The following is a 72089-nucleotide window of genomic DNA, read 5'->3' as shown; positions in this document are numbered from 1 at the left end:
ATGATTAGTTAAGCAATAAAATCAATTAGTTAATATTTTATGAGTTTTAGTTAATAATAAGTTTGTTAAAAAATAATAATTATTCGATTCATAAATTTAACTATTTGTTTTTATACCTTAACTATTTTGTTATTCAATTAGTTATGATTTTATTACTTTTAGTTATGTTTTACACTAGTTTAGTTAGTACCAAAAAAAATGTTCTAACCGTTAGGCGGTTTTACACAAAAGTTTATGTATAATACAATACTCCCTCCTTTCTTAAATATATACTCCGTATTAGTCTTGTTTTAACTTTTCAACTCGTTTTAACTCAATATTTAAACGTAAATATCTCCAAATACGTATGTTAGAAAAATATAAAAATTGATATTGTTAAACTACCATTAAGACGAAAAGTATAAGATCTCACATGAATATGTTTTGAAGCACGTATTGGAAAAAAATTAAAAGATTCTCCTCAATTATAAATAGTGTCAAGATTCCAAAAGGGACTAATATTCGAGAACAGATAAAGTAACATAAATGCCCTAATATAGTAATATTCTATCAATGCAAAATTGTGCGAAATGATTATTTCAATCAAATAAAGTTAATTGGAATATTAATTTCTCACACTTTTCCATTAGAGCATCAAATCTTTTACATTTTCTCATTGGTAGATGTTGAATTGTTTTAAAAAAAAGAATTTAGAAATCTCAACGTTAATTAATTATTAAATCGCGTACATAATATCAAACATAAAGAATAAAAATAGACGGTACTTCCTAGAAAATGTCAATATGATAATACATTGGGAAAACTCTCCTATAAACTTTTACCTATTTTTTCTTCTTCTAATAAGTAAGAAGAATTGACCCTACTGAATCAGGACCGAATACAGTTTAACCAATTTGACTATGTAGGTATTCGCTTGAGCTACTCTCAACCATTTTGTAGCTGATGATACTTGATCTTGTGACCTCCAAATCACAAGATAAGTTACCACCAACTCCACACACCTAGGTTGGTTATGTTGCGATTAAAGCGAAAATTAGAACAAACTTATCTGATTCGATGAACTGAACGAAGAACAATTGTTGCGTCGTGGACACCCACTGTCCTAAAAGACGATTTCGCGCTACCTCCCGGTGCAGTAGAACAGAATGCGGCCGCCCTCCAGGATTAGCGCAACTCCGACGTTGTGTGCACTCACAAAGCCGGATGGAGTCAGAACGTATGCCCAAAACCGAGAGCAATTTTGTGTGAGAGTAAGAATGTGTTTTCGTATTTTGTGTGTATGATTTTCTGTGAGAAGGGAACTGAAACTCTGATTTAAATAATTAGAAGGAAAGCATTGCAACAGACAAAAACGGCTGAGGGAATAAATGTTGCAACAGCCAGAAAACGGTCAAAAACATTGATCATAGTAACGGACGTAATTAATGGCATTTAATCCAACGGTTACGTAATCAATACAGATTCCCGTAACAGTGACTTGCGCAAACCGGTCCAGTTACCAAAAAGAACAGGGTTGACCCACAAAACCCACCCCACGCCCGCGAACCGCATTCCCAAGGCCCAAGGCCCGAGGCCCACGGCCCGCGGCCCGCGCCCGGCCCGGCGCGCGCGCGCCTGTGTGTGATGTGTCCACCCATACCATTCTCACACTTTCTTAAACAAGAGTTACACTCATTCCCCAATTAATAAACAAGAGGAATATGAATAGTTTTTCCAATGTGGGACTCTTGAATTTTCACTCACCCTTTTTTCCTTTGTGTTTCCCAATGAGAATTTCCAACAATCCCCCACAGGTTCGAATATGCGGAAAAGAAAGAAAAGAAAGGAGAAGGATATTGGTTTTGGGCAAAACAAAACAATTGAATAGGTGTCAATGTCTTTCGACTTGAATTAACACTTAGTGACATTTAAGCTATGATCTGTTTCCTACCAAGTGACTTTCGTATTGAACTTGATAGGGAGATAGAAACCCGTCACTTAAAGCACGCAACTGAATATGTATGACATTCTGACTCCGCGAATAAAGTGACGCCTTATACTGGCCATACGTCCGACCTGGATATGCTCATAGGTGCTCTAGAGAATAGCCCACATCGCAATTCTCATAGGAAGCGGCCACACTTCCACACCTACGTAGGTGAATCCCATCAAGTGTGAGCTACATTCACACCACCAAACATATGGTATGGGTTCATTAAGAGTCGTATGCTCAACCTCTTTCCTATTGTAGCAAGCACATTATAACATCTAGGGGATGGACAAAAAATAAAATTTTGTGCTTCCGAATTATAACAATAATGTCGTCCTTTGAACTCTGTGAGTAGGAGTTCATTATTTTACAATTCATTCAACGGGCTTCAGGCCCATCCCTTCCGATGTTTCCAAAACTAGTTTTCTACATAGGCCTTTCGTTAACGGATCCGCAATGTTCATTTCAGACTTTACATAGTCTAGTGATATCACCCCACTTGACAACAATTCTTTGATGGCCTTGTGCCTCAAACGAATGTGCCTTTTCTTCCCATTGTAGGCATGGTTGTTTGCCACAGCAATAGCCGCTTGCGAATCACAATGAAGTGCAACTGAAGGAGCTGGCTTCCCCCACAGCGGAATATCTGCAAGCACATTTCTCAACCATTCTGCCTCATGACCTGCCAATTCAAGAGCAATAAACTCAGATTCCATGGTAGACATAGCAGTACAAGATTGTTTACAAGATTTCCAAGACACAGCTCCACCCCCTAGGGTGAAAACATAACCACTGGTAGAGTTAATTTCATCATTGCCAGAAACCCAGTTAGCATCACAATAGCCTTCCAAAACTCCTGGAAACTTGGAGTAGTGCAAACTCCAATCCATGGTACCCTTAAGGTACCTGAGAAATCTCTTCAAAGCATCCCAATGTTCATGACTTGGGTTATGAGTATACCTGCTTAATCTACTCACAGAATAAGCAATGTCAGGTCTAGTGTAGTTCATCAGAAACATAACACTACCAATAATCTTAGCATATTCAGATTGGCTAACAGGATCACCATTATTTTTCCTTAAGTGGATGCTTGGATCATAGGGAGTCCTAACTGGATCGACGTCAAAAGAGTTAAATTTTTTAAGTAACTTTTCAACATAGTGAGCTTGGCTAAGACAAATGCCATTTGGAGTTCTCTTGATTTTCACTCCTAAAATCACATCTGCCTCACCCATATCTTTCATTTCAAGCTTAGAACTTAGAAAACTTTTTGTCTCATTTACTCGATCCAAATTAGTCCCAAAAATTAACATATCATCCACATAAAGACAAATAATCACACAACCATCAGAATCATGCTTAGAGTAAACACAAGAATCACCTTCATTTACATGGAACCCATTACCTGTCATAGTCTTGTCAAATTTGTCATGCCATTGCTTTGGAGCTTGCTTAAGCCCATACAAGGACTTGACTAATTTACAAACCTTATTCTCTTGACCAGGAACAACAAACCCTTCCGGTTGAACCATGTAAATTTCCTCATCCAAATCACCATTTAAAAATGCAGTTTTAACATCCATTTGATGCACAACAAGATCATGAATGCAAGCAAGAGCAATCAAAGTTCTAATAGTAGCAATTTTAGTGACAGGAGAATAAGTATCAAAATAATCAATACCATGCCTTTGGGTGAATCCCCTTACCACAATTCTAGCCTTATACTTGTCAATGGATCCAGTGGATTTCAATTTTTTCCTAAAGATCCATTTACAAGTAATGGGCTTGCAACCCCTAGGCAGATCAACCAACTCCCAAGTATTGTTACTTAGGATTGACTGAAGTTCACTATCTATTGCCTCTTTCCAAAACACTGCATCAACAGATTTCATAGCCTCTTCATAGGTCCTAGGATCATATTCCAAAATAAAGACATAAACAAAGTCATCATCAATCAAGTAAGGTTCAGTTAAGAAAGCAGTAATAAAATCATCACCATAACTGGTTTCCTTTCTTGCCCTCTTGCTCCTCCTTGGCTCCAATTCAGAATTCACATCAGAGGTGGGAGGAGCAACAACAAGCATACTAGAAGAAGTGCTAGAAGAAGGCACATCATTGATACAAGATATTTTCAAAGGAAATACTGTTTCAAAAAACTCGGCATCTCTTGCCTCAATGATGTTACCACCTGCATAAGAATTGTTAGCACCTTTAACAAGAAAACGATATGCAGCACTTTGGTAAGCATAACCAATAAAAATACAATCAACCGTTTTAGGACCAATCTTGTCCCTTTTGAAGCTGGGTATAGCCACCTTTGCTAGACACCCCCACACTTTCAAATAACTTAGGTTAGGTGCACGACCCTTCCATATTTCGTATGGAGTCTTGTCTAGCTTCTTGTGAGGTATCCTGTTTAAAACATGACAAGCAGATAATATAGCTTCCCCCCACATGTTATCAGAAAACCCAGAACTAATAAGCATAGAATTCATCATGTTCTTCAATGTTCTGTTCTTCCTTTCAGCAATCCCGTTCTGCTCGGGTGTGTAGGGAGCCGTTGTCTCATGAATGATCCCATTCTGCTCACAAAATGCCTTAAGAGTGTTAGGGTCATATTCACCACCCCTATCACTCCTAAGTCTCTTGATCTTCCTATCAAGTTGGTTCTCCACTTCGGCCTTGTATTTGAGGAACATTTCCTCAGCCTCATCTTTTGACCTGAGAAGATAAACCATGGTGAATCTTGAGCAGTCATCAACAAAAGTAATATAATACCTTTTACCACCCCTGCTCTCATAATTTTTAAAATCCCCCAAGTCACTATGAACAAGCTCTAGTACTTTAGTTTGTCTATCTATTGATTTAAATGGCTTCTTTGCAAACTTGGCCTCAACACATACTTCACATTTTGCAAAATCAGTTTTAGAAAAACTGGGGATCAAGTTAAGTTGTTTAAGCCTTTTAATTGAAGCAATGTTAAGATGACCCAACCTTGCATGCCATAAATCAATAGACTCAGCAATATAAACAGAAGAAGTACTAGCATTCTTATTCATAATTTCAAGTTTGACATCAAGAGTAAATAAACCCCCATTACAGAAACCCTTTCCCACAAACTCCCCATTATGAGTAATAACAAGCCTATCAGAATCAAATGAAAGCTTCAATCTAGCCTTAATTAGCAAGCTACCAGAAATCAGGTTCCTACGCATTTCTGGAACATGCAACACATTGGTAAGAGTAATAAGTTTTCCAGAGGTAAGAGTGAGAACGATCTTCCCTTTGCCTTGAACAGTTGCAGAAGCTGAATTACCCATGAAGACATTTTCACCATCAGTTTTTTCGTAGGTAGTGAACATGTCTTTGTTGGTGCAGATATGTCTCGTTGCTCCAGTATCAACGATCCATTCAGCAACATTACCTGTCAAGTTAGCTTCTGAAACAACAGCAACAAAATGGTTAGGATTAGAAACTTCATTAGCTTCAGCAAGGTTGGCTTGGTTCTGATCCGACTTCTTCTTGGATCTGCAATCTACAGACCTGTGACCAGTTTTCCCACATTCAAAACACTTGCCCTTGAACTTATACTTCATTGGTTTCCCTTGAGGCTTGAAAGGACTTCCCTTTCCCTTAAACTTTTCAGAATATGCATGAGGCTTAGGTTCTACAAGGTTAGCCTTAGCAGACCCGGAAAACACAGATTGACCCTTATCCTTAATACGATTTTCCTCCTCAATTTTCAGGTGACCTACAAGGTCCTCTAAGGTAAGGTCCTTTTTCTTATGCATTAACTGATTACGAAAATCTTTCCAAGAGGGTGGGAGTTTCTCAATTAAAACTATAGCAAGGGTAATATCACAAATACTCAAACCCTCGGCAGCCATAGCAATGCAAATATTTTCATAAGCATGAATCTGATCAATAATTGGTTTATCATCTTGGACTTGAAAAGCTAACCACTTACTGACACAATAACGCTTAGTACCAGCATCATCAGTTCCATATTTCTTTTCTAATGCATCCCAAAAATCCCTAGCATGATTAAACCCCATATAGATATCAAGCAAAGTATTCGACATATGATGCAGCAACATGCCCTTACATGTCCTATCATCTTTAGCAAATTTCAACTCAAAAGCATGCAATTCAGTTTCATCATCAAGTTCGACAACATCATCAAGCACATAAGCAATCTCAATTTGTTCTAAATAGAATCGCATCCTAACAGCCCAACGTTTATAATTCTTGCCATCAAGAGGTTCTAACTTAGACATATCAGGAATCATGAATTTGGAAGTCAAAGCCATAATAATCGTCTTTTAGATTGTTGCGATTAAAGCGAAAATTAGAACAAACTTATCTGATTCGATGAACTGAACGAAGAACAATTGTTGCGTCGTGGACACCCACTGTCCTAAAAGACGATTTCGCGCTACCTCCCGGTGCAGTAGAACAGAATGCGGTCGCCCTCCAGGATTAGCGCAACTCCGACGTTGTGTGCACTCACAAAGCCGGATGGAGTCAGAACGTATGCCCAAAACCGAGAGCAATTTTGTGTGAGAGTAAGAATGTGTTTTCGTATTTTGTGTGTATGATTTTCTGTGAGAAGGGAACTGAAACTCTGATTTAAATAATTAGAAGGAAAGCATTGCAACAGACAAAAACGACTGAGGGAATAAATGTTGCAACAGCCAGAAAACGGTCAAAAACATTGATCATAGTAACGGACGTAATTAATGGCATTTAATCCAACGGTTACGTAATCAATACAGATTCCCGTAACAGTGACTTGCGCAAACCGGTCCAGTTACCAAAAAGAACAGGGTTGACCCACAAAACCCACCCCACGCCCGCGAACCGCATTCCCAAGGCCCACGGCCCGCGGCCCGCGACCGGCCCGGCGCGCGCGCGCGTGTGTGTGATGTGTCCACCCATACCATTCTCACACTTTCTTAAACAAGAGTTACACCCATTCCCCAATTAATAAACAAGAGGAATATGAAGAGTTTTTCCAATGTGGGACTCTTGAATTTTCACTCACCCTTTTTTCCTTTGTGTTTCCCAATGAGAATTTCCAACAATCCCCCACAGGTTCGAATATGCGGAAAAGAAAGAAAAGAAAGGAGAAGGATATTGGTTTTGGGCAAAACAAAACAATTGAATAGGTGTCAATGTCTTTCGACTTGAATTAACACTTAGTGACATTTAAGCTATGATCTCTTTCCTACCAAGTGACTTTCGTATTGAACTTGATAGGGAGATAGAAACCCGTCACTTAAAGCACGCAACTGAATATGTATGACATTCTGACTCCGCGAATAAAGTGACGCCTTATACTGGCCATACGTCCGACCTGGATATGCTCATAGGTGCTCTAGAGAATAGCCCACATCGCAATTCTCATAGGAAGCGGCCACACTTCCACACCTACGTAGGTGAATCCCATCAAGTGTGAGCTACATTCACACCACCAAACATATGGTATGGGTTCATTAAGAGCCGTATGCTCAACCTCTTTCCTATTGTAGCAAGCACATTATAACATCTAGGGGATGGACAAAAAATAAAATTTTGTGCTTCCGAATTATAACAATAATGTCGTCCTTTGAACTCTGTGAGTAGGAGTTCATTATTTTACAATTCATTCAACGGGCTTCAGGCCCATCCCTTCCGATGTTTCCAAAACTAGTTTTCTACATAGGCCTTTCGTTAACGGATCCGCAATGTTCATTTCAGACTTTACATAGTCTAGTGATATCACCCCACTTGACAACAATTCTTTGATGGCCTTGTGCCTCAAACGAATGTGCCTTTTCTTCCCATTGTAGGCATGGTTGTTTGCCACAGCAATAGCCGCTTGCGAATCACAATGAAGTGCAACTGAAGGAGCTGGCTTCCCCCACAGCGGAATATCTGCAAGCACATTTCTCAACCATTCTGCCTCATGACCTGCCAATTCAAGAGCAATAAACTCAGATTCCATGGTAGACATAGCAGTACAAGATTGTTTACAAGATTTCCAAGACACAGCTCCACCCCCTAGGGTGAAAACATAACCACTGGTAGAGTTAATTTCATCATTGCCAGAAACCCAGTTAGCATCACAATAGCCTTCCAAAACTCCTGGAAACTTGGAGTAGTGCAAACTCCAATCCATGGTACCCTTAAGGTACCTGAGAAATCTCTTCAAAGCATCCCAATGTTCATGACTTGGGTTATGAGTATACCTGCTTAATCTACTCACAGAATAAGCAATGTCAGGTCTAGTGTAGTTCATCAGAAACATAACACTACCAATAATCTTAGCATATTCAGATTGGCTAACAGGATCACCATTATTTTTCCTTAAGTGGATGCTTGGATCATAGGGAGTCCTAACTGGATCGACGTCAAAAGAGTTAAATTTTTTAAGTAACTTTTCAACATAGTGAGCTTGGCTAAGACAAATGCCATTTGGAGTTCTCTTGATTTTCACTCCTAAAATCACATCTGCCTCACCCATATCTTTCATTTCAAGCTTAGAACTTAGAAAACTTTTTGTCTCATTTACTCGATCCAAATTAGTCCCAAAAATTAACATATCATCCACATAAAGACAAATAATCACACAACCATCAGAATCATGCTTAGAGTAAACACAAGAATCACCTTCATTTACATGGAACCCATTACCTGTCATAGTCTTGTCAAATTTGTCATGCCATTGCTTTGGAGCTTGCTTAAGCCCATACAAGGACTTGACTAATTTACAAACCTTATTCTCTTGACCAGGAACAACAAACCCTTCCGGTTGAACCATGTAAATTTCCTCATCCAAATCACCATTTAAAAATGCAGTTTTAACATCCATTTGATGCACAACAAGATCATGAATGCAAGCAAGAGCAATCAAAGTTCTAATAGTAGCAATTTTAGTGACAGGAGAATAAGTATCAAAATAATCAATACCATGCCTTTGGCTGAATCCCCTTACCACAATTCTAGCCTTATACTTGTCAATGGATCCAGTGGATTTCAATTTTTTCCTAAAGATCCATTTACAAGTAATGGGCTTGCAACCCCTAGGCAGATCAACCAACTCCCAAGTATTGTTACTTAGGATTGACTGAAGTTCACTATCTATTGCCTCTTTCCAAAACACTGCATCAACAGATTTCATAGCCTCTTCATAGGTCCTAGGATCATCTTCCAAAATAAAGACATAAACAAAGTCATCATCAATCAAGTAAGGTTCAGTTAAGAAAGCAGTAATAAAATCATCACCATAACTGGTTTCCTTTCTTGCCTTCTTGCTCCTCCTTGGCTCCAATTCAGAATTCACATCAGAGGTGGGAGGAGCAACAACAGGCATACTAGAAGAAGTGCTAGAAGAAGGCACATCATTGATACAAGATATTTTCAAAGGAAATACTGTTTCAAAAAACTCGGCATCTCTTGCCTCAATGATGTTACCACCTGCATAAGAATTGTTAGCACCTTTAACAAGAAAACGATATGCAGCACTTTGGTAAGCATAACCAATAAAAATACAATCAACCGTTTTAGGACCAATCTTGTCCTTTTGAAGCTAGGTATAGCCACCTTTGCTAGACACCCCCACACTTTCAAATAACTTAGGTTAGGTGCACGACCCTTCCATATTTCGTATGGAGTCTTGTCTAGCTTCTTGTGAGGTATCCTGTTTAAAACATGACAAGCAGATAATATAGCTTCCCCCCCACATGTTATCAGAAAACCCAGAACTAATAAGCATAGAATTCATCATGTTCTTCAATGTTCTGTTCTTCCTTTCAGCAATCCCGTTCTGCTCGGGTGTGTAGGGAGCCGTTGTCTCATGAATGATCCCATTCTGCTCACAAAATGCCTTAAGAGTGTTAGGGTCATATTCACCACCCCTATCACTCCTAAGTCTCTTGATCTTCCTATCAAGTTGGTTCTCCACTTCGGCCTTGTATTTGAGGAACATTTCCTCAGCCTCATCTTTTGACCTGAGAAGATAAACCATGGTGAATCTTGAGCAGTCATCAACAAAAGTAATATAATACCTTTTACCACCCCTGCTCTCATAATTTTTAAAATCCCCCAAGTCACTATGAACAAGCTCTAGTACTTTAGTTTGTCTATCTATTGATTTAAATGGCTTCTTTGCAAACTTGGCCTCAACACATACTTCACATTTTGCAAAATCAGTTTTAGAAAAACTGGGGATCAAGTTAAGTTGTTTAAGCCTTTTAATTGAAGCAATGTTAAGATGACCCAACCTTGCATGCCATAAATCAATAGACTCAGCAATATAAACAGAAGAAGTACTAGCATTCTTATTCATAATTTCAAGTTTGACATCAAGAGTAAATAAACCCCCATTACAGAAACCCTTTCCCACAAACTCCCCATTATGAGTAATAACAAGCCTATCAGAATCAAATGAAAGCTTCAATCCAGCCTTAATTAGCAAGCTACCAGAAATCAGGTTCCTACGCATTTCTGGAACATGCAACACATTGGTAAGAGTAATAAGTTTTCCAGAGGTAAGAGTGAGAACAATCTTCCCTTTGCCTTGAACAGTTGCAGAAGCTGAATTACCCATGAAGACATTTTCACCATCAGTTTTTTCGTAGGTAGTGAACATGTCTTTGTTGGTGCAGATATGTCTCGTTGCTCCAGTATCAACGATCCATTCAGCAACATTACCTGTCAAGTTAGCTTCTGAAACAACAGCAACAAAATGGTTAGGATTAGAAACTTCATTAGCTTCAGCAAGGTTGGCTTGGTTCTGATCCGACTTCTTCTTGGATCTGCAATCTACAGACATGTGACCAGTTTTCCCACATTCAAAACACTTGCCCTTGAACTTATACTTCATTGGTTTCCCTTGAGGCTTGAAAGGACTTCCCTTTCCCTTAAACTTTTCAGAATATGCATGAGGCTTAGGTTCTACAAGGTTAGCCTTAGCAGACCCTGAAAACACAGATTGACCCTTATCCTTAATACGATTTTCCTCCTCAATTTTCAGGTGACCTACAAGCTCCTCTAAGGTAAGGTCCTTTTTCTTATGCATTAACTGATTACGAAAATCTTTCCAAGAGGGTGGGAGTTTCTCAATTAAAACTATAGCAAGGGTAATATCACAAATACTCAAACCCTCGGCAGCCATAGCAATGCAAATATTTTCATAAGCATGAATCTGATCAATAATTGGTTTATCATCTTGGACTTGAAAAGCTAACCACTTACTGACACAATAACGCTTAGTACCAGCATCATCAGTTCCATATTTCTTTTCTAATGCATCCCAAAAATCCCTAGCATGATTAAACCCCATATAGATATCAAGCAAAGTATTCGACATATGATGCAGCAACATGCCCTTACATGTCCTATCATCTTTAGCAAATTTCAACTCAAAAGCATGCAATTCAGTTTCATCATCAGGTTCGACAACATCATCAAGCACATAAGCAATCTCAATTTGTTCTAAATAGAATCGCATCCTAACAGCCCAACGTTTATAATTCTTGCCATCAAGAGGTTCTAACTTAGACATATCAGGAATCATGAATTTGGAAGTCAAAGCCATAATAATCGTCTTTTAGATTGTTGCGATTAAAGCGAAAATTAGAACAAACTTATCTGATTCGATGAACTGAACGAAGAACAATTGTTGCGTCGTGGACACCCACTGTCCTAAAAGACGATTTCGCGCTACCTCCCGGTGCAGTAGAACAGAATGCGGTCGCCCTCCAGGATTAGCGCAACTCCGACGTTGTGTGCACTCACAAAGCCGGATGGAGTCAGAACGTATGCCCAAAACCGAGAGCAATTTTGTGTGAGAGTAAGAATGTGTTTTCGTATTTTGTGTGTATGATTTTCTGTGAGAAGGGAACTGAAACTCTGATTTAAATAATTAGAAGGAAAGCATTGCAACAGACAAAAACGGCTGAGGGAATAAATGTTGCAACAGCCAGAAAACGGTCAAAAACATTGATCATAGTAACGGACGTAATTAATGGCATTTAATCCAACGGTTACGTAATCAATACAGATTCCCGTAACAGTGACTTGCGCAAACCGGTCCAGTTACCAAAAAGAACAGGGTTGACCCACAAAACCCACCCCACGCCCGCGAACCGCATTCCCAAGGCCCAAGGCCCGAGGCCAACGGCCCGCGGCCCGCGCCCGGCCCGACGCGCGCGCGCGTGTGTGTGATGTGTCCACCCATACCATTCTCACACTTTCTTAAACAAGAGTTACACTCATTCCCCAATTAATAAACAAGAGGAATATGAAGAGTTTTTCCAATGTGGGACTCTTAAATTTTCACTCACCCTTTTTTCCTTTGTGTTTCCCAATGAGAATTTCCAACAATCCCCCACAGGTTCGAATATGCGGAAAAGAAAGAAAAGAAAGGAGAAGGATATTGGTTTTGGGCAAAACAAAACAATTGAATAGGTGTCAATGTCTTTCGACTTGAATTAACACTTAGTGACATTTAAGCTATGATCTCTTTCCTACCAAGTGACTTTCGTATTGAACTTGATAGGGAGATAGAAACCCGTCACTTAAAGCACGCAACTGAATATGTATGACATTCTGACTCCGCGAATAAAGTGACGCCTTATACTGGCCATACGTCCGACCTGGATATGCTCATAGGTGCTCTAGAGAATAGCCCACATCGCAATTCTCATAGGAAGCGGCCACACTTCCACACCTACGTAGGTGAATCCCATCAAGTGTGAGCTACATTCACACCACCAAACATATGGTATGGGTTCATTAAGAGCCGTATGCTCAACCTCTTTCCTATTGTAGCAAGCACATTATAACATCTAGGGGATGGACAAAAAATAAAATTTTGTGCTTCCGAATTATAACAATAATGTCGTCCTTTGAACTCTGTGAGTAGGAGTTCATTATTTTACAATTCATTCAACGGGCTTCAGGCCCATCCCTTCCGATGTTTCCAAAACTAGTTTTCTACATAGGCCTTTCGTTAACGGATCCGCAATGTTCATTTCAGACTTTACATAGTCTAGTGATATCACCCCACTTGACAACAATTCTTTGATGGCCTTGTGCCTCAAACGAATGTGCCTTTTCTTCCCATTGTAGGCATGGTTGTTTGCCACAGCAATAGCCGCTTGCGAATCACAATGAAGTGCAACTGAAGGAGCTGGCTTCCCCCACAGCGGAATATCTGCAAGCACATTTCTCAACCATTCTGCCTCATGACCTGCCAATTCAAGAGCAATAAACTCAGATTCCATGGTAGACATAGCAGTACAAGATTGTTTACAAGATTTCCAAGACACAGCTCCACCCCCTAGGGTGAAAACATAACCACTGGTAGAGTTAATTTCATCATTGCCAGAAACCCAGTTAGCATCACAATAGCCTTCCAAAACTCCTGGAAACTTGGAGTAGTGCAAACTCCAATCCATGGTACCCTTAAGGTACCTGAGAAATCTCTTCAAAGCATCCCAATGTTCATGACTTGGGTTATGAGTATACCTGCTTAATCTACTCACAGAATAAGCAATGTCAGGTCTAGTGTAGTTCATCAGAAACATAACACTACCAATAATCTTAGCATATTCAGATTGGCTAACAGGATCACCATTATTTTTCCTTAAGTGGATGCTTGGATCATAGGGAGTCCTAACTGGATCGACGTCAAAAGAGTTAAATTTTTTAAGTAACTTTTCAACATAGTGAGCTTGGCTAAGACAAATGCCATTTGGAGTTCTCTTGATTTTCACTCCTAAAATCACATCTGCCTCACCCATATCTTTCATTTCAAGCTTAGAACTTAGAAAACTTTTTGTCTCATTTACTCGATCCAAATTAGTCCCAAAAATTAACATATCATCCACATAAAGACAAATAATCACACAACCATCAGAATCATGCTTAGAGTAAACACAAGAATCACCTTCATTTACATGGAACCCATTACCTGTCATAGTCTTGTCAAATTTGTCATGCCATTGCTTTGGAGCTTGCTTAAGCCCATACAAGGACTTGACTAATTTACAAACCTTATTCTCTTGACCAGGAACAACAAACCCTTCCGGTTGAACCATGTAAATTTCCTCATCCAAATCACCATTTAAAAATGCAGTTTTAACATCCATTTGATGCACAACAAGATCATGAATGCAAGCAAGAGCAATCAAAGTTCTAATAGTAGCAATTTTAGTGACAGGAGAATAAGTATCAAAATAATCAATACCATGCCTTTGGCTGAATCCCCTTACCACAATTCTAGCCTTATACTTGTCAATGGATCCAGTGGATTTCAATTTTTTCCTAAAGATCCATTTACAAGTAATGGGCTTGCAACCCCTAGGCAGATCAACCAACTCCCAAGTATTGTTACTTAGGATTGACTGAAGTTCACTATCTATTGCCTCTTTCCAAAACACTGCATCAACAGATTTCATAGCCTCTTCATAGGTCCTAGGATCATCTTCCAAAATAAAGACATAAACAAAGTCATCATCAATCAAGTAAGGTTCAGTTAAGAAAGCAGTAATAAAATCATCACCATAACTGGTTTCCTTTCTTGCCCTCTTGCTCCTCCTTGGCTCCAATTCAGAATTCACATCAGAGGTGGGAGGAGCAACAACAGGCATACTAGAAGAAGTGCTAGAAGAAGGCACATCATTGATACAAGATATTTTCAAAGGAAATACTGTTTCAAAAAACTCGGCATCTCTTGCCTCAATGATGTTACCACCTGCATAAGAATTGTTAGCACCTTTAACAAGAAAACGATATGCAGCACTTTGGTAAGCATAACCAATAAAAATACAATCAACCGTTTTAGGACCAATCTTGTCCCTTTTGAAGCTGGGTATAGCCACCTTTGCTAGACACCCCCACACTTTCAAATAACTTAGGTTAGGTGCACGACCCTTCCATATTTCGTATGGAGTCTTGTCTAGCTTCTTGTGAGGTATCCTGTTTAAAACATGACAAGAAGATAATATAGCTTCCCCCCACATGTTATCAGAAAACCCAGAACTAATAAGCATAGAATTCATCATGTTCTTCAATGTTCTGTTCTTCCTTTCAGCAATCCCGTTCTGCTCGGGTGTGTAGGGAGCCGTTGTCTCATGAATGATCCCATTCTGCTCACAAAATGCCTTAAGAGTGTTAGGGTCATATTCACCACCCCTATCACTCCTAAGTCTCTTGATCTTCCTATCAAGTTGGTTCTCCACTTCGGCCTTGTATTTGAGGAACATTTCCTCAGCCTCATCTTTTGACCTGAGAAGATAAACCATGGTGAATCTTGAGCAGTCATCAACAAAAGTAATATAATACCTTTTACCACCCCTGCTCTCATAATTTTTAAAATCCCCCAAGTCACTATGAACAAGCTCTAGTACTTTAGTTTGTCTATCTATTGATTTAAATGGCTTCTTTGCAAACTTGGCCTCAACACATACTTCACATTTTGCAAAATCAGTTTTAGAAAAACTGGGGATCAAGTTAAGTTGTTTAAGCCTTTTAATTGAAGCAATGTTAAGATGACCCAACCTTGCATGCCATAAATCAATAGACTCAGCAATATAAACAGAAGAAGTACTAGCATTCTTATTCATAATTTCAAGTTTGACATCAAGAGTAAATAAACCCCCATTACAGAAACCCTTTCCCACAAACTCCCCATTATGAGTAATAACAAGCCTATCAGAATCAAATGAAAGCTTCAATCCAGCCTTAATTAGCAAGCTACCAGAAATCAGGTTCCTACGCATTTCTGGAACATGCAACACATTGGTAAGAGTAATAAGTTTTCCAGAGGTAAGAGTGAGAACGATCTTCCCTTTGCCTTGAACAGTTGCAGAAGCTGAATTACCCATGAAGACATTTTCACCATCAGTTTTTTCGTAGGTAGTGAACATGTCTTTGTTGGTGCAGATATGTCTCGTTGCTCCAGTATCAACGATCCATTCAGCAACATTACCTGTCAAGTTAGCTTCTGAAACAACAGCAACAAAATGGTTAGGATTAGAAACTTCATTAGCTTCAGCAAGGTTGGCTTGGTTCTGATCCGACTTCTTCTTGGATCTGCAATCTACAGACATGTGACCAGTTTTCCCACATTCGAAACACTTGCCCTTGAACTTATACTTCATTGGTTTCCCTTGAGGCTTGAAAGGACTTCCCTTTCCCTTAAACTTTTCAGAATATGCATGAGGCTTAGGTTCTACAAGGTTAGCCTTAGCAGACCCGGAAAACACAGATTGACCCTTATCCTTAATACGATTTTCCTCCTCAATTTTCAGGTGACCTACAAGCTCCTCTAAGGTAAGGTCCTTTTTCTTATGCATTAACTGATTACGAAAATCTTTCCAAGAGGGTGGGAGTTTCTCAATTAAAACTATAGCAAGGGTAATATCACAAATACTCAAACCCTCGGCAGCCATAGCAATGCAAATATTTTCATAAGCATGAATCTGATCAATAATTGGTTTATCATCTTGGACTTGAAAAGCTAACCACTTACTGACACAATAACGCTTAGTACCAGCATCATCAGTTCCATATTTCTTTTCTAATGCATCCCAAAAATCCCTAGCATGATTAAACCCCATATAGATATCAAGCAAAGTATTCGACATATGATGCAGCAACATGCCCTTACATGTCCTATCATCTTTAGCAAATTTCAACTCAAAAGCATGCAATTCAGTTTCATCATCAGGTTCGACAACATCATCAAGCACATAAGCAATCTCAATTTGTTCTAAATAGAATCGCATCCTAACAGCCCAACGTTTATAATTCTTGCCATCAAGAGGTTCTAACTTAGACATATCAGGAATCATGAATTTGGAAGTCAAAGCCATAATAATCGTCTTTTAGATTGTTGCGATTAAAGCGAAAATTAGAACAAACTTATCTGATTCGATGAACTGAACGAAGAACAATTGTTGCGTCGTGGACACCCACTGTCCTAAAAGACGATTTCGCGCTACCTCCCGGTGCAGTAGAACAGAATGCGGTCGCCCTCCAGGATTAGCGCAACTCCGACGTTGTGTGCACTCACAAAGCCGGATTGTGAGAGTAAGAATGTGTTTTTGTATTTTGTGTGTATGATTTTCTGTGAGAAGGGAACTGAAACTCTGATTTAAATAATTAGAAGGAAAGCATTGCAACAGACAAAAACGGCTGAGGGAATAAATGTTGCAACAGCCAGAAAACGGTCAAAAACATTGATCATAGTAACGGACGTAATTAATGGCATTTAATCCAACGGTTACGTAATCAATACAGATTCCCGTAACAGTGACTTGCGCAAACCGGTCCAGTTACCAAAAAGAACAGGGTTGACCCACAAAACCCACCCCACGCCCGCGAACCGCATTCCCGAGGCCCGAGCCCGGCCCGGCGCGCGCGCGTGTGTGTGATGTGTCCACCCATACCATTCTCACACTTTCTTAAACAAGAGTTACACTCATTCCCCAATTAATAAACAAGAGGAATATGAAGAGTTTTTCCAATGTGGGACTCTTGAATTTTCACTCACCCTTTTTTCCTTTGTGTTTCCCAATGAGAATTTCCAACAGGTTATAAACTTTAACTTGCTTCCTATGGTCAGTATGAAACAATAAACTTTCTACTAGCTAATACATACAGACATACAGTACAATACATGCATGCAGAAACTAAAACGCATTTTTAGCTATTCAACATAATAACAATTATCAAATACGAAATATATGTTCTATTAAAAGGTAATGCTTTTTGTTTAAAAAAAAAAAACAAAAGTAGATGCATGTAGATAAATTGAGCAGAAGAGAGGTAAGCTCTGAGAAAACAGATGTCCTGAAAGAAAGAGACTAAAATTGACCATGGGTGACAGCTGGCGAACCCACGGCTAATTTGAAACACATGTAAGATTAAGGTTAAGACAGAATAGCAATGATGTTGGAGTTACGTGTCTGTTATTCAGATGCTTTATACTCAAAGTCTTTACAAATACTTACAACTTCCCTTCTTGTTTCTTCTTGATGCATGCTCGATCATATTGGAGACCATATTACATACTTTTAAACACTGTTTTTCTGCTAAAACTTCATTCAGCCTTTCTTTGTTTCTTCTGCATACAAATTTTCTCCACCAATTTCGGACCAAGATGAAGGTACTTTTTTGTGTGTCTTTTAACTTTTTTTGTTGTCATTTTTGTGAATGATTGTAATTTCTCAATTAATGAACTTATTATGCATGCATAAGTTAATTGATAACTACTTGTAGCAGAGCCATCTATATATGATACACCCATACACATACGCGGTCGCACGGTACAACCGAGTCTATTTTTGGCTCATTTTAGTACTACCCAAATGAGATGAAAAAGGCAATTTTTTTGACGGAATTAAACAATATATATTATTAATAATCAGTGGTACAATAACCAATTGAGGTTGGCATGAGTGGTTAAGGGCCTCTTGCTCCTTAACCAAGGTCTCGGGTTCGAGCCTTGGGAATGGAAAAAATCTCAACTGGGAGGGATCCTACCCATCGAGGTACCCATGCAAACTCCCACGGGAGATTACCTCGCCGAAGGCGGTGGGAACTCCTCGTAGTAGAACCAAAAAAAAAAAAATCAGTGGTACAATCTCTACGAAGATAAAATAAATACTTCGTATCTTATTTACTAATTTAGAGAAAAAAAAAAACATAACTGGTGTTATAGTCAAATAAGGAAGATGGCGTGGAACATAACCGTTTGAGGGTTTAATATGACTTCACCGTAGAAATTGCCGTGGTATCACGAATTCACGATAGGAGCATTAAAATCAATTTAATTCAGCTCCTGTTTAATATTCCTATTCGTCCAACATTTAGACAAAATAAATAATTGGTTATTGTAAATTGGAGCAATTTTATTTTATAATTTTGATGTGAAAGGGTTAAATTACAAAGGAGTAATTATGAAATATGATTACGCTAATTGAGGAAAAAGGTGGGTTGATTTGATAAGAAAAAACAAAAAATAAGAAAATGTAATTGGAAATGTAGGTTGAGACTCAGACGAGATCTCAAGGGCATGATCATGGGGAAGAAAAGATGAAGACAAGGAAACAGAAATCGCACGAGCAAACCGATCAACAGACACCGGTAAAGAAGACGAAACAAGAGAATGAAAATGAGGACAGGAAGACGAATGGGAAAGCAGCAAGTTCTAAGGAGTATGAGGAGTTCTGTAAAGCTATAAGGGAGAATCTATCTCCTGATCAAATGAAGGCTATTCTTCAGTTTAATGGCCAGGACCCTACTGGACTTGATGACTCCGTCATTTCTAGATGGTATGCATCTTTTTATTTGTATGTATAGGGTTTGTCAGTATACAGATAGCCAGATTCATTGGCCTGTAACCAAATAATTGTATCTAACTTGGTAATTTTATTGCTGAATTTGTGAGTAGCCAAGACCTGTTATATTATGGAGCATTGTTGGAATGTAAAGTGTGTGGAGGCAATTTGGAGTTCATTGGAAATAGTTATTCTTGTACTGGTGAGTTGAGTGAATGGGCTACTTGCACCTACAACACCAAAAATCCTCCTAGGAAGCAGGATCCTATCAAGCTTCCTGATTCAGTCCTCGATTCTCCAGTTTCAGATGTAAGATTCCTAGTTATACTCATTACATCAATCTATAAATGTCTATTCTTATATTTTGGTTTTATGTGGGTTATAGTTGTTGAAAAAATACCAAGATCCGAGTCAGCGTCATCAAAAGGAGATACCTCATCATGCTGACAAGCCTTTCACAGGCATGGTCATATGTTTGTCTGGCCGCCTTTCTCGAACTCATGTATGTCATGAATTCGAGTTTTTTTCACAAAGTTGTTTCATAGATGATAGTTATTCATTAGTTTGATATAAATTTTGGATGTTACAGCAATACTGGAAACAAGAGATTGAAAAGCATGGAGGCAAAGTAGCCAACACAGCTATTGGTAAATTTTGGTAAATTAGGTTTTATGTAATCATTGTAGCAATGTCTTCAATATTGGTACTGATATATACTGTAAATCGTATTGCAGGTGTGACTTGTTTAGTCGTTTCTCCCATGGAAAGAGAACGTGGTGGCTCATCAAAAGTGTCTGAAGCAGTGTTAGTATTAAACTAAAACAACTACAAGTATTACTGTATTAGAGACTGATGTACGTTTAACTGATGAACTTATCTTAATTCTGTTGAGCAGAGAAAGAGGCATACCAGTGGTGCGGGAGGCATGGTTAGCAGAGAGCATCGAGAAGCAAGAGCTACTTCCTTTAGAGGCTTACGACTGTATATCTGATCGATCTTCTTACGGCAAAGGAATCGCATGGGACAAACAGGATGCGAGTGAGGAAGCGCTTGAATCCCTCAATGCCGAGGTAACATCTTTGTTTTTGTGGTCTTTTGATTCTCGGCTGTTAATATACTGTTGTAATTCTGTTGTTGATCAGTGTCTAAAACACTAAAAGTTGCTTCTGATGTATTTTCCAGCTTAAAATGTATGGAAAGAGAGGTGTCTACAAGGACACCATGCTTCAGCAACAAGGAGGGAAAATCTTGGAGAAAGATGGGTTGCTTTACAACTGCGGTTTCTCTCTTTGTGACCAAGGCCGCAGCATAAACGAGTAATTAGTCCTTCCAAACTACGTTGTTTTCTTGTCTCTGATTTTTCCTTCATTAGCCTTATTAAAAAAAATTAACTTCTTTCCTTCCCTCGTTTGTGAAGGATTGCTATTACTCAACTGATCACTGTGCCTAATATGAAGCTGCAACTCTATTACAAGAAGGGTAAAGTAGGGGATGATCCCAAGGCAGAGGAGAGGATGGAAGAATGGGATAGTATGGATGATGCAATAAAGGAATTTGCACGGCTTTTCGAGGAATTAACAGGAAATGAGTTTTTGCCATGGGAAACAGAAAAGAAGTTTCAGAAGAAACCTCAAAAGTTCCATGTGATAGACATGGTACAAGTTGCATAACAGAACTTCAATTCATTATGGATTTTTGAGGTTAAAGAGGATATTAGATTTATTGTTCTCTGCTGTTGCAGGATGATGGAGTTGAGGTGAGGTACGGTGGGTTGGGTGTTCGGCAACTTGGAGCAGCCGCTGCTCATTGTAAACTGGATCCTGTTGCTGCAAATTTCATGAAGGTTTTATGCAGCCAAGAGATTTATAGGTACTTGGTTTTGTATATTCATATCCATACAATAATATAAATTTTCTTGTTCAAGTTCTGAGCTATGTATTTTGGAAACAGATATGCTTTAATGGAGATGGGTTTGGACTTGCCTGATATGCCAGTTGGAATGGTCACTGATTTGCATGTGAAAAGATGTAATCTACATCATCTAGCATTTTTTAACATATATTTGGAACATTTAGATATATGCCGTCTTCTTGTACATTTATATCAAGCGTAACTTCTATGTCAGGCGAGGACGCTCTTCTGCAATTTATAGAGGATATGAAGTCGCAGGAGCAAAAAGGGCCAAAGGCTGAAGCGTTGTGGTCTGAATTTAGCTCCAAATGGTTTACTCTCATGCATTCTACTCGTCCTTTCATCTTCAAGGACTTCCAGGAACTTGCAGATCATGTAAAACTTCGTGCTACGTACACCACTAAACATGTCCTCCCAAGTTATTTCTTGTTCTGTTTGCTAATGTGGGAAATTTGTGCAGGCTGCATCTCCTCTCGAGGCTATCAGGGACATAAATGTGGCTTCACGTTTGATAGGTGACATGAGTGGCTCGACATTGGATGACCCGTTGTCAGACCGTTACAAGAAGCTCGGGTGCAAAATAACCCCATTGGACAAAGAATCTGATGATTACAAGATGATCCTCAACTACTTAGAGAAAACCTATGAACCAATTAAAGTTGGTGAAGTTGTAAGAAGACGAACCTTATCTAGTTTTAGCACTGTTAGATAATAAAATTATGTTACGGCTTATGATCACTGATGTAATCAAAATTTGTTACAGGGTTATGACATATCAGTTGACAATATCCTTGCTGTTGATTTGAGCGCTGGACCATCTTATGAGGAGATAAAGAAGTTGCCAAACAAAGTTCTGCTATGGTGTGGTATGGACGTTCTGCTCCTTTCTGCCTATTTTATGCATCAAATTTTTCAACCATTGCCGTGTTTTGTGGTCATTATTGTTTAATTTTGTGTGTAGGAACTCGAAGTTCGAATCTGCTAAGACATCTGCAGAAGGGTTTTCTCCCTTCAATCTGTTCTCTTCCTGCTCCAGGCTACATGGTACTAACACTAAGAAGAGAAAACATATTAGCACATCATTTATAGTAATACTTACGTTTGTGTTTTATCTACAACAGTTTGGGAGGGCGATTGTATGTTCGGACGCTTCAGCTGAAGCTGCAAGATATGGATTCACGGCAGTGGACAGGCCAGAAGGCTTCCTGGTACTGGCAGTTGCGTCTCTTGGGAACGAAATAATCGAAGCTAAGAGCCCACCAGAGGACACTAAGTCCTTAGAGGAGAGGAAGGTAGGAGTGAAAGGGGTAGGGAGGAAGAAAACTGACGAGTCGGAGCATATTGTTTGGAAGGATGATATCAAGGTGCCCTGTGGGAAACTAGTTCCAACATCCCCTGAACCAAAGGAAAGTATCCTTGATTTTAACGAGTATGCTGTTTATGATCCAAATCAGGTAACAACACAAGGCTTTAGTCAACCTGAATTCTCAGTCTGTCTGTTTGGTTAATCTGTTCTGGTTCTGACTATTTGGTTGGTTATGATGTTGATCCAGGTTAAGATAAGCTTCTTGGTAGCAGTCAAGTACATAGAGAAAGATGCAGTTATGGAAGCAGCTGAGTGACACGGTGACAGGTTTACATAAGCTTCTTGGTAGCAGTCTAAGTAGATAGAGAAAGATGCGGTTATGGAAGCAGCCGAGTGACAAGGTGACAGGTTTACGAAGTTGGTGGCTGTTTAAGTATGTGTAGGGTTTCCTTTTGTTGTCGGAGTTAGGGGAGGGTAAGCACACAAATACATCCTCCCTTGGCCGTGGTTCCCTCAGATCTCCATATGTATCTTGATGGGTGGATTAGTGTAGCATTTTGCTGTGTAAATAGTTACATGCCCAAGGAATTGCATTTTGTGTTGCAAGGGAAGTAGAATGACGATGAACAAGTATAGTTTTGTAAGTTCCTTGTGTTAAAATGTATAATTTGCGCCATTTTGGTTATCTTTTGCTTGATTACAGGTTGATCTTTGACTTTGTATCTATACCAAGTACTTGGTATCCTTTCCATATTTTTAAGGATTGAATGTTCTCACTTTGGGAAAAAAAGGAAGTTGAGTTTAGTTAGTTGAAAGCTACTACCTTTGCTTAGACAACTGAAAATGACGTGTAAAATAACAGAAACCTGTAAATTGCACATAATAATTATGAATAGAGCTGTAAGCTGGTCCCTTCATCTTGAACCTGACCACTTTGATGACAGAGATTTTTTTGGTCAATTTGTGTGTGAAATCAAAACAATAATGTGAAGAACTTTCTACAAAACGGGCACAATACATGTGGGAACTGTATCCATGATTTTTTACTCTTGTGCGAGAATCGTACTTCATATGGTCCATATATAATTCACGGTGATAGGAAGAGTAAAGTATGGCACTATAGCCTAGTAAAAGTAACAGAATGGTGAATCGGAAAAACAAAAAGAGCACATTTGAGATACCGAAGAAGGGTTTAATAAATCATGAGCTAAATACAGTTGGACACTCTCATGGAAGCGTGGAGAGATTATAAATTACATCAAAGTATTACCCCAACAAAATTCTCTTGGGGTTTTCAGTATCAAGCCAAGTTTGTCTTAACATCAAACTGTTTTCTGTTTCTGTTTCTGTTTCTAAATGATTTGGGTACGAGGAAAAAAGTTACAATCAATTAAATCCACAAAATAGAGATAGAAGCTTTCAAAAGACATGTGAATGTCATCGATGGATTACCACAGGAGGGAAGTGGAAGTTGTTGGAGATGAATGGTACTACGCGAGGCCTCTTGACTAAATCGTTATAAAAATCATACTCAGCCAGGTAATCGTGCAAGGTGAGCTCCGCCTTTTGATTTGTATGGTAATGATGCTTTGCATCAGTTGATTTCCCGAACCCAAAAAGGCTAACTCTATCACATACTCCCAATGCCAGCATCACAGCTTGCATACCTGAAGAGTAATGGAACATAGACCCACCATGAGCAGAGTTCCATTGCTCTAGAGTCTTGTTTCGACTATCTGCAAACCGTTTTAATGAGTAATACTTAACAATCCTAGCACATAACATATCAAACCTAGGATCCGTCACAATCAAGGGTGGTTTATGAGACGAGTTGCACACTACATAGTCTAGGAATTGGGCGGGTTGGCACATGTACATAACAATGGGTGTATTAGTCCCATATGGGTGGCAATAACAATCATCCCTTCTTGCACAAAGATGTAAAATGTTACTATTTACGAACGATAAACTTGTTTTCGAACCCACATTCTTTTGATAGGTTTCAATCCTAGCATTGTTCAACCGAATCACACCTTCATGGCTATCAATCAAATTCCCATACTCTTTACCTAATAAAATTCCACTATTTCCCACCACAGCACAAGATGAATACTTCCTCTTCTTTTTAGCATCTACAAACAATCCATTATGCTTATCAATAGGGACTTTCACAAGCTCAACCAACTCCTCCATTACACCAGGTTGAAACCTATTCTTCCTAAACCAATCACCCAAACACCTCCTAAACTTTGACCAAACCTTTGAAAACTCCGGTGACCGAGGACTCACCGGCATCCCCCTTGATGTTCTAGCTCGTATACCACCACTACTAAAGAACCTCCGCCACGTGGCAAAAGTCCGAAGACGAGCAACACTTCCATAACCACCCTCCATCAATTGCTCAACCTCCTTTTTCAATTGAGCCTCACCCACATCAACTTCAGCTAATCTAATCAATGTGGAGTTAAAAACAGGCAAATCCAAGGGTGGGAGTGGGACAACTTTACCAATTGAATAATCACCCTCACTATAAATAGATCCAAACCCATTTCTAATCGCAACCCGGCAACCAAAAGTTGCAGCAACAACAATCACCAACAGCAAACTAAACACTGGTCTCACCGACCTTTTCATTGGTGGAGACGAAAAGGCGGTAGACCGGATTATATTATGTGCTAGAGTTTTTGGTGAATCATAATCAGAATAGATCTCCCATATACTGGGTTTTGATTTTGAAACATATCCTTCATCTTCTACACTTTCTAACATTCAACTAATCCTCAAACTAACCAGGGTTAACTAGAGATTAAGCTAATTGGGAAGGAGATTAAGCTGAAAGATTGAAGCTTTAAATCACTATAAACTCAACCATAAATTCATGCTACTAAAAAGATTGAAACTTTAACCATAAATACAAAGATAGAAAGAAGTTTGCTATACATACAGATTTCCAGCAAAATTGTTGACAATGGAGGCTGCTAGGAGGAGAGAGAAAGGTTGAAGATGGGTTCTTTGAGGAATATTAGTGTGGGGTTTGTATTTTTAAAGCAAGAATATGTTTTGAGGAGATTTATGAATATATAAATACTCTTAATTGTGCACAGTAGTTCATATGCAGTAGGATTAATGACGACAGATTCCAGAACTAAAAAAAAATATTAAAAAAAAAAAAAAACAGAATAAGAAGTCTGGCTTAAGATAAAGAGGATAAAAGAACAAAGTGAAAAATACCCAGATAAAAAGAAGAGTTCTGCAGGTTTTTTTACTTTGTCAATGACAGAAGATACGGGGTAAAATAATCTCAAATAAATTACACTTTATGTGGCGCATCACATTATCCATTGATGTGATTTTTTTTATACTAAACGTCTAATTTGATTGGCCCAACAGTACTAATACGAGTAATTTCTTGTGTGAACGCATCACATCATTAATAGACTTTTTTTTTACAAAGTAGGAACACAATTACACAAGTTACTTAGATTAGATATGTTCTCTCGGCCTAAATTTCAAGTACTTTTTTAACTATAATTCAGATATTGCCTAAGGTTAAATTAAAAAATATCCACTAGGTGTGACTAATAGAGAACCGTCCAACATTTGTATTATTGATACAAATTTTCCTAATTTGTGTTTATGTTCTATACTTTTTTTATTATTATTATTGTACATCCTATATAAGAATGGGATGATCTTACATAGTATCATCTCTAAGAGTGAACTTATTCGATTAATGTGCTCCGAAAAACTGAAAATTATTAGATACATCAAGGTGCACAACCGTATATCCTAAAAGTTCTCTATTGTCTTTTTTTATATTTAAAATAGTGTGAATAATGTCTAGCTTCATTGGTGTATTTGAGGATGATATTCAAATTATCAAATCAAATATCCTCACTATAAAAAGATAGAGTAGATAAGAAATGCCTCTTATTCTCTTAATAAACCTAAAGTTGCTTTAAAATGCCTCTAGTAGGCAAAAAACCGTTATCATAGGTTATTATATTATCTAAACTCTTGAGACCCTAGTTGTTTATGAATATTGGCCTTGATAGGGGAGTCATTTAAAATGTGTTTTTGCAATTCTAACGAAGTTTTAGTGTTATTAACGGTCTTAACAAACTTTAGGTCATGTAAAATTGATGAAATAAGTAAAAAAGTTTTACATTCTCATCATTAAAGACACAAATAAGGTGAATAGAAGGAAAAAAAAATCTACTCCTATTGAAATCATAGTTCCCTCCTATCGGCGCGGAGGAAACAAGCAAGTATAAATCCATGAGTAATACCGATTAGGGGTGAGTAAAAAGTCAGAATACCAGTATACCTTGAATTCGAACAGAAACGTGTTAGGAACATGTACTTTCATAATTTGTTGTTCAGGTTTCAGTTCCGGATAACAAAATTTAAAACTTTGTTACAACATGATCCAATTCCAGTTCTCAAACTTTTAAAGCGGTACCTAGTTGGTACCTTGTAAACACCAACAATTTCGAGTACCCGATATATAAAACCAAATCAAACAAAATACTACATATGCCCAAAGCATAATACAATCTAACCTCATCTTTGTAAAATATATAAATGTAGAATAACAATTTATGTTCAAATTATGGAACAATTAAAGTCCGAATCATAATTAGATTTTTGTAAATAAATTGACAACATTTTATTTAAATTTATAAAATGAAAGAAAATACTGAACCGGAAGTTTTGTTGCCGGTTCCTAAAATTTTGACATGGTACCATATTTCGCTTACGGCTTACCCATAATACTGAATTACCATTCATTTTGTAAAATGACTTAAATAAATGGTAGATCTATTAACAAAAGGAAGAAATAGAATGATGGTTCTTTAAATAACTTCTCAAAAACAAAATCTCCACACTATTACTTAAACTAAATTTTAAGTAATTCTAGTAAAAAGCATTCAAATCACATCAATTAAAGTAGCTCTACCTTGTTTTTTGAGCGTGTGTAATGGTGGCAGAGTCGGTCAACCCTCAACTTTGAATTAAAGTAATAAAAATTGAAGTAATACTCCGTATTCTACTTGGGATGAACCGGAAAATGTTTGGTTGACCCTAAGGATTGGCAACCCCTAAGATACATATAACATAAAATAATATATAAGTACAATTGATTGGAGAGAGAATGTGTTGTATGTAAAGCTTAAATTCATTTGTAACCAATCAAAACTCAATATTAAAAGGGTTATCAACTCTTAGGGCCACTCTATCATTGCGGATGAACCTTACCATAGATTTGAATCTTGAATGATAAATTTTCCCTAAATTTTTATTTTCTTTTTTTCTTTTTCTTTTTCTTTTTCTAAACATGTATCAGTTAAGCTCCCTTAGAGAGATGCAATGAGCTGATACGTTCGTGAATAACTCGTGAACAAGCTCGGTCAAAGCTAAATAGACGAGTCCACATAAAATTTTGAAACTCGTATAATAAATGATACTAGCTCGAACAACTTGGTGTTCAGTTCGTTTATGTTCATTTATAACCTCATCCGTGTTCGTTATAAGCTCGTTTAGAACTCGTTCAAGTTCGGATTTTTAAGTTAGAACTAAGTTACAATTATTTGGTTATACATCAGTTTTTAGAATATTTTTATTTTACTAAATTATAAAATAGTACTCCGTATTAAAATATACTATGCAAAAACATTATTTGAATTGATTATTTTACAATATTTAAAATAATATTACGTTTATTAATATGTTGTTTAAATTCGATTTTGCTCGTTTATCAACGCTCGTTTGTGAAAAGCTCATTTATATTGATATAGCTCGGCTCGGGCTTGAATTTAAACGAGCTACTCGAGCTAAGTTCGAACAATGAAAAACATAAACGAGCCAAGCTTGAACAGGAAAAATGAAAGCTCGGTTAAATTCGGTTCGAGCTCTGAAATTTCTGATCAAGCCTAGCTCGAACAGATAAATACTCGACTCAACTCGGCTCGACTTGTAGACGTCCCTATTAAAAAAATATCATGGATTCAGTTTACACGTTCCAATTTAAGACTTTTTATTGTTCATCATACAAAGCTAATACTCCGTAATCTTTAAATCAGTAAATTCGTAAAACATATACGAACGAAAACATAATCTTGCGGAGTACCACGTTGTCTAAGGAATATTCTTGCGTGGACCTGGTCTACAATAATATTAGTGTGGACCCAAAATCAATAATTTTCACTAGCACATTTTTACACTCATAGTGACCTTTATTGTTTATATAGTACCTATAATAAATTAAACACCAACATTTTTAGACATAGTAACCATTTTTTGAAGCATAGTAACCCTATATTTTTAAAAGCGAATTAGGACTTAAAATCACATTATTCAAGCACAACATGTATCAACGACACTAATTAGATATTTTTTTTCCCATAATAATCCTAATAAAATGCCAAAATAAATTAGGTACAAGTTATTAACTTTATTTTAAGACATGGTCCACAATAAATTTAGTGTGGACCAAGTCCATTTAAAAATTATACGTTGTCTAATACTCCCTTCTTTTCCCCTTAATTATCGCCTACACTAAAAAAATAAAAATCATACTTGGAATTATATGTAAACTTCTATAAAGTTTTAGATGTAGTATAAATTAAAATATGTATTTCCAGTCTAAAAAATAAATAAAATTAAGACAAGGAAGACAAATGCAATATAACAGTGATGATTCATGGTGGAATACAATTTCCATCAATTAGACGTGCTCCTACGCCACTCATTATTTTAATTAACATTACTTAAATTAATAAAATTCTTATCAAGTTGATCAAGAGGAGTATAATTGAAAAGGGGATTATTAAAGCCACGTCATTATTTATAAAATATTTTATTCGTTTCAAATTAGATACATCTACAAATTAAGGAAGTAGTTCCGGGTCAATATTCCGAGCTAGCAGGCTGCTTTTAACTCTATTCGGATCATTTGCCAGTGTCTGTTGTGGGGCCCATACTTCTCTAAGCCAGCCTTCAAATTTTGGTGTTGAGATTCCTTTCAGCCCACTACCATTTTGCCCCTCTAAAGGCAAGCCCCCCTCAATTATCACCCAGTCACCTTTCCACTTATAATTGATATTTGTCATAAACTTATCAGATACTTATCAAGTTTTAATAATGAGTCATGTGTTGAGGAGGAACGTAAAGTCAACATGGTGCAATATTTAAGGAATGGGGAAAGTAGAAGTTGCCTAGTAAAACTAGGATTGATCGTCAAGTAAAATTATGTCGTATGCTTAACAATAAGGAGTTAGGATTATGTGACTATCATATCTATATCTATATTAATATTTAATAACAAGAAATCTGGAGTAACACGTGTCATTCTTTGAAAACATCTTCCTATTTTATTTCCTTTACATTTCATGCCTCTTCCTTCTCCAATTTCATGTATGTTCACCACCAACAATAATTTATGTCACTTCGATCACCTCCAATAAGTTTCATGCCTCTTTATCTTTTAATTTTTCTACTAATATCTCTATTATATAAGCCAGCTCCTGAGGATTTTTTGGTAAATTAACTTTTCGTGTCCACCTTAAAAAATACTAAAATACCCTATTACATTAAACCCTTTCCCTCTATCTCCCCTCAGACAGCCAGTCCTCACTCCTTACCAACCCCGGCTTCTCCTTCCTTCACGCCTCTTCTCCTCACGAAACAAGAGCAATTAAATCTCAGAAAATGGAAAACCCCAAAACTTTCGAATCTACACAAATCAAATCTCAGAAATCAAAATCACAAAGAGAGAAATATCTCAGAAAACCTTCGAATCTCACTCGATCTCCAAAGTCACCTTCTTTGTTTTCCCCAAATTTGATCGAAACGACGAACAAGGTCAGTAATCGTGGAATTTCTAACAAATTAAGCATATTTTCATTAATTTTGTCGATTTTTGTTGATTTTCTTTTTAACCTTGATTTCGTATATTCTTTCTTGAATTTCATAATTTACTTGATTATTGATTTTGATATTTGGTTTAATTTGGTGCTCAAAACCCTAACAGAGGAATCCCTAGGATTTGTTCGAGAAATTTTATTTATTTGTGCGATTGATGATACTTACGAATACAGGTATGGATTTTGAATTTGAATAATCAAATATTTGGGGAGTTTTTTGCTGTTTTGATAATTATTAGGATTTTTAATTAGGTGTTGATAATTTAATCAGAGATGGATTCACACTATTTTCTGATTAGCTCAGGTCTCCATTTCTCTTATGTTTTCGTTTTTTTGGTCAATTGATTTGCGTATGCTTGGTTTTGATCCGTTGTTTGTGAATTATAGGGAGGAGTTTAGAGTGACATTCAAGCAAAAGCACCCTAACAACAAATATGTTGCTGTTGTTGAATTGAATTGAATTTTGAGGTGTTGCTTTTGGATTTAACAAATTGAATTGTGAAATTTTAAGCATGTGTAAAATCAACTGAAATTTTAATTTCAGTTAAATGTGTGAGCATGTGTAAATTAAAGCTATGGAGAGGAGAAGGGAGTAGTGGGAGGTATGATTGTAGTGTATTTTCGTGTGCCTGGAAGGCGCCTAGGACTCTTACTGGTTCATTTAATTGATTTGATTTTGATTTATTCCACTAAATTGATTGATGAAGCAGTTTCGAAGATGGAAGAGGATCTTCATCCTCTTTCTTCTCTCACTTCCTGTATTTTCTCCTATAGGTGGGGATTCGACGGTGCAGGGTTCGAGGACGACTGACGGCAAGGTGGAGTCTGGATCAGAAAGAAGGGGTTAGTATTATTGACTGTATTCTGCTTTGTGATTTGATGATTTGATGATTAGATGATGATTATGATGGGAGAACTGTTAATGATGTTACTGATTTTGCATTTTTAGGGACTCAACAAAAAAATCTGATGTTACTGAAGATGACTGGGAAGTTGTTGAGCTCAACGCTCAGAGTGCTGAGGCTACTATCTTGAATCAGGTTTTTTCTCCCTTTGTTTGTTTTTCCTGGTTCTTTTGATAATAAATAATAGGTTTCATATTAAAAAGTAGGTTTTTGCACAGATTGTGTGGTTCAAGTTGTTATGGTTTTGGGTTTTATGAATGATCATTGATACCCTAATACTAATAGGCATGTCTTCTCTCAATAAATCAAACAGTTATATATAAAAAAAAACCTTTGCCGTCTTGATGCAAGAACCTCCCATGAAAGTGTTGGCATCCAACTTGATGATTTTGGCGCGATCCTGGCAGTTCTGCTACTGCTTTTGTGACAATGCTGCGGATTTATAAAAATATGTATACAACTAAGATTTCATGATTATTGATATGTAGTTGCCTCTTTTAATTTCCGCAACATTGTATACAACTGAAATATCGAATTACAAAGTGGAATCTTTATGAAATATCGAATTACTAATCTGAATTTTTGTGTGTTTGATTTTGTTTTGTTTACAGAAGCTGAAAAGTGGCGCAGATTTTGATTAACCCAACTTCTAGGTATCATTTCAATCTCTTAAAGACAGGTATTTATTTATTTGGTTAATTCCTTTTTTGTGAGTTTTTTCATAAATTTGATAATATATTGTGTTGGTTTATCAGTGAATTGAATGATTCAAGAAATTGAATTTCTGCACTTTGATGTTTTTTTTATTGATGTAGAATTTCTAATTAGGTCATATGTTCTTCATTATTTTTCTAATTATTTTGTTTTCCTCAGAGAATATTGGGTATTCCCTTATTTTATGTATAGTTCACTGAAATTAGGGTTTATATTGTTCAATTGTACATGAAATTGCCAAACAAAAGTTCGGGAATTTCCAACATTTTCTTGAATTCAGTCACCTAATTCCTCTAATTTTGTTATGCCAATAGCTTGATTGAGTTTGTAGTTCACATTTGTGACGTTTTGGTGATTGGGGTATTAATTTTATGCATCTGAAATAATTGTAGGATGCTAAATTTGATTTTTCTGTCTTGGTAAGCTGTCTCACGACTCTGGTGGTTGCCAAGCGCTTAGTAGTAGGTTCTACAGTAGAAATGAGTGGGACTTTGTGCTCTCTTCAACTTATTTGAAAAGCATTTGAACTTTCAAAATCCACAATTTTATTTTTCCTGTCTTAGATCCCCTAACCTTCCTCCGCTGTCTTTCCCTACATTAGTTGAGAAAAAGTTTCTTTACTTATTATGTCCTCTCAAATATGCCAGGTTTCTAGATCTCCCTTTATTTCCCAATTCACGTGTTCTTTTTTCTTATCAACAAATAATCTAAGCAATCCGAACTCTTTCATTAACTAAAACTTTTATACATTGACTTCATGAGTGAATTAACTATTATGTGCACAAAATTTCAGTGAATCTTCGGTGCTTGGATATTTCACAGAATTAGTGTTTTCTGATTAGTAAATCGTCATTAGAAAATTGTGGAAAACACATAAGCATGATATTCATTAGACCACTAACACCAAATTTTTCTTGAATTTAGTAACCCAATTCCTCTAATTTTATCGATTTGGTTATGTGCCAATAGCTTGATTGAGTTTGTAGTTCACATTTGTGACGTTTTGGTGATTGGGGTATTAATTTTATGCATCTGAAATAATTGTAGAATGCTAAATTTGATTTTTCTATCTTGGGTAAGCTGTCTCACGACTCTGGTGGTTGTCAAGTTCTTAGTAGTAGGTTGCGAGAAGACAGCTTCATATTGAAGTGGCGTAGGATAATGAGAAGTTAGTTCAAGACTTTCCTGTTAATTGTTTCTGTTTGATTATTTTGAATTAGGAGTGAGTTATGGTCTTACATTTTCACAGGTTCTGTTAATTGTTAGACCCTATATTTGATTCATTTGTTTTATCACTGCAGATTACTCTGCTTTTATCACTGTACCGATGATATGCTTACTAACTTATTGATATTGATGCAGCTCTTATCCCTTTGGCGGAGTTCAGACAACCCTAAGTTATGAAGAAGTACGAGGTTCTGCCTGACATTGAAGTTCTCATGGTAGCTCCTGAGGCTGGTATATCTTTTTTGTTCAATATTTTCTGTTAGCCAAGTTTTGCCAGCCACATGTCTTCACTTCTCTGCATTTGAAATATTACCTATACTGCTAACACCATGGAAGAGTAGGCAAGACCCCCATTTTGCCCAAATTCCGACTTTTATATAGTAATTGTGAGTGCAGGTAACCCATAGTTTATCCCGTTTAAATCAAAGGGCATACAGAATTTGTAGCTTTATCAAAACTGTAATTGATTTACTCTTGAATTAGTCATGTTTAGGGATCTTTACTTGATATGACTTGAGATACTTAGGGTTGACTGTGTAACTTGAAGCTGGCCAGCATCAACAAGAACTTATATCTTGAGAAAGAATGAAGCGGCTCTTTCCCTAATTTGTCTCCACTTTGAATATCTCTAGCTTTATTGGCTCGCTCGTTCAACGGTTTTGCAGACCACAACTCTCCTGTGCGGAGGAGCTTAAGAAGGGTTCATTCGTATATACTTCATAGGATTTTTTTTCTTTAGATGATCAAACTTTGTAAATAATTGTTTCTTGCTTATTATTTGTGGTGATTAACTGTAGTAACGCGATTTTAATTTTTTTTATTATCTCGCATGCATTGCGTGCATATAAGATTTATATATGTAATCTCGCACGCATCGCGTGCATATAAGACTAGTCAAGTAATATACCAACTTATGTTACTATCTTCACTGGTTTCTTAGTGATCCATGAAATCTAATACATTTACTCTTTTTTTAGTCATGTTATCAATTGAAAAATTAAACTCATTTAAAACATAACAAAAGTCATACATAACATGGGGTCAATACTAGTTATCTTCGTTGCGAGAGTCTAAACCCTAAAGTCTGAAGTGGGGAATGTGTATTTTGAACACTTTAGCTTTCAAAGATAGATCTAAAGAATACTCCAAAGTTGTGGAAACCCTTCCTAAAATAGGGATAAAGCTTAGAGCATAAATGTAGGCATGTAGTGTGGGCATATGGGGGAAGGGAACATCTCAATTCTCACCTCCCTCAACTTGCTTTATTTAAATCTGTATTTCATGCCTTTTTCAAGTTTCCTCTATTTTAAATGCCTTTAAATTTCTACTAATCATGCTTTTAGAAAAGAAATTAAAAGTGTTTTTATATGGATGGGGAGAAGAGAACTAGTAGAAGAACATTCTGAGTGCATGCTATTACGCCGTTGATCAACGTCGGAAGGCGGATAACTTCGGCCACGCAAACGGAAGGATCAGATTTGAAACTGGTCCTGGTTAAGGGACTTTTAGCAACCTGGATGATGAATATGGTGCTGGAGAGTAAAACTTCCAACATAGCAGAAACTTGTGTTGAAAACCAAACCCAAATGAGTATCTATAAAGTAGTGCATTATCTAGAATGATATATTGGCCAATGCTTCCCCCCTATGTCTGAGTGTTTAAAACATGCCTGCTCAAATGAATACAATTTGAGAATCCTAGGGTCCAAAGCTTGTTTATGAGACATATTGAGCCTCTAGGCATTCAAATCTTTTTTCGGTTACAAGAAGAACACACATCAAAAATCCACTAAACTAAAATACTGGACTCCTGATTCCTGATTCTAGGTTAGGAGATAAAAACAAGTAGTGCTTTTCCAATGAGTTTTGCAGGAAAGAAAGCGTACCACTATCCCTCCTGAAGTGAATTCTCTGCATTGCAACTTTTGCCAATGTGCTGTATAGATTTGAATATATACTTAAGCCACAGCTACAATATAGGCATTCCACGCATCTTGTTGCTGAAAACTTGACGCCTCTTCGTATTTATCATCTCGTGAGGTGCCAAATCCCCGAGTGCTTCTGTTTCTCTCGGTGTCCGGCATCTCTCTAATCCAAAAATGGATAGATCCAAAACCAGCTTCTTCCAAACAGTCCCTTATCTCAGGCAATGACCACCTGTATTTAATTAAGAAAGTAAGCCATAATCAACCTTTTCAAAGCTATGCATTGTAATTGTATAAAGAGCAAATTGATGAAACTTACAGCCTCCAGCTATAAGAAAAGGCATTGCGAATTTTTTTCTGTGGTTTGTGAAGCTGATAGTGAAGACTGATTCTGGTCTTCCGCTGAATAACATCAAATTCCGCTTGCTCCCAAGTGTACTGTACATGATATAAACATATGCACTGTGAAATTTTCTTCTGTGGCTTGAAAAGTTGTGATAAGAAACCAAATAAGATTACTACACCTTACACTGCAGTAGAAATATACACGGAAGAATAGCTATAGAAGTAAATATGGGCTATCAATTACAAGTACACAAAAGAGATAATTTTCAGTTATCAAAAACACATTTACGGCCCGTTTGGTAGATGGTAATAATTGACAGTAATGGTCACAAATCAATATGTACTTCATATCTTTTCTAGGAAAGTCCCACACCAATGCAATTCCATCACCAAACATGTGTTTCCCCTGTAATTTTTCATTAGCACTCAATAACCACCTCTAATGTGGTAAAAGAAGAAAAAGAAAATTTATGAAAAGGGAGGATATTTGTGGGTGCACAAGCATTGCCATGGACATTGTCATGTGACTTTCTTTAAAAATTGCATATATGTTCATTACCATTACTAGTTTACCACCAATTATTACCGCCTATCAAATGAGCAGTTAGAGCCTTCGAGGCTTAATTTCGAAGGATCTAAACCCTTCTTATAACCAGCCAGCGCAAAGGAATGCCCTATATGTTTTTTGCATATTCAAGCACATTATGGCATTTACACTCTCCTAAATAGCAGAACCAAGCAGCCGGAATTACTGAGAAGCCAATCTCAAGGTTCTTCCTAACTCACAGGCGAAAGATTATTTGTGGACCATTCTTATACCACAGGACCTGACTATGCTATCATCATATTCAGTTACAGGTCTTCGTGTATTGACGTACAAGCTTTAATTTGTAGCAACCAAAAAGGACAAATTACAATCCTTCCTTATATTACTCTTACAAAAAATATAAAGAATGCTACTAGTCCACTAACAATAGCTATCCAGAAAATCTCTATATCTTCAAAACAAAAGAGACAACCAACCTCGACACGTTGAAGGGTACTAGTCTGAGTTCCCACAAAAGTGATGAGTGAAAATAAGTTACTAGATTGTCTGTGGAAAATAAGCCGGCATTCTCGATTCACAAGTTACCAGTTGTATTCTATCACTTACAAATCTATTCTCTCTTTTAAGTATGAAAATTCAGCACATCTGAAAGTAGCTACATGTTATAAACAAAACAAAAAAAAACAGTATACAAGGAGCTTGACACCAAGTATCAATCGTCAGGAAAAGGCAACTGGAATAAAAAGTTCTCCCTTTCAATTTAACTACATTGCAAGAGTATTAACACAAACGCAAAGTTGTAATAATACACCAAAGTCAATATCCAGCATATATTTTGCGAAACGTACCGTAAAATTGGGAAATTTCCTCTGGAGCTTTATTTCGTGCTCAGATGAAGTACCACCATATAAATCCATGACAAATATACCACCCTTCTTGGACAAAGCATCAAGGGAAAATTTGAAATATGCAACAAGCTCTTTCCGCTTATGCAGGCAGCAACAACTGTAATTAAAAGCACACACAATATCCCTTGCAGGCAGTGAGAAATCCTTCTTAAAAATTCCACCACTAACTGAAGCTGCCGATCCCAGAGAGTTTTCCGCTGGGATTTTCAGCGTGGCATCATTACTCTCTTGGATAGTTACTTTCTGAATGAGATCCTCAGGATCCAATTTGACAAGTCTAGCTTCGAGAGGCTGCAAAACGTTTCCATGAAAAAGAGAGATTCCCGAACGGATGTCGTTGCCAACTTTGTCAACATTGTTTTCCACGCACCACATGAGTGCCTCGAGGTCAAAATCTACGCCTATAGCAGTCCTCCGAGGGTCAGTTCGAAGCCACTCTGTACTGTCAAAGACATTGTGTAACACTCAGATTAGATGGTAATATGAAACATTTGGAAATTTTGATAGCACTTGAGTCAGCTAAGGCACATATTTCACAATAGAATGAAATTAACCTTTTTAATCAAGAAAGTAAGGTTGAAGCGACCAACCTGCTTGGTATGGATACAAATTAAGGGAATGATAGCCAAATTTTGTGGGTAATTTGGTACATGGATGCCCAAGATCATGGAATTTGAGTAAAACCAATACCTCCCCCCCACCCACCCACCCACCCACAAAGCCCCAACTCATTACCAACAAGTGGAGCTGTGGAGATAATGAAGAAAGGGACATATTTGCAAGTGTAGACGCATTGCCTTGGACATTTCCAAGATACTCTCCACGCCATAATAGTGCAAATAACCAATACCAGTCCCTTAATGTACCACCTCTTACCAAACAGGCCATAAGAATAATGCCTTGAAATTTGTTCAGGATGATATTTGGCATACTAGTAGAGCTCGCTATTTGTGCACAACTGAACATAAATTACCACTTCAGCCTATTGATTCCATGTCAATGAGCTGATGATACAATTTACACACACAAAAAAGAATAAGCTGTTTGCATCCACTTGAGTCATTGTTTTGTTTAGCATGCCAGGTAAAGGGCAACCACAATGAGCGTATAGACACGAACAACAAGACATGACACGGAACAAATAGCAGTCACGAAGATTATTTAGAATTTTAGATCATGTCTGATAACATGTAGCAGTATGAGCACTTTAGAGTTTAGACTTTAGAGAAATATCACAGCTGCTTTTGTGAAAACGGTTATAATATGTATACTTGAAGAGCCAAGACACCATAGTTATCCCAGTTCCTAACACCAAAATGCATGTGAGATAAGGTGGAATGCTCTTACTGCAAACAACACAGAAAACAATACAAGCAGAATGGTTTTTGGGAAATGTGGGATCGATTTCTATTGCTCAGAAATGTCGGTTTACAAAAGGGGGGGGTGACTTTAGGTCACTAGTCTCAAAGGACAGCTTCAGGCTGTCAATCTCTAGATAATATTACTCACAAAATGCCTGCCTCTCTTCATTCCTTCCTTCCCTTTTATTTACACCCCTTTTCCCACCTACGTGTTACTACTCTTGTCTTATCCTTGCTGATGTGGTCTCTCTCCCTGCTGCTCAGAAGTTTCCTTTTTCCCCTTCTTGTTTTGTCTTCTTCTGGAGTACGTGAAACGCACAGCCGGCCTGATTCTTATCTATTTGGGTTCGTTACATCAGTCCCTTCCTGGAGATTCACCTTGTCCTCAAGGTGGAAAAGTGGAAATCTCTCCTGTATCATCACAGCCTCTTCCTAGGTGGCCTCAAACTGTGGTAAGTGTTTCCACTTAATCAAAACCCAAAGCTGATTGGTGTTGCCCACAGTTCTGCTCTTCACTTCGAACACTTCTTCTGGTTCAACCACGAGCTCCAAGTCTGCAGTAAGTTGCTCTGGAATTGAGAGTGAGGAGGGCTGATCACCAATTGCTCTCTTAAGCTGAGACACATGGGAGATGGGATGGATTTTGCACGATAAAGGAAGGTCTAGCTTGTAAGCCACCTCACCAACACGCTGCAGCACAGTGTATGGGCCATAAAACCGAGCAGCAAGTTTCTAAAATGGCCTTCTTGCCAAGGAACGTTGTCTGTATGGTTGAAGTTTGAGGTACACCCTGTCCCGTACCTCAAATTGTTCATCTCTACGGTGCTTATCAGCATTGTTCTTCATTCTTACTTGAGCTCGCTTGATATTGATGTACAATTCATCCAACACCATGTCTCTCTCTTGCAGTCATTCCTCCAAACTCCCCACTTGAGTGTTGCCAGCCCCTTGCCGTAAGAGTTTTGGGGGTTCCCTCCCATAGACCACCTTAAATGGAGTCATTCCGGTGGAACTATGCACTGATGTGTTGTAAGCGTACTCCGCCCATGCTAACCACTTGGCCCACGATTTTGGCTTACCACCCACGAAGCACCTAAGATAGGTCTCCAAAACTTTATTCACATTCTCGGTCTGCCCATCCGTCTGCGCGTGATATGCAGTGCTTCTTTTCAGGCATGTGCCTCGCAAACGGAAGAGTTCCTTCAAAAAAATGCTCATAATAACCTTATCTCGATCAGAAACAATTGTTGCAGGAAACCCATGGAGGTGCACCACCTCTTTTACAAACAACTCTGCCACACTCACAGCATTGAAAGGATGTTTCAACCCCAGAAAATGCGCTGCCTTAGAGAATCGATCTACCACCACCAGAATAGTATCCCACCCCTTGGAAGTAGGTAACCCTCCTATGAGATCCATGGATAGTTCATCCCAAACTCTCATTGGAATAGGTAAAGGTTGTAATAACCCTGTTGGGCACTGCTGCAAATACTTGTTTTGCTGGCAAGTAACACACTGGTGAACATAATCCCCAACTTCTTTCCTCATACCTTGCCAATACCATTCTGAAGCCATTCTCAAGTAAGTTCTGGTCTCGCCCATATGTCCCCCAACTACACTATTATACTCCTGTAACAAAAGAGGAATGAAAGAGGAGCTTTTAGGCAAGGCTACCCGTCCTTTGAACTTCAACGTTCCTCCATCGCAGGTGAAACCCACATGAGCCTCTGGATTACAAGTAATCTCCCTTGTGATGCGCTGCAAGAATGGGTCTTGTTGTACTTCGTGGTCTAGCTTGCTCCAATCTACTGCATACTGAGTACTAAGTGTTCCCAGTTCCACTCCTATGTTCCCCTTGCGAGACAAGGCATCAACCACCTTGTTAGAGGCTCATGGTCTGTACTCGACCTCAAAACCAAAACCAATCAGTTTCCTCATCCAACGTTGATAATCCCCTCCCACTTTTCGTTGTTGGGTTATAAATCGTAGGCTCTGCTGCTCAGAATATATTACAAAATGGCAGCCCATCAAGTAATGCCTCCATTTTTCCACGGCCAAACTAATGGCCATAGTTCCTTTTCGTAGATGGATTTTCCTTGAGCTCTTGGCCCAAGCATCTTGCTGAAGAACGCAACCGGACGTCCTCCCTGCATAAGCACTGCCCCTAGCCCGTACCGAAGCATCCGTTTCAAGAATGAACTCTCTGCTGAAATTTGGCATAGCAAGAACTGGTGCAGTGGTCATGGCTTTCTTAAGCTTTTCAAAAGCCATGGTGGCTTCTTGTGACCACTCGAAGTTATCCTTCTTTAATTGCTCAGTGAGGCAGAGTGAGGCAGAGAGCTATCTGCCCAAGACAAAGACAAACTTGCGGTAATACCCCGTCAAGCCCAAGAACCCCCGAAGTTCACGCAAGTTCCGCGGTGTGGGCCATTCAAGAACGGCACCTTCTCATTATCCATGGCCACTCCTCCCTTGTATATGACATGGCCACTTCTCTCTTGCCAAAATCACATTTCTTTCGGTTCACACACAGCTTATGGGCTGCTAATATCTCAAAAAAAAGCCTCATGTGCTCACGATGTGCGTGCTCATCAATGCTGTAATTAAGAATATCATCAAAAAAAACCAACACAAATTTTCTCAAGTAGGGACAAAATACCTCATTCATCAAGGATTGAAAAGTGGTCGGTGCGTTGGTGAGCCCGAACGGCATCACCAAGAACTCATAGTGGCCCTCATGAGTTCGAAATGCTGTTTTGTGTGTATGGTTGTGTTTCACCCGAATCTGGTGGTACCCAGATTTAAGGTCCAGGGTCCAGCTTGGAGAAGATTGCAGCCCCATATAACTCATCCAACAACTCGTCGATCACCGGAATAGGGTACTTATCGGGCACGGTTTCCTTGTTGAGGGCCCGGTAGTCCACACAAAATCTCCATGACCCATCCTTCTTCTTGACTAACAGCACCGAACTAGAAAAAGGGCTGGTGGACGGCTTGATAATCCCAGCCTCAAGCATGCATCTCCCTGATCATTCTTTCTATCTCACCCTGTAATGGCAAGAAATCCTCCTAAATTTCAACCCCACCATCTAACTCTACCCTCACTCCCTTACACATACCTTCCCCTTGAATTTCCTCTCCATTGCCCAAGGATACCCCAAACTTGCTGGAATTGAGAGTTGGAATGCACAATTCAACTACTAACCTTTGCGATATGAAGTTGTGTGTGGCCTCTAGGTCGATCATCACCACCACAGACCGCCGCACAACTCGACCTCGAAGCTTCATGGTTTTTGGGTCGGAGATCCCCACCACAGAGTATAGTGAAATTCCGGTGGGAACCACCTCCTCCTCTTCAATTTCCGCATGCTCCTCACTCTCAATCTCCTCTTCCTCGCCGGCGGCAGCTACGAGCACACTCAGTTCTCTCCTCTTACAACGATGGCCCACTCCCCATCGTTCGTCACACTTGAAACACAACCCTTTGCCCTCTTTCCCGCCAATCTTGCTCTGTCAGCCACCATGTACTTCCGTTTCCACCACCACTCCACCAGAAACGGTGGAAACCGACCTTGGAGAACTCGCCGACGCCTGTGATTCCGTTGGAGCCTTCGGCCAACTCCTCTGAGAAGTCGGGTTTGTATTGGGTACCCCAAATGTGGATACTAACCCCACTGACCCACTCCTTTGAGAGTTAAGTGTTAGGCTTCCTTTACAAGGCCCACCTGGATTTATGCCCATTCCTTTTTTTGGTGACCCGACCCGCAATTTCTCCTCGATCCGAACTGCCATATCCATGGCTTGATCCAGATTGTAGGGGTTTAAAACCCGAAGCTCCACCTTCACCTCCTCCTTCAACCCAGACATGAACCTCCCCATCATCACGTTCTTTGTGACATCTTCCAAGGGCCCTGTCAGCTGGATGTATTTCCGGCGATACTCTTTCACGGTGGTTGTCTGTGTCAACGACATCCACTGCTCATGCAACGACCCTTCATTGGCCGACTGAAACTCCTGGAGTATTCTCTTCTTGAAATCGGCCAATTTGGTGATGGTGTGGCGATGATTCTCCCACCGGTACCACTGGATCGCGTCACCCTCCAAAGCCAACACCGCCTCCTCTACCCTCTCTTCTTCACTCAAACGATAAAAGTTAAAATACGTCTCGCCCCGTAAGATCCACCCATCGGGGTCCGATCCATCGAACACTGGCATTTCCAGTTTCCGGTAACGCCAAGAGTGACCACCACCCCTTTTAAACACCCTATCCTCCGACCTCCTGTCATTCACCCTCGTCTCTAATATATTGTCAACAACCCTCGTCTCTAATATATTGTCAACCACCTCGTAAACTGGAGCTGTTTGAGGTGGTGGGTTTGGCGGTTTCTCCTGGAATCCGGCTAGCACGTCTCGGATCTCTTGCTGGAACTTTTTCTGGTTGGCTATATCCGCCGCCACTTGGTTGTTGTGGTCCTCCCTGAGCCGTATGACCCTCCATTCCAGCCTCTCCGTCGCGACGGCTATCACTTCCTGGTTCTTCTTAGTCTCAGCTTCAAGTGTCGCAAACAGCTGTTCAGCCAATAATTTTTGCGTCGCCGCCACACCTTCCGCCACCGCCTGAGACAGGATTGGACTAATCGCCTCCTCTTGTGAGTTTTGCAACTCAGTGATTATGTTTTCCAACGCATCAAACCTGCTACTCACATTCTCGGTAAGACCCTCCACATTTATTTCGAGCGATTCGATTCTCTGGGTGTGACTTTGGCCCACCATGTTTCTTCCGCCGGTCTCCAGCGTCGACCGGCTCTAATACCACTTGGAATGCTCTTACTGCAAACAACACAGAAAACAATACAAGCAGAATGGTTTTAGGGAAATGTGGGATTGATTTCTATTGCTCAGAAATGTGGGTTTACAAAAGGGGGGATGACTTTAGGTCACTAGTCTCAAAGGACAGCTTCAGGCTGTCAATCTCTAGATAATATTACTCACAAAATGCCTGCCTCTCTTCATTCATTCCTTCCCTTTTATTTACACCCCTTTTCCCACCTACGTTTTACTACTCTTGTCTTATCCTTGCTGATGGGGTATCTCTCCCTGTTGCTCATAAGTTTCCTTTTGCCCCTTCTTGTTTTGTCTTCTTCTGGAGTACGTGAAACGCACAGCCGGCCTGATTCTTATCTGATTTGGGTTCGTTACAAAAGGAAGAATGAACTGCAATGAAGTCTAACCTAAATCGAAGAACATTTGAAAGTAAATTACGTGATCGGTCAAGACAAATATTTCACGTTCTTGTTAATGTGTAGACCATAGATGAGAAATTAGCTTCATAGCTCACCGTATCAAATTATTACAAAAGATCAATCCAAAAGACACCTAAAGCATTCAAGTAGGAATCGGAAATAAAAGGCAGAAACGGAGTGAACTACTTCAAGATTTGAATAAATAGGTAGTTGTATGGAGAGAAGTTAGAAAAACTGCACAACACCAATAAGTAAAAAAAAGCAAACCCTCTAACCATAGGTCTCACTTCCTAGTTCCCACGTGATCTTTAACAAACCATATCCCAAGTAACACAATATGTGAAATGCTCAGGTGTAAAGGGAAAAGGTAACATGGCCAAATTGACACTTCTCACACTATATATATACTCAATGTCCAAAAAAGGTTGAGCAGCATTGTCATTGTCATTGCCATTCCCATTCCCAAGTACCTTATTAGTACCTTATAATAAGGGAGGTTTTAAGTCGGATCATGCCAAGTGCTTAATTATGTGGAGTTCGGACAATGTGATTTGAATAGTTGAATATCCAGTCATAAGGGTGCATTATATGGATTACCTCAATGTACTCATATAACCTCACAAAATCGGCCCATCATATTTGTTCTTTCTCTCCTTTAAAGTATGAGCATTACTAGTTCCACAAATAGAGACAGTGATGACGATGAAGATGACAATGACAACGACAACAACAAATCCTCCATTAGACATAAAAATCATACATGATGAAGAAGTAAAAATTTTACCTAATAAGAGCAGTGCCACAAAAATCCTCCTGTAGATGAAGAGGAGCCCTCCCACCAACATACATCAAGAAAAACTTCTGCAAATAGCTTATATCCCCTTTTGGTGACTACATTTGAAAACAACAACAATAACACAAAATACCTAATTAAAATCATAACAAATTAACCATAATTAACAATTCTAGTATTCAACTAAAAGATATTTGTTAAATTGAAAGTACCTGAACAGATTGTTGATAGAGAGAAAACTTTGAAGGAATTGAATCATCGGAAGAAGGGGTTTGGTGAATTTCTGGTTCAGGTTCTTCTTCTTCTGGGGTTTCTTCTTCGCTATTGGGGAGAGAAAGAGGAGGGTAATGTTCATCTTCTGGAGGAAAATTAGAGTTTCTTTGACGAGCTAAAGGTTTCTGTTGATGCCTCTGCTTCTTGCTGTTCTTCCCCATTTTTTGCTGCAGGTTTAAATTTCAGAGCATTTTTTTTTTCTGGGTTTTGTCACTCTGTGAATGAATGAAACTGGTTGCAGCATGTAATTGTTCATTATTGATTTTTCGAGTCGCGGCAGGCAAATAGGAGAAATTCCGAGTTAATCTCAGTGATTGGAAAACTTTTTCAATCAAATGGCATTTTCGTAAATATTTTGCTTGAAAATTGTAGTTGGTATAATGTTAGGGGTTGACTGTATATTTATAGTTATTGACTGCATATTACTCGGTGTTGATTGTATACAACTTACCGTTGACTGTATATTTTATGATTGTTGATGAACTACTGAAATGCAATATTGTTTATTGGTAAGTGGTTGACTGTATATTTATAGTTGTGGATTGATTATTAGTAGAAGTTTATTGTACTTTGCGAGTTGTTGACTGTATATTATATAATTTTGATGTATTATGAAAATACAATTATGACCGTACATGTGGCCCATATTTGATGACATGTCACCCACATTTAATGGCATTTTCGTAATAAAATCATCAATTATTTACGAAAATGCCATTTGATTGGAAAAAATTTCCAATCACCGAGATTAACTTGAAAAGGCTCGGCAAATAGCTTGATTAGCTTCCAATATATAGCGGGGTTATTTTCGTCCTTTCACATGGAGTACTAATGCCTTATTCTTTAGGGAAAAGAAATGATTCATACTTCTCCCGATTTTTAATACCATAACGTTTGCGATTTCTACACTATTCACATACTTCCTTCGTCTTTTAATACTCGCAATGTTTGGATTTTTGCCACTATTCATATAGTATACTTTGACTATTCGTAATCTTGTTAGATTCGTGTCAATGAGTATTTTCAAAATATCAACTTTTTATAATTTTTGCATAAAGAGAATTTAAGATATAAATGATCAAAGTTGTGCATTGGCATGCGTGAGACTTACAAACGTTGCGAGTATTAAAAGACGGAGGAATTATTATACTTTGATCATTGGTGGTGATTTATCATTTATACGTAAGATAAAACATAGTCATGTGGGATCTTGTTAATGTGTATTTTCAAAATATTAATTAATTTTCCCAAGAAAAGTCCAAATACAATGTTCTACAGAGTATTACTCCCTCCGTCTCTTTTTATTCTATACGTTTTCCTTTTTGGTATTTCAAAAGGTTTTGTACATTTTCTTTTATATTATCACATAAATGACTTAGTATTCTATCAAAATTTGTGTCCAATTATTATTTTAACCAATTAAATTCATTGGGTCGTTTAATCTCTCATACTTTTCCATTGAGACATTAAATTTTTCTCATTTCTCAATATTAGAATTTTGATAAAAGTGAAAACATTATAAATAAGCGTAATTTATCTTGTTTAGATAAAAAAAAATTGAGGAATCTCGATGTAAATTAATTAATCGTTAAAACGCGTGAAAAATACCAAACGTAAAGAACAAAAAGAGACAGGGGGAGTATTAAATTGCAAGTTTGCAACACAAGGAAAGAAAAAATAGAGATCAGTGACATCGTCTTTTGCTTAGGCGGAAATTTTTTTCATGTAAAAGCGCCACATGTACAGTAGTGATGTCAGTTGGGGTTTCTTTTAGTATCTATTACTATTACTATACTATATACTAAAAGACATACCAAGAATAACACATGTCACGCCCTGATGAGTCCTTAGTATTTTTCTTTTAAAATTATTTTTTATTAAATAGCTATAATATCGAATATAATACTAAAAAAAATAGATAAAATTCAGTTTACAAAAGATTGTTTATAAAAAAAAACAGTTTACATTTCATATAGCACAATAAAAATTAGATTCCCTAAAAAGTAGCATAGAAAATAATAAAAAGAAATCTAAAAATAATGTGTAGCTGCAGTATCTAAAATTTAGGAGGGGGGATATATATTGCTGAGATAAATTCGTGATATAGTATTCAATTTTTAGCTTCCAAAAATATAGGAAACCACATCAGCCAATATATTTACATGAACAAATATGGATAAAACACCTATTAGTCTATTACTATAAAAAAAATACCGTAAAAAATATGAATAATATATACATATAAAATCAGCCCATAAAATACGGATGGCAGTAGGTAACAAATAAATAAATAAAATTACAAAACAAAAATATTTCCTAAAATCAACTACGTAAAAAAATATACATATAAAAGCATCCCATAAAATACGGATGGCAGTAGATAACAAATAAATAATAAATAAATAAACTTACAAAACAAAAATATTCCCTAAGTTCCCTACAAAGTAGGGAACAAATAAAAAAAATATTCTACAAAACATAAATTTTCCTAAGTTCCCTGCAAAATAGGGATGCATAGAAAAAGATAACATAAATATCTTTGAAAAAATTAAGTAAAAAATCATAAAAAAAAAAAAAAAAAAAGGTAGTAATCCCTAGAATCCAGAATAATCGCAACAAATTAGGGTAATGGAATTCAACCGTATATAAGCAGCATTGTATATACTCCCTACTCATCCAACAATAATATCAAGCATATATTAAACCTAAACGTTAATTGTGAGGAAAAAAAAAGGGCCCAAAATTTTAGTCTCATACACACTATTAATCCGTCCATAAAAAATATAATGATACAAGCAAGGGTTATCCGACTATGGACAGTTCCTATAAAATTTGTATACATAATGATGGATTGTGGTGTTGTTGAGCATGTTGTTGGTGAAGTCAAAACTATGTGTTTCTTGGAAGAATGCCAATGTATATATACTCCCTCCGTCCCCTTAATACTCGCACCGCTTTCCTTTTCGGGCTGTCCCTTAATACTTGCACCGCTTCTATAAATAGAAATCTTTACCAATATTATATTATTTCTCACACTTACCTATTACCCCACTTACACCCCTACTCCCTACAAAAAATCATTTAAAAACCCACACCCCTCACTCACCACTCCCCAACCCTTACGGGGTCGTTTTTTCGCATATCTGATATGTGTGGAAACACACATATCAACTAAAAGAAAAAAAAGGAAGTACCATTCATGTAAAAAGAGTACCATTCTGTAAAGAAAAGTACCATTCTGTAAAAAAAAGTACCATTTGTGTTTAGAAAAGTACCATTTAATTTTTTTTTTGTCCTTTTTCCTATTTTGTCTTTTGTTATGATATGTATTTGCCCATACATATCTGATATGTATTTGTACTTCCTCAACCCTTACACATTTCCCACTAACTATATTAAAAAAAGTACCCCACTATTAACTAACACCTATTAAATTAATAAGTCAATTTAAATGTCTTAAACTCCGCACTGGTCAAACCGATGCGAGTATTAAAGGACTGAGGGAGTAGTAGTTAAGGACTTAAGGTATGAAATTGCCATTTTTGGCTGTATTATTTGTAATACCACGTAGGCATGTAGTATTATCCACCAATTCCTTTTTTATTTTATTTTTTCTCAATTTATTTTTGGGTTGATATTCTTCCTTCTTTTGCTTTTCTCTTTTGCTTATGTTGCTAAGATAATACACAAGGTTGAAGAAGAGAAGAACTTCTGTATTTCTATATTTCAATGTTCGTGACTGCTACAATATCTATAATCTATATATGCACAAGCTATTAGGGTAAAACCTAGGTAACCCAAAAAGATTAGGAAACTAAATACAAAGGATATCCTAATTATGGTACATAGAATATTTACACGCTAAGTGTCCTTATTACTGTAATATTCCGCTAATACTCCTCCTCAAGTTGGAGCATGGAAATTTCGAATGCCCAACTTGGGAAGAAGGATTAGAAATTGCGGTTTACCAAGTGCCTTGGTAAATATATCCGCTAACTGATTTTCTCCTGTTCGAAAATGGGATGTAACTATATTCCCATATTGGATCTCATCTCGGGCGAAATGACAATCCATCTCAATGTGTTTCGTCCTTTCATGAAAAACCGGGTTTGTGGCTATATGTAGGGCCGCTTGAGTCGCTTGACTGTCGCGATATAGCCTCATAGGTCGTTTGTGTCGAACACCTAAACAAAAAAAATGGACTCCAACCATTTCAACTCAGACATAGTAGTAGCCATAGATCGATATTCCGGCTCTGTCTAAGATCGTGAAATTAACTGTAATTGACTCTTTTTTTTCTAATGAATAGACAAAAGGAGAAGATGAGTGGGAGTATTTTTTTTCCCTGATGAATGGGAGTGTGAATGAGGTGAGATATGTTGGTGGAACAATGAAAGGATGAGAAATGAAATGGCAGTGGAAGTCAGACTTCTCAATTTCTCATCTTCTCATTTTTTTTTCAATTTTTTTTGAGACCTATTAAAAAAAAATTAGAACATTACGCAAAATTTTCTCATGATCTTGGATTTTGGGATTAGGTATCTATCAAATTTATTAAAAAAAATATTATACTCTTTTCTTTTACTAATAAAATATCCACTATTTAGTATATTAATAAAATAAAAATAAATTTGTTACATTCTCATGTATATATTCATGTTAGTAGATATATTATTCACCCATGTACGATAAGAACATCTCAAATTAAGAAGTATTTGAAAAGTGGAACATTAGTGGTATGGAAAAATTAGTTTGGATACGAATTATTTGAAAAGTGGAACTTTAATGGTATGAAAAATTAGATGGATACGAATTATTTTTTAACAATATTATGTATACCATGTCAATAATTTTGGATTACCATGCATGGCACGGGTTCTATACTAGTTAGTATAGATTAGCGATTATGCGAAGGTTGCTAGTCATGATTTGAAAATTAATGGATTGTCTACTATATCAAATGTTGCATGATTTTTTTTTTTTTTTGGCTTTTTCAACCTGGAATTTGGAAGGAGGCTGGAGGCTGGGACTTTGGCACTTGTGTAAATGTACCATTTAGAAAGAGTTAATCGGTGGTAAACTAGCATCCATGCCTTATTTTTTTTTTTATATAGAGCCTAGGGTCTATTAGAGTATTAGGTGCATCAATTGCACTATTTCCTTGTTTAAAAAGATGTCTATTATTACGGTTTATATTCTTGTGTAGTTGGGCTCTATTGGCCCACCTTGTATTTAGGCCTAGCAATAGTACGCAGATAGTCACAGTTGTATATATAAACCAATTGAGATGGAAATACAAATCAAGAAAACACAAAACCTAATTAAACTTATCATGGTATCGGAGCTAGCAGCCTAGCAAACCCTAAACCTAATATTTTTTTTCTTCTTTTCCTCTTTTGCAGTCAGACTTCATCAGCGTGAACAGTCTTGATTAGCCATGGACGGTGATGGAAAAATTGATCCCGTATCTCCATATTACCTGAGTTCTGGAGATCAACCAGGCACTATCGTCACTCATGTGTTACTACGGGGTGAGAACTATTTGGCGTGGGCCAGGGCAATGCAGCTTTCCCTATAGTCACGTCGTAAATTCGTATTCGTCAATGGCACGATTACACAACCTACCGACAAGAAGAAGCAACTTGATTGGGTTACAGTTAATTCAATGCTTGTTTCTTGGATGTTGAGAAGCATGGAGCCCAAAATCGCTGCATCCATTCCTTTTCATGACAATGCTAAAAAATTGTGGGATTTTTTGGTAAAGAAATACTGTATCGCGAACGGACCGCGACTACAACAGATCCGTGGTGAGATCATGGCTTGCAAGCAGGGTAAGGGTGTCACCATGGAGGATCATTACACAACTCTCACAAGGTTGTACGATGACTTAGTGCAGTTTAAACCATTGAGAGTATGCGAGTGCGGTAACTGCTCGTGCAACATGGCTGGGAAACTCGTTGCAGACAGGGATGAGGAGATTTTGCATCAATTCTTGATCGGTGTTGATGACGAACTCTATGCTACAGTGAGTACTAATCTTCTGTCCAGAGTGCCCATGCCCACATTAGATGAGGCTTACCTAGCGTTTGTGCAAGAGGAAAGATCCAGGGACATTGCCACTATACAAGCAGCGAAGGAGGTTGTTCAAACGCAGTCTATCTTTGCCCTTCAGGCTGAACGTCCCAAGCCCCGCATCGACAGACCTGACCGCTCACAGCTCACGTGTACTCACTGCAAACGTGATGGCCATGACACTAGTACGTGCTTTAAGCTCCATGGTTACCCGGAGTGGTACGAAGAAATGCAAAGTCGTCGGGCTCGGGGAGGCTCGGTTAAGGGGGGTACTGCCTCTGTACTTGTATCTCGTGGGCGTGGAGTGTCTGCTCGTGCCAACGCCATTTCTGGCAGCAATTTGGGTGAAAGCAGCCACGCAAGAGGTTCTGAAAATGGTGTTCCCGTTGAGTTTACTCCTGAGCAAGTGCGTGCCGTCCTAAATATGCTCAACATCAGTTCTTCCTTAGATAAAATGACGGGTGAGTGTTCCGCCCTACCTTGGATTATTGACACAGGGGCGTCGTGTCATGTTACTAGTGATTCTTCACGGCTGACCCATATTCAATCTATTTCTGCTTCGCCCCTAGGTCTACCGGATGGGAACCACACTATTGCTACCAAGGAGGGTCGTGCGGTCCTCTCTCAAGAATTAATTCTTGGCAATGTCTTATTTGTTCCTACTTTATGTTGCAATTTAATATCGGTGTCGCAATTAATTGATGATTCTAACTGTTTAGTCCAATTCAATGACTCTTTATGTGCTATACAGGACCAACGTTCGGGGAGCCTGATTGGAGCTGGTGAACGGAAGGATGGACTCTACTATTTTCGGCCGATTCCTTAAGTGTATGCGGTGACTGTTCCTGAAGTGTCTACTTTTGAGTTATGGCATCGCCGGTTGGGGCATCCGTCGGACAGAGTTCTCAAGTTAGTGCCTGCAATTCAAAAATGTTCTCATAATATTACGAAGAAATTAAATAAGGCTTGTGGGATTTTCCCTCAAGCTAAGCAACATCGTGATAGTTTTCCTGTTAGTGATAGCAAGGCTAGTAGAATGTTTGAATTAATACATTGTGATTTATGGGGGCGTAACTCTATTCCCTCTACTAGTGATGCTCATTATTTTTTGACCTTGGTAGATGATTTCTCTAGAGCAGTTTGGGTGTACTTATTGCATTCAAAAACCGAAGTTTATAAAGCTTTCCGTTCTTTCTTTGCTATGATTGAACGTCAATTTGACTCCACTGTGAAATTTGTGCGTAGTGATAATGGCACCGAATTCAGATGTATGTTTGACTATTTTGATGAAAATGGGATTATTTTTCAAACTTCTTGTGTTAGTACTCCGCAACAAAATGGTCGTGTTGAACGGAAACATCAACATATTGTGAATGTTGGTAGAGCATTTGTAATCCCCCGTAATTTTATAAATCTTATTAATATATTTTAACGTATAGTTAATTGTATTTAAATAGAATTTACGAATTTTAGAAATAAAAATGTAATTAACGAATATTTATTTTTATACGTTCTAAATATTTTAACGATTTATGCAATCAAAATTAGTTTTTACAATTATATTTTGAAAGAATTTGAACAAAAACATTTCTAATCGGCCTTGGATTCAAACACTAGAACACAATTCTACTCCTAGCCCAATTAGTAAAGCCCAAGTAAATAAACTCTCAAACCCACATAATTTTCTAACTTCTCTTCCCTCTCTTTCACGTGTGCCTTCCCTTCCTTCTCTTCACATTCCTCTTATTTTTCTTCTTCCCTGCTTAAGCCAATATCCACCTCTGACAACCCTCCACCACAGACCAGCGCCGTCGCGCCGTCGACCATCTACCCCGTCGACCGCTGCACCAGCCGTCGCTGCAGTCAAGCCTTCACTTTTCTTCTCCTCCTCCTTGATTCTCCTTTCCCTTGCTTCTCTCGCAAGGCACCACCACCACCACCACCGGTCGGCTCTGTTGCTGCACTGCCTTGCTGCACCGCCGTCGGCCGTCACCTACACCAACAGTCGCCGCGTCCCAATCAGGTCGACGCTATTCTTTTCTCCCTCTCGTTCTTTTATTCTCTTTCTCCTCTTCGTAATTGCCTTCCCTTCCTCACGTCGCTGCAGCTTCCCTCCGACCACCGTTCTGCAGTGCCGCCGCCAACCAACGTGCACCGCACTACCGCCGCCGTTCCTCCCTCCGGCCGGCGCCCTTACCTCTCTCCCTTTTGGTTATTTCTTTAACCCTAAAACTATTAAATGCTTTAATTTGGTTTTAGTAATTTAATTAATATTTTCATATTATAAATTTATGGTTTTAATGATGTAAATATAGAATTTAGATTTCATATTTTGCCTAATGAATTTAATTTCCAGATTTATTAATTTTGTTAAATAAGGGTTTTAAATTATTAAAACATGAATTTTTAAGGTTTTAATAGTTTTAAAATCATATTAGGATGATTATAAATTATGAAAGTTATTATTTTTATGATTTTAAGCATGTTGGATATATTCTGGAGTAGTTTGAAACTATTTTATATTGCTGGAAATTGTAAATTGCGTGTTATATATGAATTTATGATAATTCGTGATCGTTAGTGAAGTAATTAATATGCTAGGAGATTTAGTAGTTAAGTTTGGTTGTTGAGGAATGTTCTAAACAAGTTTAAATGTATTTAGAATACTTGATTATTGCTGTGAATTATGGGGAGTTGATGGGAACCTTTATTGGTTGTTTTAGGCGGGAATTTCTGCGTAGGCGACTTTTGAAAGTGTTAAAGTGGTCTATCAGTTTGTCTACACATACCTGTGTGCTTGGAATGTGTGTTATCTGTTGAAACCAAGTTGAAATTTGTTGATGGACTTGATTATGTTGGAATTTCATGTTTAATATTGTTGGATGGACATGTTGAACATATATATTTCGTTATGAGGATTATAACATGTTAGTAGATGATTGATGCTAACATGTTTGGTTGGGAACACTAGATTATTTTATATATATATTGATTCAGATCGATTGATCGTTGTTCCCTTTTAGCTTTTCACTACTTTATGAGGGCCGAGGACCTTGTTTAGTAAGTTGAAACCTTATACCCATATAGAGGGGTTGATCAGTATTAAAGGAAAGGTTGGATTTAATTGGAATGAGTCTTGTTTGATACCTTTGTGATCACTTACTTAATTCCAAGATAAAAACAGTTGTGAATAAATGTGGATTGTATGCCTTATGTGATTGTTGAGTCATAACAGGGTTTCAATTTGTAAATCATGTAAAGTGAAACTGAGTAGCAATAGCTTTAGAATGTGCACGTCTAAAGTGACGGACAAACAAGAGTTGGGGTTCATGGTGGTAGCCCATCTTTGGGGTGAATGCATTTTGGGTGCGGTTTATTTAATTAATCGAACCCCGTCTGGCTTGTTGAAAAATAAAACTCCATTTGAGGTCTTATTTGGCAAAGAACCCGACTTGGATCATCTCCGTATTTTTGGTTGTTGATACACTCATATTTTATATAGTTTTTACCCCCGTCCCGTATGCACTTTTCATCTCATTTGAGCTCTTCGGAGCCTATTTTAGTGCTAATGTGTGTTGTGTACTGTCTGTTAGTTGCAGGGCTGTTTTTGATGATAATTGATCTTTGGGGGCCCGTTTCTTATCACTCTTGGATGACTACACGGATCCCGAGGCATTACGGGATGATCTAGCTAGATTCAAAGGGGGCACGAGCGTCAAACTTGGCCCAAAGGAGTTGGGCATGGGCCTCAAGTTCAAACTCAAGGCAAATGCGTCAAATTGAGCTCAAAACCTGTGGCCCCGGTTTTCGAAAACCGGCAGGTTTTGAGAATGGAAGGAAATCTCTCTTAGGTGCGAAACCGGCAGGTTTGGAGAAACCTGTGGCCCCGGTTTTCGCTACCTGATACTTTTGGAACGCCTGACTGGGCCGAAAACCGGCCGGTTTCTGGAAACCGGGGTGCCCGGTTTTCGGTCCCATTACGTTTTCTTTTGCTTAAGTTACTCCGTAGGATTAAGGGGAGGCTTATATATTTATTTAGTGTTTTATAGTACGTCTCTCTCTCTCCGAAACTTCGTATTATTATTTTGCTTAGCTTAAAACTTTGATTTTTATTCTCCAAACACTCAACTTTAGATTAATTAAAGATTCAAACTTTCAGTTATCGTTCGTTCTTCGTTATTAGGTATTTCTTTATTTCAGATTTTATCGAGAGAGCATGCTAGTCTAATTAACTGTTTTATTGATTATTATCGATTGTTGTCATCCTAGAATGTTGTTCATCGGTGAACCTATGCCCTAGACCTTTTAATATCCGATTTTTCCCTATTTTATTATCGTCCTAGTTATATTATACAAATCAATCCATATTCTTGTTTCCCAATAGTCTAGAATTGCCGATTAATAGTAGAAAGAACATTGTTTCCCTGTGGATACGATCCCTACTTCCCTTGCTATATTTTTAGTTGGTGAACGTTAGGTTTATCTTTGATAGGAGTGCGATTTAGCCTGTCAAATTTTGGCGCCGTTGCCGGGGAAACGGTTTTATTTTCTGTTGTTAATTGCTTATCCTAGATTATTGTTTGTTACTACTCAAGGAACTCACGTTCCTTGAGGCCGGATCTCACATTGTTTTGTAGTCTTTGTCTATGCCCAGGACCGTAGGTACTAGTAATCTTACTCCGTTCGAACCTGAGCCCGAAAGAACCTTTCGTAGACGAAGAACTTTCATTGCACAGTGTGGGAATTACTCTGATTATGATCATAATATTGGCGATCTTTTTCCTTCAGATACAGATTCAATTTCAGAGATAGAGATGGGTGACGAAACTCTACTACCGCCACCTACCCCACGGCTTACAGACTATTCTAAGCCAAGTCTGTCCGTGCTACCAAAGGCAATCATGCCTTCTATTGCAGCTGAGACCTTCAAGATTGAGCCTGCAATGATTAACATGATTGAGAGACGCCAGTACGGTGGGGAACCAGGTGAAGATCCGAATCTTCACATACAGTCCTTCATCCAATATTGTCCCACCATCAAGCAAAAAGGATTGACTCCGGAGCAGACTATGGAGATACTTTTCCCGTTCTCTTTGAGTGGGAAAGCTAAATTGTGGATTAATGGGTTGAATCGGGCGAATTTGAAAATCACTAATTGGGAGTCCTTGGCTCTTGCTTTTTATGTTAAATATTTTCCACCTGAGAAAACAGCTCGTCTAAGGGGTCAGATATTGGGTATCTCACAACAAGCAGATGAGAGTTTGTTCGAGGTCTGGGAGAGATTCAAGGATTTGCAAAGAGAGTGCCCGCACCATGATTTGGAAGATTGGTTCTTGATTCAGCAGTTTTATAATGGTCTGGGAAATGAGTCTAGATGTTTGTTGGATTCAGCTGCCAGTGGGAGATTCATGCAACTTGAGGTGCCTAGCGCTATGGAGGTGATTGAGGAGATAGCCATTCACAATGCCCAGTATGGGAATCCTAGAGGTTTATCTAATAGGGGTGGTAAGCATGATTTAAATCCTATTGAACAATTAACTGCCCAATTGACTGCTTTACACTATAAGTTTGATAATATGCAAGCAGCCAATGCTCAATCTGCCCAACCTGTTAGTGTAGCTGCTATGAGTGCCCAACCTGCTACTGTTTGTGAAAGTTGTGGAATGTCTGGTCATTATGCACAGGAATGTAGGATCTTTGTTGAACAATGTAACACATTTCAATCCTACAAACAAAATAACCCATTCTCCAACTCTTACAATGAGGGCTACAAAAACAACCCTCTACTATCCTACAGGAGCAACAATATCCAGAACCCTCACCAAGTCCAACATCCACCACAACAACCATACCAACCCCCACATCAACAATCCTACCAACCACGGAACAACTACAACCAACAGTCTAGTGGACCACCTGGGTTCCCTAGACAACACACACCACCCCTACCACCACAACCTCAAGCCACACAGCATGACCCTATGCTAGTAGAGATGAGGAACATGATGCTACGAATGCAAAAATCTCTAAGTGAAAAGGATGCAAAGATCGATGCTCTTACTGCTCACAACAAGATCATTGATACACAGTTGGCAAAGATGGCTACTACTATTGCAGGGAGGCCACCAGGCCAATTTCCTTCACAGCCCGAAAATAGGGAAACTGCTAATGCAATTACATTGAGGAGTGGTAGGGATTATGATGGTCCTTCTATGCTGGTTGAGGTTGATTCTGGGGTGTCTGCTAGTGGTCTGGTCAGTGAGGAAATCCCAAAGATAGTTATGGATGGTAAGGAAGCTGAAAAGGTAGTCAATGAGAATGAGGCTACAACTGAGGTTAAGAAGGAGACAGATATGTTAGGTTATGATACATATGACAATTCATAAATCATGCGGAAAAACCATAAAGCCAGGAAAGCATATTATTTACACATAATCATTTAGCATAGTTTAGATGCATACACTTTGTTGCGTGCCTTCCCTAGCTGCGCCCGAACCGAACAAGAACAAGTCTTTAGGACTCCAAGTGTCGTCCCTCCGTAGATAGTTCACAGCACGTCCGGATCCGCCTTAAGCTTGACCAACTAGGATCGCACTTAAGGTACTTAGAATTTTCGGCTAATGTAGGCAATTATATGACTGAATTTTTGCTCTCAAAAATCACTTTGAATACTTGAATACTCTCTTCAAAATAATGACCCTAGGCCTTTATTTATAGAGGTATGGAAAGGGAATTGTAATCCTATTAGGATACGAATTAATTAAACTAGAATCCTAATAGAATTCTTATTTAATTAATTCATCCTTTTAGGTTTAGGAATTTAATCATATGTCGAAACCTGATAGCTTTAGGATTCGTATAGCACACAAACACACATACGCACGCACAGCAGCCAACGAGGGGCGCCATGCGCGCGCGCGCAGCCCGCGAGCTCGCAGCCCATTGCCACGAGGCCCACACGCTGCCGCAGCGTTGGCGCGCGCTGGGCCTGCCTTGCGGTGGGCCTGGCGCAGCCTTGGCTGGTGCGTTGTGGCGCGCTGGCTTGCTGGGCGATGGCCCGGCTTCGTGCTGGGCCTTCGTCTGGCAGGCCTCGTCCGATGCTAATTCATACGATACGCTTCCGATTAATTTCCCGATTCCGGAATTCATTTCCGATACGAACAATATTTAATATTTCCGATTCCGGAATTAATTTCCGTTTCGAACAAATATTTAATATTTCCGTTTCCGGAATTATTTTCCGATTCCGATAATATTTCCGAATCTGACAATATTTCCGTTTCCGGCAATATTTCCAATTCCGGCAATATTTCCATTTCCGATAATATTTTCCGATACGTACCATGTTTCCGTTTCCGGCAACATCTACGACTTGGATAATATTTATATTTCCGATACGATCCATATTTCTGTTTCCGGCAATATCATCGTTTCCGGAGTATTCATTTCTTGCCTGTGACGATCTCAGCTCCCACTGAAACCAAGATCCGTCGATTCCGAATATCCATAGATGGAGTATTTAATGCCATTAAATACTTGATCCGTTTACGTACTATTTGTGTGACCCTACGGGTTCAGTCAAGAGTAAGCTGTGGATTAATATCATTAATTCCACTTGAACTGAAGCGGCCTCTAGCTAGGCATTCAGCTCACTTGATCTCACTGAATTATTAACTTGTTAATTAATACTGAACCGCACTTATTAGACTTAACATAGAATGCATACTTGGACCAAGGGCATTATTTCCTTCAGTCTCCCACTTGTCCTTAGGGACAAGTGTGCATTTCCTAATTCCTTTGTCGCTCGATGCTTGCTCTTGAACATAAGGTAAGAGTTGTCATCCTTATTATGTCCAGAGGTGTTCCTCGGTTTCAGAGTTCAACTGATCAAATAAACAGATAATCATAGCCTATGATTCATCCGAGCACGGCCATGCATTTCACAGTTTCTAGCTCTCCGAGTGGCCTTGTACAACTTTTAAGCATCTCATCCCGATTTGTGGGAGGACAATCCCAATCTTGCGATCTTGAGATTAGACTTCGTTTGATAGGTGATTACCTGAGCGTTGCCTTTATAGCCTCCTTTTACGGTGCGACGGTTGGTCAACGTCAAAGCAACCAGTTCTCAAACAAGTAATCTCAAATCACTCAGGTATTGAGGATTTAGTGTCTAATAATTTTAATGAAATTTACTTATGACAGATTTTCATCTCTTACAGTAAAGTTTCATAGGTCTTGTCCGATACTAGTCTTCCCAAAGTAAGTATCTATGCAAATGATTATGACATTGCCATGTCCACATAGTTCAAGAAACAGAACTACTAGTCATCTTGCATTCTAGTCGTCTAACGTTTTCTATGCGTCCAATTTTATAGAAAACTCCGACCAGGGACCATTTTCAACTTTTGACATTCAAGTTCACTTGATAGACATTTCTTAGTCACAGGACTGGTCCTGACAGTCTATCTTGAATATTTCGTCAAATTGAAGGGACTCATCATTTAATACTAAACCAAGATTAAATGGAATATGAAAATACATTTCATATATGATAAATGTTCAACCCCAATGTTTTACAACCATGGGCCTCTAACCCATCTTTAAAACATTTCATGGAATTCAAAGCTATGCTTGATTTCCAGTGCTACAATGTGAGTGTTGCTTCTCACTTGTTGCATAGGTTTAGTTATCATGCTTTGCTAATCTTAATATCCTTTTCATCGAATGTTCTTCGAGATATGATGATAAGATCTTTTGAGTATGTTTATTTTGTGATCTAGTCTTTCTTGCTACATTAGTGGTTCTACGCATTTTGCAATGAAGAACCATTAAGTCAACAGACATGTGATCTTCCCAAGTTCAATGAAGAACTCATATAAACAACTCTATTTTATTGCTTCTTAGGCAATAATTACTTTTACTTCAACTGTATAGGTTGCTAGTGATGCTTTGTTTGGATCTACTTATCCAAGCAGTTCACAGATATGTGGAAGACTCTCCAACTATATCTTAGAACATAGAAATTATTATTTTAATTTCCCACGCAACAACTCATGGTCTTCAATCCATGTTGCCATTTCAAAACACGATGCTCTTTAGCTCGTCCTTGTCAATGGTTAACTCCAAAGGGTCTTGCTTGATCCTTTGCCAGTGTTTATGCGTGTAGCATCAATATTTTGCATATCTTTATTTCCTTGAATCAGGAACTATTCCTATGTACCTTTTCAAGTACCATAAGTGTTCTTGATCTCAATCTAGTTGATCTTCACTTAGATCAATAGAGATTGGTATATGTTCGTCATGCCTAAAGTCATACGATACGTTTTTGGCGATCCTCAGATTATATCATATATATGATAAATTCTTTTGCAGAATAATTCCCAATTGAATTCTATTCATGTAACTTTAGCTCATTCAGTTTCAGTAGATACTGAATCCAACTAAATTCTTTGACATATAATATAGGTGAAGAATCTCATTAGATTCTTTGATGTTTAACTTAGTAAATGCTTATACATAGTTCAAACATTCATTACTTAGATTTATTCATATGGATCGAATATCTCCAATGGAGTCTTTCGTGTTTGATTTAGTAAATGCCATTACTAAACAATATCATAAGATCTTTGTAAATAGATCTTAATACCCAGTATGTACTAAGTTTCGCCTTGGTCCATCATTGATGAATAATTTCAAATCTAAGTCATTAGCATTTGAATGTTATTTCACAATAGAGAGATATGTGTGTGATACACACAGGACCAGTTAAGTTTTTATGTACTCCCACTAAACTTCTTATATATCTATAAGAATCATGTACATTTTATGAAACTAAAATACTTATTAGCTTCACTAAAATATAGTTCTAATTCCCAATTGCTTGCTTAAATCTGTACTTAGATTTTATAAACTAGCTTTTCTTTTCAAGCATTTATTTGGATCCACAAATCCTATGACATACCATGTACATAGTTTCTTCCAACATTTGACTGAGGAAGATGTTTTGTCATCCAATTGCCATATGTACCAATATGCAATCATTGCTTGAATTATAGACTTAAGCATTACGATTTTGCATGAGGTTTCAACACAATCCACATCGTGAATTTGCTTGTAACCTTTAGCAACTAATCTAGCTTTGTGTGTGAACACTATTTCATGTTTGATGGTTTTTATCCTTAAAACAAACTTGCAACCAATAGGTGTGAAACTATTCTTGCAAATCAACAAAATTTCAATTTTGTCATCAAAACATTGGTTATGTTTTATGGCCTTTAACCATCTAAAACATTTGAGTCTATATATGGCCTCTAACCATTTTAGGGAATCTGGGTTTCGTCATAGCTTTCTTACAAGTCACAAACTCATTAATCTACATGATAATAGTTTGACTGCAAGTTGTAGGTTTCTTCACTATCTAATAGAAGAATCTCATAGTGACTTGAACTCTATGCCTACATGGGATTAGAACATCAAACAACAGAATATCAATAGCCACTTGAAAGTCCTTTGAATATTCTGTTCTCCTTGAAGCACTTGTAAAGTCTTCTAAGAGATATATATTCTTTAAAGCCACTTCTAAAGTCCTCAAAGAATAAGTGTTCGGATTTTCTAAAGAACTTCGAAAAGCCTCCAGAATGTCCGTTTATGTTTGTTGTTCGCCTCGAAGACTTTCGAGGTCTATTTTCTCCCACTTGTCATTTTGGAAACGAATCTCCAAAAGGACATTATTTCGAGCAAACAAACATTATGTTCTCAAAAATTTGTGGTAGAAACAATACCCTTGTGTCTCATTTGAATAAATCACAATATATCTATACTTGGGCCTTAGTTTGTTGAATAACAAACACTAAGCTCCCACTGAGTTTAGGAACTCTTTAGATATATTATGAAAAGATATTCTGAAATTACTTTTCAATAGCTTTGACGAATTTGGTTTAGTTTGGTGGTAGTTGAGCATTTTGTTTTAGAAATTATAGGAAAGTTCTTTATGATTCATCATTGATCGAATCAAGTACCAATTGACTTCGATCATTCCAACTAAGATATGCCATATCTTATGGACCTAGATTGTGAAATTACAACACACAATCATTGATGATCATATTTGGTCTCAAGTAATCATCAACATGATCTAACCTATATCTTTATGATTTCTTGCCAAGTGGATTTTATACTTCTGGATCTTTGAACTAGCCAAACAGATTCAACTTATATCACATTTGAGTAAATAAACCTATATTCACTCAAATCAATGTGAAATAATAAAGTCATAAAACCTTTCTTTAGCTTTGAACTCTATCGTCTAGGCGTTCTAACAATAGTTCATATTCTTTGTTACTTTCAACAAGTAAGACTAGCTTGTCTTAAGTTGATCTAGAAATCAACCAACTTTCAAAAGTCCATTAAAATAGAGCTTGTGAATGTTAACTTGTTGATATGGTCTAAGCAACAATGCCAAAGATTAATGGAACTCAAATCAAGGGTTTGATTTGAACCTAGTAAAGTTTTTATTTAAAGAGTTGTTTGTTTTAATCAAGCATATTGACTCAAACCGTAAATGACCATTTCATTCAAATAAACAAACAAACAAGCATTGTTTTCGTTCTTCTGAATGTGAGTCTTTCTGTGTTTGAAGCAGAAATTTAGGTATGCTGATTATGGAACAAAATAGCCATTAAGTTCCAGCCTTTGAAAGGACTTAAAACAAACTAGATGACCCTACAACTAATGTAGAATTGCCATGCTTCATTTCCCACTTGTAGGTCATTAGTGTATCCTAGCTTCCATTGTTTGAGTTATTACCGAAGTAAGAACCTCAAGCGGTATATGATACCAAGGAAGTTTGATTGCTAGGTCACTTCTCTTTAAACATAAACTTATAGGTAGAAACGGAATCGTAAATTCCTTTCATTTGTTCCTTGTTTTCCTATTTCTTGTACCCTTTCTTATAGTCTTAAGAATTGAATTCTTTAGTGTTGACTTTTATACTTTGTTAGACATGTCCAATGTCGCTCCAACAAGGTTCTTACTATTTTATGTTGAATATTAAGTTTCAACTAGATGATCTTACCAGAAGCTTCTAAAGTTCTCTAAGCATCTATCTATTCGAATGTCTAGGGACTAGACTCATTCGAGAATTAAATGGACAAAGATATTAGGTTGTTAACCATTGGTAAAGCTGAGCGTTTAAACTCAATGATTTATGATCTCAAAACTACATTGTATTTTGAATTCACAAGCACCAATCGGTTTGCCATTCGACTTTGATATTCGAAAACAACCATAAAAGTCGCTAAAAGAAACGTACATTTTAAATCGCTCATTTTCTCTCATTTCCGTGAATCGTTCTTGAATTCACTACCAATCGAGAAAATTTACCGTTACCTTTCTAAAAGGGTTTAGTGCAGTGCAAGATATTTAATTATAAACAATAATTAAAACATTAATTGAAGCATGCAAAGTCTAAGCATTTATCATGAATATAACTTGAAAATTAAAGCAATCATGCAATTCAAACAAGTTATTAGCATTTTATTCGAATTTATTGTTCCAGCAGGTGTGAATAAAATGATTCCAAGATCCTAAAATCATTGAAGAACTAAGCTCAGTTTGTCGACTTAATCCTAAAACATCTTAGGTAAGCAAAAGCCTTTTTCTAATAGTCTAGAAACTATTCTTGGTTGATAGGTACGTCTAAGAACTTATTAGGTAAACCTATCGATTTTGCCACGACATAAAAGGACTCCTTACTTATATCGTTGAGTTTCACCAAAACTAACATGTACTCACAATTATTTGTGTACCTTGCCCCTTTAGGACCAATAAGTAACACCTCGCTGAGCGAAAACTATTACTAGATTGATGTAAAGGATATCCAAGCAAGTGTATATTTTGGCATGGCACCTTTTAACTCAATTTTTAAGTTTGGAACTTAAGGCTCTTACTATGTTGGTTAGATTTTAAGTGAACTAAAATCCTTAATCATGCAACATAATCAAGCTTTTGATCTCATGCATTTTAAGACATATTTAAAAGCAATAAATAACTTAAAACATGCATAAGATAAATGTGATCTAGTATGGCCCGACTTCATCTTGAAGCTTTAACTTCAAAGTCCGTCTTGAAAATCTCCGTGGGAGGCACCATTTTCTTCAAATAGGATAAGCTATAATTAAAAACTAATTACAACTATTTGATGGTACGCAGACCATATTTGAATTGAAAAAAAACTTTGGTACTTTAGACCAATTACATTCAAATTAATGGTACGCAGACCATATTTTCTATCCTATTTGGGCCATACTAGTCACTTCATAACCTGCAAAACAGTACATATACAATATATACCATTCACCCATTCATTATCATGAATGGCCCACATAGCTGGTTAGTAAAACACATTATGCATCACATAAACATTTGCAGCAATTAATCAAGGGCACCAATAATCTACAAATTATTCAGTCCTTATTAATTCTAATCAAGTTGTTTTAACCTTAAGGATTTGTAGACCTAATCAAGAGTTTATGACTAAAAAGGGCTCCCACTTAAACCAATAAATTCATATGCTTTACTAATTTTAAACATAAAAATGTATTTCTAGTCTAACCGAAAACATACAAATTTAATTAAAATTTAAAGCTCATATAAATTTATAATTGAATCCAAAAATTTTAATTTAATTTCAGTCGTATTTAAATTAATTCATGATTTTAATTTTAGTAAAATAATTAGAATAAATAAAATTTATTATAATTACAATATTCAAAATTAAAATCCAAGAAAATAATTTAAATTATTAATTTTAAAATTAATTAAAATTACGTAAACTGAAAATTTCAAATTAAAATTTCAAAACGATCTAATCGCAACGCAACAATCCCACACAACGCACGCCCATGGGCCACACGCACACAGCCATCGCTGGCCATGTGCGCGCAGCCCATGTGCTGCGTCGCATCGCTGCTGCTCACCATCGCAAGGCATCACGCGAGCTGGTGCTCGCTGCGCGCGCCAGCGCTCGACGCAACAAGCATGCTGCCGCAGCCCATCGCTGGGCGCAGCGCTCGTCGCACGTCGCAACAAGCAAGCTGCTCGCCGTCGCTGGGCGCAGCGCTCGTCGCACGTCGCAACAAGCACGCTGCACGCCATCGCTGGGCGCAGCGCTCGTCGCACGCACACTTGCGCTCGCTGCGCGCGAGGCTCCACATGCTTGCGCGAGGCAGTGCGCGCTGTGGCGCAGCTCGCTTGCTGCCCACACGCGACTGCTCGTTCCTTGCTCTCGCCCTCGCCCATTCGCCCATCGCACACAGCCCACGACACAAGGCAGGGCTGCTGCCTTGTGCTCGTGCACCATGGCCTTGCTCATTGCATTCGTACCGCATGAGCGACGAGCTCCCTTGCTCGTCGTCACATGCCCGCACTATACAACACCCCTTAAGGGTAACACGTAGCGTCCATTGCTTTGTGCGTGCAAGTTATATGAGCGAATCGCATAAAAATTTAAAATTTATATTCAAAATTAATGACAAATTAATAAATAATATTAATTTATTTTTGTGAAAATTTTAGAATGCCTTTTACATGCGGAATTGACACAAAAATCACTCGATTTGGATGAGTAACGAAGAAACTGCCGAAAAACTGCGTACGTATAATTAAATAAACGCAATTTGCAATTAATTAACAATTACGAAAATTAATCACCCCTTTTTAATTCTTGCAAATTTGTAATATTTAACCATGTTTATGCAATTTAGATTATGAAAATAATAAGAGGCTCGTGATACCACTGTTAGGTTATGATACATATGACAATTCATAAATCATGCGGAAAAACCATAAAGCCAGGAAAGCATATTATTTACACATAATCATTTAGCATAGTTTAGATGCATACACTTTGTTGCGTGCCTTCCCTAGCTGCGCCCGAACCGAACAAGAACAAGTCTTTAGGACTCCAAGTGTCGTCCCTCCGTAGATAGTCCACAACACGTCCTGATCCGCCTTAAGCTTGACCAACTAGGATCGCACTTAAGGTACTTAGAATTTTCGGCTAATGTAGGCAATTATATGACTGAATTTTTTCTCTCAAAAATCACTTTGAATACTTGAATACTCTCTTCAAAATAATGACCCTAGGCCTTTATTTATAGAGGTATGGAAAGGGAATTGTAATCCTATTAGGATACGAATTAATTAAACTAGAATCCTAATAGAATTCTTATTTAATTAATTCATCCTTTTAGGTTTAGGAATTTAATCATATGTCGAAACCTGATAGCTTTAGGATTCGTATAGCACACAAACACACATACGCACGCACAGCATCCCACGAGGGGCGCCATGCGCGCGCGCGCAGCCCGCGAGCTCGCAGCCCATTGCCACGAGGCCCACACGCTGCCGCAGCGTTGGCGCGCGCTGGGCCTGCCTTGCGGTGGGCCTGGCGCAGCCTTGGCTGGTGCGTTGTGGCGCGCTGGCTTGCTGGGCGATGGCCCGACTTCGTGCTGGGCCTTCGTCTGGCAGGCCTCGTCCGATGCTAATTCGTACGATACGCTTCCGATTAATTTCCCGATTCCGGAATTCATTTCCGATACGAACAATATTTAATATTTCCGATTCCGGAATTAATTTCCGTTTCGAACAAATATTTAATATTTCCGTTTCCGGAATTATTTTCCGATTCCGATAATATTTCCGATTCTGACAATATTTCCGTTTCCGGCAATATTTCCGATTCCGGCAATATTTCCATTTCCGATAATATTTTCCGATACGTACCATGTTTCCGTTTCCGGCAACATCTACGACTTGGATAATATTTATATTTCCGATACGATCCATATTTCCGTTTCCGGCAATATCATCGTTTCCGGAGTATTCATTTCTTGCCTGTGACGATCTCAGCTCCCACTGAAACCAAGATCCGTCGATTCCGAATATCCATAGATGGAGCATTTAATGCCATTAAATACTTGATCCGTTTACGTACTATTTGTGTGACCCTACGGGTTCAGTCAAGAGTAAGCTGTGGATTAATATCATTAATTCCACTTGAACTGAAGCGGCCTCTAGCTAGGCATTCAGCTCACTTGATCTCACTGAATTATTAACTTGTTAATTAATACTGAACCGCACTTATTAGACTTAACATAGAATGCATACTTGGACCAAGGGCATTATTTCCTTCAAGATATTCAAGTACCACCTATTGCACTCCCCTTCTCAAACCGGCAACTCAAGAATAAGCTAGACAAGCAGTTCGGCAGATTCTTGGAAGTGGTCAAAAATTTGCAGGTAACGGTTCCTTTTACTGAATTAATCTTACAAGTTCCTGCATATGCTAAATTCATGAAAGATATTTTGACCAGGAAACGTGCTTTTTGTGAGGTAGAGACTGTAGCTTTTACTGAGGAATATAGTGCTTATTTGCAAAAAAGTCTCCACCTAAACTTAAAGACCCCAGGAGTTTTTCCATCCCATGTAACATTGGCACTGTATTTATTGATAAAGCTTTATGTGATTTAGGTGCTAGTGTGTTTGTCATGCCTTTGTCTGTCTGTACTAAACTGAATATGGGTGAGCTTAAGGTTACTAATATCACTCTGCAAATGGCCGACCGTTCTATCAAATACCCCCTAGGTGTTTTAGAGGACGTCCCTGTTAGAGTAGGTAAATTTTATATACCTGTAGACTTTGTGGTACTAGACATGCAAGAGGATTCTCAAATTCCCATAATCTTAGGTACCGGTAGACCCTTCCTTCACACGGCGGGGGCAGTCATTGATGTTAAAAGTGGGAAATTGACTTTGTCTGTTGGGGATGATAATGTGACTTTTAATCTGAATAGTGCCTTAAAAAGTCCCATGCTAGAGGAAGAACAATGCTATCAAATTGATGTGGTTGATTTTATTACGCGTGATAACGTCTCCCAAGTTTTCGAAAGAGATCCTTTGGAGGCAGTGCTTTGTTGTGAATATTCTGCAGGTGATAGTAGTTCTTGGAGTGCTGAAGTGGATGCTCTAGAGTTGGCTCTTAATGGTGGAGAATCTGAGCCGGAGAGCACCAAATTGAAGAGGTTAGTTCGGCCAGTTTGTCCTGTTAAAGAGGTAAAGAAACCCAAACTTAAGCCTCTTCCTTCTAACCTTAAATATGCGTTTTTAGATGATGGACAACTTTGCCCTGTGATCGTCAGTAATGCACTTGATGCAGACCAGTTATCCCAACTTCTTATTGTGTTGAAAAAGCACAAAAGGACCATTGGGTACAGTATTGATGATTTAAAGGGTATTAGCCCTGACTTTTGCATGCATAGGATACATCTAGATGAAAATCATAAACCATGCATTCAACCCCAGCGTCGTCTAAACCCTGTCATGCAAGATGTTGTAAAAGCTGAAGTTATGAAATTGCTTGACGCGGGTATTGTATATGCTGTGTCTGATTCTAAGTGGGTGAGTCATGTTCAGGTAGTGCCTAAGAAAGGGGGGACAACTGTGGTGAGAAATGAAAAAAATGAGTTGATACCAACTAGGGTAGTCACAGGTTGGCGCATGTGCATTGATTATAGGCGTCTTAATGTTGCTACTAAAAAGGACCACTTTCCCCTTCCCTTCATTGATCAAATGTTAGAAAGGCTAGCCTGTCACAAGTTTTTCTGTTATCTGGATGGTTATTCTGGTTTCTTTCAAATTCCCATACATCCAGACGACCAGGAAAAGACCACCTTCACCTGTCCCTATGGTACCTTTGCATATCGTAGGATGCCTTTTGGTCTGTGTAATGCACCGGCTACTTTCCAACGTTGCATGATGAGTATCTTTTCTGATTTTATTGAGTCTATCATGGAAGTGTTTATGGATGATTTTAGTGTCTATGGTACTTCTTTTGATTCTTGCTTGCTAAATCTGACTAAAGTTCTGAAAAGATGTGAAGAGTGTAATTTAGTCTTAAACTAGGAAAAGTGTCATTTCATGGTTACTGAAGGGGTGGTCTTGGGGCATTTGATATCTGATAAGGGCATTCAGGTGGATCGAGCTAAGGTCCAAGTGATTGAACAATTGCCCCCTCCAGTTAATGTGAAGGATGTTAGAAGTTTTCTTGGTCATGGGGGGTTTTATCGCCGCTTTATCAAGGATTTTTCTAAAATTGTTAAACCACTTACCCAACTCCTCCTCAAGGATGCCCCGTTTGTGTTTATTGATGCTTGTCTTGAGGCCTTTGACAGGATTAAACAGGCACTGATTTCGGCTCCTATCATTCGTTCTCCCGAATGGGATCTTCCGTTCGAGATAATGTGTGATGCAAGTGATTATGCAGTTGGGGCAGTTTTGGGTCAGAGAAAGGAAAAGGTTTTGCATGCCATCTATTATGCGAGTAAGACTTTAGATGAAGCTCAGGTTAATTATGCTACTACTGAGAAAGAGCTTCTAGCCATAGTCTATGCCTTGGACAAGTTTCGCACCTATCTGATTGGGTCCAAAGTGATAGTCTATACTGACCATGCGGCTCTTAAGTATCTGCTCTCAAAGAAAGAAGCCAAGCCAGGCTTATTCGTTGGATACTACTGCTACAGGAGTTTGATCTGGAGATTCGCGATAAAAAAAGGAGCTGAGAATGTTGTTGCAGATCACCTGTCTAGATTGAGATATGATGATGGTAAAGTATCTACACCGATCGATGTTTCATTTCCGGATGATCATTTACTTGCACTTGCCAGTCATGCAGTCACCATGGTTCGCATATTTTGCTAACTACATTGTGGGGGGAATTCTTCCGGCCGACCTTACATATCAACAGAAGAAGAAATTCCTACATGATGTCCGGTTCTATTTTTGGGACGACCACTATTTGTTTCGTGAGACTGCTGAAGGGTTGTACAAGCGTTGTATTCCAGAATGGGAAGTTTAAGGTATTATCAGTAGGTGTCATTCTTCACCTTATGGTGGTCGCCATGGACCGTCAAAGACTAACTCTAAGTTGTCACAATGTGGTTTTTACTGGCCTACTATGTTCAAGGATGCACAGGCTTTCATTATGGCTTGTGATGCGTGCCAGAGGGCCGGCACTATTTCGAGGAGGTATGAGATGCCACAGAACGGAATTCTAGAGGTTGAGGTTTTCGACATGTGGGGAATTGACTACATGGGACCATTTCCATCGTCCAAGGGTAATCTGTATATCCTTGTTGCTGTAGATTATGTGTCGAAGTGGGTGGAAGTCGTTGCCTCACCTACTAATGATGCTAAAACGGTCATTTCTCTATTCAAGAAGGTCATTTTTCCTAGATTTGGGGTTCCGCGAGCTTTGATTAGTGATGGAGGGTCACACTTCCATGAGAAGCATCTGGATGCGCTCTTGCGCAAGTATGGGGTTTATCACCGCACTGGGCTAGCCTATCACCCTCAGACGAGTGGGCAAGTTGAAGTCTCCAACCGGGAGATCAAATCTATCCTTGAGAAAGTGGTGGCGAAGTCTAGGAAGGATTGGAGCGATAAGCTGGACGATACTCTGTGGGCATATAGAACTGCCTTTAAGACACCTATTGGTACCTCCCCGTATCGGTTGGTGTATGGCAAGGCGTGTCACTTACCAGTAGAAATGGAGTACAAGGCTTATTGGGCAATCAAACAGCTCAACATGGATGCAAAGTTAGCCGGTGAGAAGCGGTTACTTCAATTGGGTGAGCTCGATGAATTCCGACTACAAGCTTATGATAGTGCCCGGATTTATAAGGAAAAGACCAAGAAGTGGCACGATAATCACATTCTGCATAGAGAGTTCGCGGTAGGCGACAAGGTTTTACTATTCAACTCTAGGCTTAAGTTGTTTCCTGGAAAACTTAAGTCTAGGTTGTCTGGGCCGTTCACCGTGACTATGGTAAGTAAGTTTGGGTCAGTTGAAGTAGAAAACAATAATGGTGAGCGATTCAAAGTCAACGGGCAACGTCTGAAGTTGTACCATGATGGGGCTACTGTAGGAGTGGTTGAGGTTCATCACCTCAATCCCTCCGCCTCATGAGCTGCATATTTGAGGTAATGAGGTCGAGCGGGACCTAGAACTAAACCAGCGCTTTGCGGGAGGCAACCCGTATTTTATTGCTCACTTTGGTTTGATTTTCAGTTTATGTCCTTTAACTTTGTTTATTATTGCTTTCGTGTGTTTTTAGTTTAGATTCTATAGCTTTAGAGAGGTGAGGAGAGTGGAATTTTACCACTTGGTCGTTTGAGTAATGTGCAGATTTTTATACCAAGTGTGAGAAATTTGAAGGATTATGGGCGTTTTAGAAGGCAAGGAAAACCGCCCGGTTTGTGAAAGCCTGCCGGTTACGAGCTTAGCATCATATTCATGCCTTAGAAAATTTTGGAGTTCATTGGTCGTAAGAAAAAATTATCAGCGAAAACCGGCCGGTTTTACCAAAACCTGCCGGTTCCGTAAGCGCAGCAAGAAATCAGCGTCCAAGAAAATTTGTAAGGAAAAGAAGAGAAAAATAGCGAAAACCAAGGTGGCAGGATTTCGGAAACCTGCCGGTTTCTTAAAGATCAGAAGCTTGGTGGAAATCCGAAAACCGACAGGTTTGTGAGAACCTGGCCGGCCGGTTTTCGGAAATCTTGGAGTCAGCCAATGCCAGTTTCAGCGAAAACATGGGGGGCAGGTTTCGCGAAACAGGCCGGTTTCGAGCAGAAGAGAAGACTTCCCTTTTCGCGAAAACCGGCAGGTTTGTGAAAACCGGCCAGTTTTCGGGAAAAATGCCGAAACTGAATAGCAGCAGCAGCAGTTTCCCACGGGCTCTCACTCTCTCAATTCATCTTCTTCCTCAATTTTTTCCCCAAAACTCCATTAAACCTCAAAACCCTAACTCTTCAAATCCTCATACCACCTTCATTACTCCACCAAATTACAAGTTTCTTACATCAAAATCATCCCCATCCCCTCCTCTTTCATCTATTGGTATCAAATCCTCATTTTTCACTCAGATTTTTGAAAGAGGAATTTCACCCAAAAGCTTGAAAATCCATCAATGGCACCAACTAAAAGGTCAATAGCAGAGGCAAGTACGAGTAGGGCACCTTCACCACCTCCTGAAGTGCAGCTTGAGCAAGACACAACTTACCCGGATGTGGTGTTCGAGTCCTACGATCAACAACACCGGTTTAAGCTACTCAAAGGTAAACCCATCCATCCCACTCGTTGGTTGCATAAGGAAAGTTTGAACAAGTTAGGCATTAATAAAGAATTGAAAAAACTATTTCAACATGCTGGTATAGGTAGAATGTATGACATTTGTGGTAGAAAAACCTATGCGCGTCTCACTCTCGAATGCTTGAGTAG

The 72089-nt window shown here is 38.4% G+C and overlaps 3 protein-coding genes, 2 long non-coding RNA genes and 1 other non-coding gene across 6 annotated transcripts; 2 read left to right on the top strand and 4 right to left on the bottom strand.

Annotated features, from left to right (window-relative positions):
- Positions 1-17986: 17986 nt before the first annotated feature.
- LOC110785342 (protein ADP-ribosyltransferase PARP3) lies at positions 17987-23204 on the top strand. The gene is made up of 17 exons (XM_021989780.2): positions 17987-18128; positions 19010-19296; positions 19416-19611; positions 19688-19804; positions 19892-19949; positions 20037-20106; positions 20198-20372; positions 20485-20618; positions 20720-20957; positions 21044-21171; positions 21253-21329; positions 21428-21588; positions 21674-21883; positions 21977-22079; positions 22175-22257; positions 22335-22667; positions 22767-23204. The coding sequence occupies exons 1-17, from the start codon at positions 18123-18125 to the stop codon at positions 22833-22835; spliced, it is 2445 nt and encodes an 814-aa protein (XP_021845472.2). The 5' UTR covers positions 17987-18122; the 3' UTR covers positions 22836-23204.
- On the bottom strand, positions 21336-25860 carry LOC130462516 (uncharacterized). The gene is made up of 2 exons (XR_008922923.1): positions 25464-25860; positions 21336-22266 (listed from the first exon to the last, which is right to left on the bottom strand). It is a non-coding gene; the product is annotated as an uncharacterized lncRNA (long non-coding RNA).
- On the bottom strand, positions 23665-25574 carry LOC110785343 (beta-1,6-galactosyltransferase GALT29A). The gene has a single exon (XM_021989781.2). It carries the CDS (start codon positions 25286-25288, stop codon positions 23957-23959), a length of 1332 nt encoding a protein of 443 aa, XP_021845473.1. The 5' UTR covers positions 25289-25574; the 3' UTR covers positions 23665-23956.
- A 4311-nt stretch (positions 25861-30171) lies between the features above and the next one.
- LOC130464419 (uncharacterized) lies at positions 30172-34030 on the top strand. The gene is made up of 6 exons (XR_008924819.1): positions 30172-30382; positions 30552-30618; positions 31219-31287; positions 31394-31484; positions 31961-32028; positions 33426-34030. It is a non-coding gene; the product is annotated as an uncharacterized lncRNA (long non-coding RNA).
- An 849-nt stretch (positions 34031-34879) lies between these two features.
- LOC110785344 (uncharacterized) lies at positions 34880-44947 on the bottom strand. Its single transcript, XM_021989783.2, has 5 exons — positions 44624-44947; positions 44403-44509; positions 36955-37456; positions 35534-35652; positions 34880-35446 (listed from the first exon to the last, which is right to left on the bottom strand). Exons 1-5 carry the CDS (start codon positions 44843-44845, stop codon positions 35248-35250), a joined length of 1149 nt encoding a protein of 382 aa, XP_021845475.1. The 5' UTR covers positions 44846-44947; the 3' UTR covers positions 34880-35247.
- An 11022-nt stretch (positions 44948-55969) lies between these two features.
- LOC130464551 (small nucleolar RNA R71) lies at positions 55970-56075 on the bottom strand. The gene has a single exon (XR_008924949.1). It is a non-coding gene; the product is annotated as a small nucleolar RNA R71 (small nucleolar RNA).
- Between the last annotated feature and the right edge of the window lie 16014 nt (positions 56076-72089).

Source organism: Spinacia oleracea, chromosome 6 (genome assembly GCF_020520425.1).
Source record: "Spinacia oleracea cultivar Varoflay chromosome 6, BTI_SOV_V1, whole genome shotgun sequence".
NCBI classification, from domain to species: Eukaryota; Viridiplantae; Streptophyta; class Magnoliopsida; order Caryophyllales; family Amaranthaceae; genus Spinacia; species Spinacia oleracea.
Note: the sequence above shows the minus strand (reverse complement) of the source record. Positions and strands in the feature narration are given on the sequence as shown.

What these genes read in the sequence shown, in the direction of transcription:
- LOC110785342 (XM_021989780.2), top strand. An exon ending in TCGATTCTCCAGTTTCAGAT is followed by an intron (nt 19,612 to 19,687) that starts GTAAGATTCCTA and finishes TGTGGGTTATAG; the next exon opens with TTGTTGAAAAAATACCAAGA. An exon ending in TCAAAAGTGTCTGAAGCAGT is followed by an intron (nt 20,107 to 20,197) that starts GTTAGTATTAAA and finishes TCTGTTGAGCAG; the next exon opens with AGAAAGAGGCATACCAGTGG.
- LOC110785343 (XM_021989781.2), bottom strand. Translation starts at nt 25,288, where the DNA reads ATGTTAGAAAGTGTAGAAGATGAAGGATATGTTTCAAAATCAAAACCC.
- LOC110785344 (XM_021989783.2), bottom strand. Translation starts at nt 44,845, where the DNA reads ATGGGGAAGAACAGCAAGAAGCAGAGGCATCAACAGAAACCTTTAGCT. An exon ending in TCTATCAACAATCTGTTCAG is followed by an intron (nt 44,510 to 44,623) that starts GTACTTTCAATT and finishes TTTCAAATGTAG; the next exon opens with TCACCAAAAGGGGATATAAG. An exon ending in TTTTCTTATAGCTGGAGGCT is followed by an intron (nt 35,447 to 35,533) that starts GTAAGTTTCATC and finishes AATTAAATACAG; the next exon opens with GTGGTCATTGCCTGAGATAA.